This window comes from Phyllobates terribilis, unplaced genomic scaffold (assembly GCF_046119375.1).
Source record: "Phyllobates terribilis strain yellow unplaced genomic scaffold, ASM4611937v1 Scaffold_4__5_contigs__length_816908805, whole genome shotgun sequence".
NCBI lineage: Eukaryota > Metazoa > Chordata > Amphibia > Anura > Dendrobatidae > Phyllobates > Phyllobates terribilis.
Window position 1 is genome coordinate 505308141 of NW_027362764.1, and position 72089 is coordinate 505380229.

Genomic DNA, 72089 nt, shown 5'->3' on the forward strand with positions numbered 1-72089 from the left:
TTCTTATTTCATACAATAAAATGCAAATTAATTATGTAAAAATCATACAATATGATTTTCTGGATTTTTTAAAGATTCTGTCTCTCACAGTTGAAGTGTACATACAATCAAAATTACAGACTTCTCCATTCTTTCTAGGCGGGGAAACTTGCAAAGTCGTCAGTGTTTCAAATACTTATTTTCCCCACTGTTTATGGGGGAGACTCAAGTGATGTTATAACTATATGTGCAACCCATGATAAAATTATAGTATTTTGGATGATTCAGGGGGCATTTTCAATTCATAAGGGGCATTGTTCTTTTTATTCAAGCTCTAGGGCTATTATTAAATGGAATCTGTCAGCCGTTTTTTTCTACCTCATCTGATAGCCTGCGGTAGCCACAGAAAAGCTGAATCCAACGATGTATCACTTAGATTACTGGGTGCATCCATTCTCACACAATCAGAGCTTTTATATTTATCAATGATGTAGAGCTGAAAAGCTAACCCCGCCCACACCAGGCTCTGTAAATACAATGTCCATAGATAGTGAGCTGCCCATCACAGGAGGGGGCGTGTTAGACCAAGGCTCACAGGACCAACTAATCACAGCAATGATAAGCTAATGGTGCTTAAACAATTCTAGCAAGCAAACAAAACCTCAGAGCTTGATAAATGAGGCATCTCTGAAATCTGTAGTTTAACCCCTACCTCATGCTGTCTTCAGATTACATAGCAAAAACCTGCTGACGGATTCCCTTTAATGGGGGTTTCTAAACTCATAACAAATACAGAAAAGTATGTATATTTGTCTGAATGCTCACTTGATGAAACCACCATAGATCAGAAGTGTAAATGACTTTCATATTTTTTTCCTAGAAGTGATTGAACTGTTTTAAATTTAAATTCTCTGACTTTGCTTAAATTTTCCAACAATTTGATTAACAAAAATCACAATACCGCAAAGCCTCTAGATGTCATGAACATATGTGTTTGACACTCAGAGGTATCCTGGGACTGCATTAAAGAAAATCTAAGAGCAGATTTTTGCTATGTAATCTGAATACAGAATCAGGTAGGGGCTGAGACACAGATTGTAGCGATTTGTCACTTATTAGGCTGTGTGCTGTTGTTTCCATACAATTAATGTTTTATCGCCAGTAGATTATCACTGCCAGACTAGCTCCCTCATGCCAAGTAGTCTGACCACACCCCCTCATCTGATAAGAAGCTCACTGTCAATAGACAATGTACACAGAAAGCTGTGATGTGGGCAGGCATTAGCTTTCTGAGCTCTGCTACATTCTACATCTAAAAACTCTTATTGTGTCAGAACTGCTTCACCCAGTAATCTAAGTAATACATTGCTGGAATAAGAGTCTTTTCCTACATTATGCTGTTCTTAGAAGAGGTAGCAAAAATATGCTGACAGATTCCCTTTAAAGGCATTTTTAACTCTTCAATGAAAACACAGCCTTATTAATTTTCAAGTGACCTCAATCTATCTGGATAGTGGAAAATGAATAGTAACCATTGGTAATCACCAACCTACTTAATAACACACTGCAGTATTAGACTTTCAAGGCTACTTTAATTGTAATAAGGGTCCAAAAATCTGTTATCCTGAAATTTGTATCTTCATCATTTCTGTGCATAAACTCTCTTTGCTGGCATCCTGATGAACCTAACAGACGGGGAAACGCGTTGAGGCGACTATACTTCTCAGAGATAAGTGTATCATATAACTTTGTAGTTTTTATACATTTTGGAATTATTTTTATGCTACGAATATTTATGTATTAGAATAGGCAGTCACCTATTTCCTGCTATAACTCACGCACAGCGCATAACAGGGAAAGATAGGGGCAGCCTTCATTGAGCGGGGGCGCCAAAATTCGCTATCATGGTGCCAACCTCCGCGTTAGGCAGGATCACCTTAGATTTTATCAGGGCAAGTTAAGTCCATTTTGTATAAAGTGTTGTTTATTTTCTTTCGGAGATATGCTGGTCTGGATGACCTATCATCCACTCATTACTCTCCATCACATGGGTATTGGTGCTTTTTAGTGAATTGAATAAAAATATTGATTTTTTTATCAAAAAAGTAAACAATTACTAAGGCTTTTTATCAAGCCTTCTAAAACTATCCCTTTTTAAGAGAATAGTAACAAGCTAGCTGTTTTCGAAAAGAAGAAGCAATTGCTTCTTGTCAATAAGCCTTTTAAAAAATTAGCCTTATTTTGTGAGCTGTTTGATGTTTATGTACAGTACAGACCAAAAGTTTGGACACATCTTCTCATTTAAAGATTTTTCTGTATTTTCATGACTTTGAAAATTGTACATTCACACTGAAGGCATCAAAACTATGAATTAACACATGTGGAATTATATACTTAACAAAAAAGTGTGAAACAACTGAAAATATGTCTTATATTCTAGGTTCTTCAAAGTAGCCACCTTTTGCTTTGATGACTGCTTTGCACACTCTTGGCATTCTCTTGATGAGCTTCAAGAGGTAGTCACCGGAAATGGTCTTCCAACAATCTTGAAGAAGTTCCCAGAGATGCTTAGCACTTGTTGGACCTTTTGCCTTCACTCTGCGGTCCAGCTCACCCCAAACCATCTCGATTGGGTTCAGGTCTGGTGACTGTGGAGGCCAGGTCATCTGGCGCAGCACCCCATCACTCTTTTTCTTGTCAAGTAGCCCTTACACAGCCTGGAGGTGTGTTTGGGGTCATTGTCCTGTTGAAAAATAAATGATGGTCCAACTAAACGCAAACCGGATGGAATAGCATGCCACTGCAAGATGCTGTGGTAGCCATGCTGTTTCAGTATGCCTTCAATTTTGAATAAATCCCCAACAGTGTCACCAGCAAAGCACCACCACACCATCACACCTCCTCCTCCATGCTTCACGGTGGGAACCAGGTATGTAGAGTCCACCCGTTCACCTTTTCTGCGTCGCACAAAGACACGGTGGTTGGAACCAAAGATCTCAAATTTGGACTCATCAGACCAAAGCACAGATTTCCACTGGTCTAATGTCCATTCCTTGTGTTCTTTATCCCAAACAAGTCTCTTCTGCTTGTTGCCTGTCCTTAGCAGTGGTTTCCTAGCAGCTATTTTACCATGAAGGCCTGCTGCACAAAGTCTCCTCTTAACAGTTGTTGAAGAGATGTGTCTGCTGCTAGAACTCTGTGTGGCATTGACCTTGTCTCTAATCTGAGCTGCTGTTAACCTGCGATTTCTGAGGCTGGTGACTCGGATAAACTTATCCTCAGAAGCAGAGGTGACTCTTGGTCTTCTTTTCCTGGGGCGGTCCTCATGTGAGCCAGTTTCTTTGTAGCGCTTGATGGTTTTTGCAACTGCACTTGGGACACTTTCAAAGATTTCCCAATTTTTCACACTGACTGACTTTCATTTCTCAAAGTAATGACGACCACTCGCTTTTCTTTACTTAGCTGCTTTTTTCTTGCCATAATACCAATTCTAATAGTCTATTCAGTAGGACTATCAGCTGTGTATCCACCAGACTTCTGCACAATACAACTGATGGTTCCAACCCCATTTATAAGGCAAGAAATCCCACTTATTAAACCTGACAGGGCACACCTGTGAAGTGAAAACCATTTCCAGTGACTACCTCTTGAAGCTCATCAAGAGAATGCCAAGAGTGTGCAAAGCAGTCATCAAAGCAAAAGGTAGCTACTTTGAAGAACCTAGAATATAAGACATATTTTCAGTTGTTTCACACTATTTTGTTAAGCATATAATTCCACATGTGTTAATTCATAGTTTTGATGCCTTCAGTGTGAATGTACAATTTTCATAGTCATGAAAATACAGAAAAATCTTTAAATGAGAAGATGTGTCCAAACTTTTGGTCTGTGCTGTATGTGTCTCTAATTTGACAATTTAAACAGGTGTGACAAAACAGATGTCTTCTGTTAAATGTCCCAATTTACTCTAATAATTTGTATTTAAATGTTTGGTTAAAGCAACTTATTTATTCCTGTCCAAAACAGAATACGTAATAATGACAACAACAGATGTATAGTTGTGGGCTGTACAGTTGCCAAATTGGAATAGTTAAGCAGGTATGCAAACAGTAAATTGTGTGTATAATGTTTTCACATTTCTACATTTGGTTTTTAAAACAATATTATCCCTCTTGCCAAAAAATCTAACCCAGAAAGACACGTTGGTAAGTAATTTGTGGCAATAGCCAGCAATATTGTTGTGTCATGTACGTTTGTTAAAGAAGCACTCCCATCAAAGTTTTTATCCTATTAATATATTGCAGTCATCATATTATATAGTACTTTGTACTTACAATCACTCATTTTGCCTATCTACCCAGCTAATTCTTCTCTTTTCCATTAGGTCTATGACATCACATGATTAAAAACTTACTAGCTGAATCCTTCCCAGGTATTTGTAGAAACAGGAGGTCAATTTTCCCTGTATGTGTCATAAGTCACTGGAAAGGTCCCTGGCAGGGGGGAAGAGCAGAGCAACGGGTAAGAAGTTGAAGAGGGGAATGATTAATGCGAAGACAAGAGACGTCTTGTTTCTGCATATGGCAAGGAAAGTAGAAGAATTAGATGTGTAGAAAAGCAAAATGAGCAGTTGTAAGTACACAGTGCTATATAATATGATGACTGCAATATATTAAGAGGATAAAAACTTTGATGGGACCGTATCTTTAAATTCTACTACTTAAACAATTGTAAAACCTTAACCTTTTGGTGTTAATTTTTTTATTTATTTATCCAAGTTAACACACCCTTGACAAATCATGCAACATAGGACATAACCCCAAAATGCAATGTTACTAGGTAGGTATATGCAAGGAAAGTATTTTTGGCAACAGCCAGCAGTATGGATGTGGCATGTACAGTTGTTAAATTCAACTACAAGCCAATTATAAAGCCTAAACCTTTGCTTTTTGTATTCATTTTGTATTAATTTTTAAATGTATCCCTCTGTTACAAAAAATGCAATGTATGTAGTCTAAAATACTATGTTACTAGGTAAGTGTACACCTGGAAAGTAGTTTGCGGCAACAGCCAGCAGTATTGTTCTCACACGTACAGTTGTTAAATTCAACTGTTAAAATAGTGGTAAAATTGTAACCTATTTTATTTTATTCTTTGCTACATCTCCCCTTTAATAAAAATGCAATGTATTCCAAAATGCTATGTTGCAAAGTAGGCACACGGCTGCAGTACAGTCTTGGGGTTTACGGTTGATATATTGGGCTTTTAAAATAGAATTTCAAAAAATGTAAATCCGTCCTTTATATAAAACATTTTAAAAAAATGTATCTCCAGTACTTTCTAAAAACTGATGGCACATGAAAATCTTATTCGTTTTTCATGCCAAAAGCGAACCCATGTAAAAGGCCACTGTATTTCAGTGTCAGGATAATTGGAGGAAGGACGGAGTGCAGAGGTTTAGAAATATGCAAACGTTTATTTATTAAATAACATTAAAATTGTAGAAGTAAATAGTAAATAGTATATTATATGGAAAATAGACAGTAGTTCCACACAGCATCCAACATCACCACCACAGCATGAATCATTTATAAGGCAAGTGCCAGTGGAGCAGACTTTCCACCCAAAAATTACCCTAGAGAGGTCAATAGTAAAGTGGCAAGTGAAAAAATAGACTCCAATTGAATTTAAGATGTGGGGCATAAAGAGGAGGACGGGGCGAGAGTCTTACCCGTGTAAGGCTGCAGCTGCAGATGGCGGATAATGGAGAGGAGGGTGGAATGACCAAGAAAATTTAAGACAAACCATATAATAAAATCCCACCCAGAGGGGTGAAGGAGATTATACAGGAAACTATTCATAAAATGAAGGAGAAACTCAGGGCCTCATCTAGACCCCTAAGAGCCATGGTGTCAAGTCTGACAATCCATTGGGTTTCTTTTTGGGCCAGGAGGTGTTTAACATTACCCCCCCTGATCCGCATGTGAACGATGTCAATGTCATGTGTCTTGAGTGACCTTGGGTCACAATTATATACACCATAAGCTTTAAGCTCAGAATGGTTGGTCACTGTCCTCGCAGCGCCAATGTCCCTCAGATGCTCACGAACCCATACCCTAAGCTCTCTTGACGTAAGGCCTATATATATCAGAGTGCATACACATAATAGATGACATTAGAGGTAGTGCAAGAAATGTGGTGTCTGATATTATATTCTTTAAGGCCATCAGCAGACCGGAAAGTAGAGCATCAAAGGGCATTGGCAAAACAGTGACCGCACATAAAACAGCCCAGAGTGGGGCCCCTAGAGCCGAAACAATTCGGCTTGTTCGGGAGATAGTGACTTCTCACTAGAAGGTCACCCAAGTTCCTTGATCTCCTTGGTATCATGGAGGGAGAGTGCCCTAAGAAGGGTCTAACATTCGACTACACCAACAAAGTAGTTTACAACAAAAATGAAAATCTTTAACAACACTCACAGTTTGTGAGGTAGACTGTTAATTTCAAATTTCTGCTTTGCAAATATTTGTGAATCATATTAAAAATAAATATATAAAATTGTGGCTTTCCTGCCTGTAACCCACAAGCCTAGGTTTCAGAATTGTTTACTAGCAAAATTAAGACAAATGGTAATAAACTGCCCTCCTGGTTTGCAATTACAGTAAATGAAAATGTAAAAAAAATGCTATTAATATGGGCTTATGCTATTACTGCACTATATCTCAGATGAATGAATTCACTGTCGCACAAAGTTTGCAGGTACAGCCCTTCCCTTTCTCATCTGAATTTTTGGATTAGAATTTACAGATTGAAGGCCACTCTCATTTTCAATATGGTTCAACACTATTCCAGTAGTACAATATTATTCAAATTTTACTCTTTCTGTCCCTTGTGCTCTGACCTCCTACCCAAAACTGTAAATAATAATAATAATTGTATTTATATAGCGCCATATTCCACAGCACCTTACAGTACAACTGAATAGTAATATGTACATGCGCTGCTTTGCCAGTCCCCATCTTTTATACTGGATGTAATAGTCCTCCCTGACTGGTTGTGCTAGAGTGTATGATGTGATAGCAGCCGAGCATTATGTGAAAGCCCAAATGGCCACTCAGTGTGTGAAATGCAATGTGCTGGCCATTTTTTTCAGTTCACAAACTGTTTAAATTCACATGGAACTTTTAGGAACTTCGACTGAAAGTTGATTCTCCATGGATTGAGTGGATCATCTCTACTTTTTCCCCCCTCTCACTGACATTACCTCTATTTACTGATGCCAGATTGCTCTATGATTGCTTTTATTCTGTTTATTATCTCATTCAATCTACATTATCTGCTATCTAGCAAGTAAAAAATGACTAGAAGGGACAGGTATTCCATAGTGCGGAGATTAAGATCACGACCTTATACTTAAAAAAGGGAACATTATGTAAAACAAGTTTGGACTATCCATTTAATTTTCCCTGTTGTGCAGTTACAGGAGAATTTAACACCTACTGCTGGTTTTCCTTGCAGGTCCTTGAATGAGATTATTTTCTGTGAATGCTTCTCACAAAAATGGAAGATTCCAAAGGGGATAACTCTTTTAGGACTCATACCCATATGTGTTAAAAAAAAAGTTCCGTTTTCTGAACGGATGAGTGCCATACGAGTGTCATGCGAGTACTATGCAATTTTCACGCACCCGTCTCTTTAAAAGCCGGCAATTCATCAGCTCCGTATAGTTGCAACACAGTGGTACCCGACAATTTAGAATAGAAAGAATAGATCTACACACATAGAATAGATAGATAGAAAGATATCAGTCACATATATAATTAGTACAGTGACTGTGTTGATTACTGCACTTGTCATTTACTGTCAAATTAAAGAATTTATTAAAAAAAAATTGGCGTGGGGTCCCCCGTATTTTTATACTCTAGCAGAGGTTAAGCAGACAGCTGGGGCAGATGTTTGAAGCCTGGGAAGGGGGTTCCCAGGCTACTAATATAACCCCCCAGCTGAATGTGTAGCCTTTACGGCTAAAAAAATGGGGGACCCCCCAAAATGATGATGTGGGGTCCACCTATTTTAAAAGCTAGCAAAGGCTAGGCAGAGAGCTGGGGACTGATATTAATAGCCTAGGAAGGGGCCATGAATATTGGCCCTTTCAGAGGCTAGAAACAGCAGTCCTCAGCTGCCCCAGAAATGGCGCATCCGTAGGATGCGCCAATTCTGGCACTTAGCCTTGCTCTGCCCATTGCCCTGTGGTGGTGGCAAGTGGGATTATAGGGCTAGGGTTGATGTCAGCTAATAATGCCAGCTGACATCAAGCCCAGGTTAGTAAAGGAGAGGCGTCTATAAGACGCTCCCATTACTAACCCCATAGTGGAAGTGAAATGTTAAATAAAGACACCCACACCGTGAATAAAATATTTTATTTGAAATAAACAAAGACACCTTTAATCTTCTAAATTAAACTCTACTTACCATCACGCCCATTCCATCTGAATCCGTTGTCCCCTGTAATAAAAGTAAAATAATAAACCAACCTCACCCTTACATTTCCGATGTGAAGAACAGAATCCATGTGTTCCGCGATGGCTCCAGCTCTGCTATATCTATATGGCAGGCTGGATAGTAGCTGGACTCGACCATCCAGCTTTCCATCCTGCAGAGACACTGAGGAACGCACGCATGCTTGCGCTCCTCAGTGACTCGCAGTCCATCAGTAAGTTGAGCCAGGTTCATGTCATATGAACTCAGTTCAACTCATTGAAGTCACCGCGAGCGTGGGAAAGTTCTCACGCTTGCCGTGACAGCAAATGACGTCAGCGCATGCGCGGTGAGAATTTTCCCACACTCGGGCTGACGTCAATGAGTTGACATGAACCTGAAATTAAATATTTTATTCGCGATGTGGGTGTATTTATTTAACATTTCATTTCCACTATGGGGTCAGTAATGGGGGTGTCTTATAGACGCCTATCCATTACTAACCTGGGTTTGATATCAGCTGGCATTATTAGCTGACATCAACCCCAACCCTATAACCCCACTTGCCACCACCACAGGGCAATTAGCAGAGCAAGGCTAAGTGCCAGAATGGGCGCTTCCTATGGATGTGCTATTTCTGGGGCAGCTGAGGCTGCTGTTTTTAGCCTTGGAGGGGGCAAATACTCATGGCATAGCATGCTGCGCTTTTTCTCTCAGCCCGATTTCAGCTGAGAAAAAAATCACAGATGAGATGTCACTCATTGATTAAAATTGGTCCGAGTGCAATCCGATTTTTTATCGGCTTGCACTCGTCCGTTTTTCTCGCATATGAGTATTAGCCCTTAGGTAAGTATTGTTTAGGAATCCATGCTTGCACATCATCTTAACCAGGTAGCTATATTCTTATAAATCTGGAGGATTATAGCCAAACTAACATTTATGAAATATCTATCTATCTATCTATCTATCTATCGTTCAATGATCATAGAATTTTTCTACACTTCCAAAGTGTAAGTGGAATTATGTAAACAAAAAAAAAGAACTATTGATTCCGCTTACTTAAATTCTTTATACTTTTAGAGATTGCAAAGGTACTCTTGTAAATAATCTACAAAACACACATATTTCGTTATTTGTATAGCATACTTAAGCGTTAAAAGCTTGTGACTAAACAAACAGATGTCTCACTAGTCTATTGTGCTGTGGCACCTTGTGTGTTAAATCACAGGTTTCACCTTTTGTATGTGAGTCTATAAGAAAAAAAAAATAGAGAATCGATGGTATGCACTATCTGGTAAGAAAGAAATAGGATAATAACCAAATTCTATAGGTACGTTAAGCAAAATAAGGTCTTCTTCTAAGAGCCATACATTTTTTATTTTTCTGTCAATATAGCCAAATGAGGATTTTTTTTCTGGAGACGTTGTTCATTTATTTGTGTAAATTACTGAAAAACAGGAAAAAAAATAAATTGAGGTGAAATGGTAAAAAAAACCTCAATTCCACCATGACTTGGCAACTTGATTTATCAGGATTGTATTATTAGGGTGATACCAAACTCAATTTTTTTTTATTATTTTAGTGGCTTAAAAAATGTAGAACTTTGTAAAAAATAAGTTTCATTTCTGTCTCCATTTTCTGACACTTATTACATTTTTATTTTTTTTGTTGATGGAGCCGTTTGAAGGCTTTGTTTTTGGGTACCAACCTGTAGTTTTTATTAGCACTACTTTGTGGTACATAAAATGTCTTTATTGCTTTGTATGGCTTTAGTAGGGGAGATGCAATTAGAGATGAGTGAACTTGTTCAGAAAGCGTTCGCCATTCTCAAAGTCGGCACGAACATTGCATATTTGGATTCGTGTCCAGATTCCCGAGTATTTTCCTCAAAATCAGCAAAATTCGGCCAAAGTTCGGTAAATCATTGAGTTCCCACTAATACTTTTGTTAGAACTTTGGCTATGATAGTGGTGCTGCATGATGAGCAAGGGGAATGTGTTTGATGAGAGAAGGGGGTGGCGAGAGGTCAGAGGAGCGGCAGTCTGTTATTCTTTTTTCTTTTATTAACTTAATGTGTGGAGGTTCCGGCAGCCCATCAGGGTGCAGAAACCATCCACAATGTCCAGACACAAGGGCTTGTGTCTTTGGCTGCTGAAGTCACATGTCCCTCTCCATATAAAAAGTGGACATGTGGCTTTGGCACCATTTTGTCAGTTTAACATCAAAGTGGGGCTGCTGCTGCAAGTAGTCAGATAGCTAGCTAGGCGGTTTATTGTCAGCTAGTTCAGATAGATAGAATCCTGTGTCAACTCAACCTTCCAGCATATCAATCCTTTGTGCTAATTGTGTGGTCAAGACACCAGTCCACATTTCAGCATCTAAATCCTTTGTGCTAATTGTGTGGTCCAGACACAAGTCCATATTTCAGCATATACATCTTTTGTGCTAATTTGGGCATTGGTGCAGATTCTTTCCACCTCTTGAGTCTGTGAATATTTGGAGCAGATCTCTGATGCCCACGGAATAGAATGTTTGAACAGCTCTACAGACTCGCTCATCTGTGGTTCCCCACAATCAGTTGAACGGTTGGAGAGTTGTGACATGGGCGAAAACAGGGGTAATTGGGGTGCCACATCTGAGGACTCTACTATGTGTGATGTTGAGGTGGAGGAAGAGGAGGAGAGGCCACTTGATGCCGCGCTTGCCATCCACTGCAGTACATGCTCTTTCTGGCCCTCATCTACAAGGTGTGCTGTTGTGCGGCTGCCAAAGAAAGGGACTCAAGTAGCCCGTCCAGTAACAGAAGTTGTCAAAATGCTGCGAAATTATACTATTTGTACTCTGGGTCAATTGATGCTACTTTTCCTAGTGTCTTCCCCTAATTTGAGCCGTTTTGGCAACTTTTGGCTCCCCTGAAGGTTTTGTCTATGCGCTTGTCTTTGCCTCTCATTGAATTAAATGGGGTTCAGTTATGTTAGCCGAACTGTTCGGCGAACATCGGGATGTTCGCCGATTCGAACTGAACCGAACCTTGAAAGGTTCACTCATCTCTAGATGCAATGACCGCAAAATGGCAAATAAAGCATCCGATTATTTTCTTTAAGACATTAATCCCTTCATGACCTGGACATTTTCCATTTTTGCGTTTTTATTTTTTGCTCCCCTTCTTCCCAAAGCCATAACTTTTTTATTTTTAGTCAATATGGCCATGTGAGGGCTTAATTTTTGCGAGATGAGCTGTACTTTTGAACGACACCATTGGTTTTGCCAAATAGAGTATTGGAAAATGGAAAAAAAATTCCAAGTGCGGTGAAATTGTAGAAAAAGTGCAATTCCACAGTTGTTTTTTTTTTTTACCATGTTCACTAAATACTAGTGATGAGCGAGCACTAAAATGCTCGAGTACTCGTTGCAACGAGCAACAAGCCCAATGTTAGTCTATGGGAAACTCAAGCATTTTTCAGGCGGCTCCCTCCGGCGGTCTGCAGAGAGCCTAAAAATTGCCCAAATCGATGGGAACAGTGCTCAAATGACATGGGAATAGCATGGGGAAGACCCCTGGAAGCATTTCTGACTCCCAGATCACTGCTGTCAGCAACGTGGTCAGAGTATTACGCCACTTTTACGGACTCACAATAAAACATACAAAAACGAAACCAAAATGGATTTTCCTGGGAAATATGTTAAGGAACATCCTTTTCAGGGTAATGACTTGTATATAAGGCAAAATAAATAACCAAAAGCAAAAATACTCCTCCACAACTTGGGCTATGTTCACACGTAGCGTTTTTGATGCATTTTTGCACTTTTGCATTGCTTTCACCCAAGACAAATGCATTCACCAGGAAATGTCATTTTAACATTTGACAACCTTATCTGGCCATGTGGTGTGTGACACATCATCAGACACATGAAGCCGTGCTGAAAAGACATGGGAACATCATGGGGAAGACCTCTGGAAGCATCTCTGACTCCCAGGTCACTGCCTAAAAAGTGTGCCCATCATAAGTGATCCTTGGCGCATGCGAAGATGCCACCCTCCATGCACCTGTCGTTGCAGACTTGCAACAATCACCGTCCATGTCCTTGTCCCACTGCAGCGTTCAGCTGTCCCTACCCCATTCCTTGGAATGCAAGCGCAAGTATGCAGGCAGCCACCCACCCACAGGCTGCAATACTATACTGCCAAATTTTTGACAGCTGTTTGCAGTTGAAATGTGGCCTTTTAGGCTTGTGGAGGCGGAAGCTTTTCATAACCTAATGCCGGCGGTGGCTGGGTGTCCATACTTGGTCCCCAGCCACCACTATATTTCCCGGTATCGCCTCCGCCTTCCACAAGCACGGTTCCCACAACATTACCCGTGCTCTCCTCAGTGCACTTACTGGGAAGGACCGCCTAACCATAAACACATGGACAGGTGAATGTGGCCAGGGACGTTACGGAGCCGGTCCACAACTTTTTTTGCTGAGAGTTGTATTTAGCTTGGTGAAAGGACTGGCATAGAGGGAAACCGTATCTACCCTGTGTGTCATTTCTCCCAGGAAGTCCTGTAATTAAGCTTGTTGCAGAAGCAATGGCAGCCCGTCCAACATCAAGTCGCACTTGACGGTGGTGCTTTGATACACACACATCTTTCCTTGCGCATTTAATGTCTTGAATCCAGAGTTGGACAATGGCCTGATCTGTAATGCGTTTTGAGAAATAACATGCATAAGCATGGCTGATCAACATTAAAAAAGCAGCCATAGAGTGTCTGGGAACCTTCCCCCACACTTTTCTTAGCCAGGGCTGCTTTTCGGCAGCCTTGGACGGGCCCACCAGAGAACCGGGGACTCCTCCGGCGGGCCCTGGCTTCTCCTTCAGGAGAGTTCATAGTGCCGAGGTGAGGCCATGATGATGATAGCGGCCACCATCTGATTAGTTTTCTGTTACTTGGAATGCAAGTGCAAGTATGCAGCCAGCCACGCACCCACCCACAGGCCACAACATTAAACTGCCAGATTTCTGGGCAGCTCTTTGCACTTGAAATATGGCCTTTTAAGCTCGTGGAGGCGGAAGCTTTTCACAACCTCATGCCGGCGGTGGCCGGGTGTCCATACTCGGTCCCCAGCTGCCACTATATTTCCCGGTATCGCCTCCGCCTTCCACAAGCACTGGTCCCACAACATTACCCGTGCCCTCCCCAGTGCACTTACTGGGAAGGACCGCCTAACCACAAACACGTGGACAGATGAATGCGGCCAGGGACGTTACGGAGCCAGTCCACAACTTTTTTTGCTGAGAGTTCTATTTAGCTTGGTGAAAGGACTGGCATAGAGGGAAACCGTATCTACCCTGCGTGTTATTTATCCGAGGAAGTCCTCTAAAGCTGCTTGCACTTGAAATGTGGCCTGAACATTACTGGTGGTATTTTTCTGTGGGAATTTGCTTGCCTCCTACCAGCCTGGAATATTTCCAGCAAACTATGGTACGACGCCATGGTATTAGCACTGCCCCCAGTACCAGTAGCGAAGCCATCCCCAATTTCCTTCTCAGGAATTTTATTTGGTAGACTAAGTGGCTGCCCAAATACATTTTCTCACAAAGTAGCTGAAGATAGAGTGGCAGTAGGTGCAAGTTCCTCCAGCCTATTAGATATTAGAGGGTGAACAGCCGCACATTGGATCAGTGGTTAGTACTGAAGCCTTGCAGCGCTGGGATCTTGGATTCAAATCCCAGCAAGGACAACATCTACAAGGACTTTGTATGTTCTCCCAGTGTTTGCGTGTGTTTCCTCCTCAGTAAAAATAGAGTTTCCGGGAACCTTCCCACACACTTTTCTTAGCAATGACTGCTTCTCGGCAGGGTTGAACGGTTCCACCAGAGAATCCTCTGGTGTGCCTTGGCTTCTACCTCAGGAGAGTTCATGATAGTGCTAACTCTGCAGCAGCTATGGGGCTCTTGAGCGGCTGAGAAAGGTTATCCCTCAGAATAAAATCCTCCGGTGGGCACAATGTTTTTCAATTTGAAACAGCTTCTCAGTGAGAGTTGTATTTCACCACAGCCATATTCTTTAGCTCACTGAAAGGACTGGCATAGAGGGAAACCGTATCTTTCCCGGCAGTCATTTCTCCGTCACCAGGTTCCACCAGGTTCCACCCATTGTTTTTCAATTTGAAACAGCTTCTCAGTGGGAGTTGTATTTCACCACAGCCATATTCTTTAGCTCGGTGAAAGGACTGGCATAGAGGGAAACCGTATCTGCCCCGCTGTCATTTCTCCGTCACCAGGTTCCACCCATTGTCACACACGTGACACAGATCAGGCTGCTGTGTTACAGCTTTCAACAACTCTGCAGCGCTGGGCGGTTGCCCTTACTATTCTTAAACGGCCAGCAGTCGGCCCTCGCTATTGTTAGAGAGCCGTCAGCCGGCTATGCTTTATTGTTCCCATTATTAACAAGTGGGTGTCCTATACTGTTATTGCGTATCCAGTGACTGCAAAGGCTGCCAAAAATTTAGATGCAACCCAATACCCCTTTGAAGAGACATAGAGGAGGGTCTCAGTAAAAAAAATGTTCCCATTATAAAGGAGCGGGTGGTAATGCCCATGTTGTGACTGCAAGGGCTGCCAAAGTTTGGGAAAAACCCCACTAAGAATTTAAAGACACATAGAGCAGGGCCACAGTAACGACAAATTCCACTTAGAAAGGAGAGAGTCTGCTATACCGTTATAGGGTATGCAGTGAGTCCAACGGCTGACCAATTATAGGAAATACCCCACTAAAAATTTAAAGACACACAGAGCAGTGCCATAGTAACAAGTTTGACATGTTCCCAATAGAAAGGAAAGGGTCTGCTATACAGTTATAAGGATATGCAGTGAGTCCAACGGCTGACCAATTTTAGGAAAAACCCCACTAAGAATTTAAAGACACGTAGAGCAGGGTCACAGTAACAAGGTACGACATGTTCCCATTAGAAAGGAGAGGGTCTGCTATACAGTTATAGGGTATGCAGTCAGTCCAACGACTGACTAATTTTAGGAAAAACCCCACTAAGTATTTAAAGACACACGGAGCAGGGCCCCAGTAACAAGGTACGACATGTTCCCATTAGAAAGGAGAGAGTCTGCTATACAGTTATAGGGTATGCAGTGAGTCCAACGGCTGACCAATTTTAGGAAAAACCCCACTAAGAATTTAAAGACACATAGAGCAGGGCCACAGTAACAACAAACTCCCATTAGAAAGGAGAGAGTCTCCCATAGTGTTGGCCTATGCAGTGAATGCAAGGGCTGCCAAAAATTTGGAGGCACTTCAATGACCCTTGGAAGAGACGTGGAGGAGGGCCTCATAAAAAAATGTTCCCATTAGAAAGGAGCGGGCCTCCTATACTTGTAATGCCCATGCACTAAGTGTATGGGCTGACAAACATTTACCCCTGGGGGGTATACATGAACATACTGTATAAAAAATTTTTTTTACGGGCATCATAAACACCCTTTAAAAAAATTATGTGGGTGTTGCATCTCGGACCACGATCACCCTGGTGATATGGTGGTGGAGGATGAGGAGAAGGAGGAGGACAAGAGCAAATAGCCAAAATCAGGAAGCGTATACCCATGTGTGGGTGTGAAAAGGTGCATGGGAATACACCTCCCAAGAAAAAACACTGGATTTGAGTTTATGTAACGCTGCTATCATTCGGTGGCATTGAGAAGACTGGCCCAATCCAGCCCTTGATCATTTTCATAAGAGTCAGCCATTTTCAGGTGACAGGCGGATGTGCTTATCAGTTATAATTCCACCAGCGGCACTAAAAACCCGCTCTGATAAAAAGCTGGCGGCATGGCAGGCCTGGACCTCCAAGGCATAGAGAGCCAGTTAATTCTACTTATCCATCTTGGATACCCAATAATTATAAGGTACAGCGGATTCACAGAGGACGTTGGTATGGTCGGCAAGGTACTCCCTCAGCATCTTCCCAAACTTTGCACTCCTTGTGAGAGTACTCCGCGCCTCAGGGCCTGTGCGATGGTAGGGTCTGAGAAAACTCTCCCAGAACTTTGACAGTGTTCCCCTGCCTCTGCTGGATTGAAGTTGTGCCTCTCTCGCCTGTACTCCTTGGTTGTCCAACGAAGTGTGCCCTCTGCCGCCAGCATTTTCAGATGGGAATTTCTCTAATAGTTCCGCAACAAGGGCCTTCTGGTACAGCCCCAATTTTGTAGACCTGTCCGCCTCAGGAATAAGAGATAGAAAGTTCTCCTTGTAGCGTGGGTCTAGAAGTGTCACCAACCAGTAATGACTGTCACCCAAAATTTTGCGAATGCGAGGGTCATGGGAAGGGCAGCGTAACATAAACTCAGCCATTCGTGCCAGACTACTAACAGGTAAGACTTCCGTGTCCTCACCAAGAGGATGACTAACCATGCTCTCCTCCTCCTCCGCTCTGTCCTCTGGCCATCCACACTGAACAGATGGTATGACAGCTGTGCAGGTAGTACCATCTATAGTGCATGAAACTAGCTCCTGTCCTTCCTCCTCCTCCTCCTCTTCCTCATTGTCACCCAATCCACATTGGGATGAAATGAGGTTTGGCTGTGTAATCACCCTGTATGGTTCCTTGCTCCATCTCATCGTGCTCCGCCTGCAGTGCATCTTCTTTGATTGTGAGCAGAGATAGTTTCAGAAGACAGAGAAGCGGGATGGTGATGCTAATAATGGCATCATCGCCGCTCACCATCTTGATGGAGTCCTCAAAGTATTGGAGGATGGTACATATATCTGACATCCATGTCCACTCCTGAGGTCTTATGTGTGGACTCTGAACTGAATACCAACGGCCTTGTTGATTCTGGTACTCAACAACTGCCCTTTTCTGCTCACAAATCCTTCCCAACATCTGCAATGTAGAGTTCCAACACGTGGGGACATCAAATACTGTTCTGTGAGCTGGAAGCTGCAAACGCTGCTGAAACACTGCAAGGGCGGCGGAAGCTGTATGTGACATTCTAAAATGAGCACACAGGTGGCGTACTTTAACAAGCAGATCCGGCAGCTCCGGGTAGGATTGGAGAAACCGCTGAACTACGAGGTTAAACACATGGGCCAGGCATGGTACGTGTGTGAGCTCGCATTGCCTCAGAGCCGCCACCAGGTTCTGGCCATTGTCACACACAACCATGCCTGGCTGTAGGTTAAGCGGTGTGAGCCACAGCATTGTGCGGTTTTTCAGCTAAGCATATTAGCTTCAGCACAGCCTGTTGCCGCTTGGCCGAAGCAGTGCTGCAGTGCTTCCAGCTTGTGACTGATGTGGTCATTTCGGAGATGGAGGCTGAAGAGGAGGAGGAGGCTGAGGAGGATGAGGTGCAGGAGCTGTAGACTGTAGGGGCAACCCTGATTGACCTAGGGCCCGCAATCCTTGGCGTCGGGAGGACGTGTTCAGTCCCAAGGTCCGACTGGGTCCCGGCTTCCACTATGTTAACCAAGTGTGCCGTCAGCAAGATGTACCATCCCTGCCCACAAGCACTTGTCCACGTGCCCGTGATTAGGTGGACTTTACAGGTAACTGCGTTGTTGAGAATATGGCTAATGTTTTGGGACAAGTGCTTGTGTAATGCAGGGACGGCACACCAGGAGAAATAGTGGCGGCTGGGGACCGAGTACCAAGGGATGGCCACCGCCATCAGGTTTGCGGAATGCTTCCGTCTCCACGAGCCTAAAATGCAACATTTAGAGCGCAAGCAGTCATGAAATGTGAGAATTGAGTAGTGTGGCCTGTGGGGCATTGGCTGCATATTTGTGTTTGCGTTCCAAGGACTGGGGTATGGACAACTGAACGCTGCGCTGGGACAAGGACATGGAGGTGCTTCCTGATGCTGCTACTTGAGAGTGTGCAACGACAGGTGCAGGGTAGGAGATGTCTTCGCATGCACCATGGACAGGGGATTGGCTTGCATGCACAACAGTGGAGGAAGCAATGGTGCCACCCGCAGACACTGTTTCTGGACCCTTGGGTTCAGCCCAAAAAGTCGTTTGGTTTGCGGCCATGTGCCTGATCATCCTGGTGGTGGTCAGGCTGGTCGTTTTTCCACCCCTGCTGGTGCTGGCCTGGCAGGTGTTGCAAATGGCCTTTTTGGGGTTATCAGCAGAGTCTTTAAAAAACAACCAGACTCGGGAAGACCTAACAGTTGTACTGGCAACTTCCTTCGTGTTGGTGTTACGGGGAACGGTTGCCTGCCTTGTGTCTGCGGCCACCACACTGCTTCTTCTTGTCTGTTGGGGTGCTCTGCCTCTCTCCCCCTGTGTGCTGCTGTCCTTGCTCTGCATGTCCTCCTGCCAGGTTGGGTCAGTTACTATATCATCCACCACTTCATCTTCCACTTTCGCACCCTGGTCCTCCTCCTGACTTTCTGGCATTTGTGTCTCATCATCGTCCACCTCTTGTGACACTTTCCCACTGTCGCCTTCGTGTGACTGTGGCTGCTCAAATATTTGGGCATCGCTACACGCAATCTCCTCTTTCCCCGCTTCAAGTGGACCGGCGAGAGGCCCGAATCTATAAATGGAAAAGTGAACAGCTCTTCAGAGTGTCCAAGTGTGGGATCAGTTGTCTCTGGGTACTCGGCATGGTGGGAGGAAGGATGATCAAGATGAGGAATATGCGGTCCAGACTCACGGCTGCTGACACTTGACCGTGTGGAAGACAGGGTTGTGGTGCTGGTGGCTAAGTGACTGGAAGCATTATCCGCTATCCAACCAACAACCTTTTGACACTGCTCTGGGTTCAATAGTGGTGTGCTGCAGTCCCCTAGAAATTGGGACAGGAAGGTCAGGCGAGAAGATGTGGGTGTTTTTTGTGGCACAATTTCGGCTTGACCACGGCCTTGTCCGCGGCCTCTGCATGCACCATTATCATCACGTCCAGTTCCCCGTCCCTTGCCACGTGCCTTGCCCATTTTAAATGGAGGACAGTATCTTCCACGCTCACTACAAATGACTGAGTTTGAAGTGAACTTATATGTGATCCGTGTGATGGAGAAAACAGAGTTTTAAATACCTGGCCTGTAGGTAAGTAGTTTGAACAGCAAACTGCGGTGAATTGCTTCAATGACACACTAAAGGAAATTTTTAATGGAGGCCAGAAATGGCAGTATTTTCTGACAACGTATATGTGATCCGTTTGACGGAGAAAACATAGTTTTAAATACCTGCCCTGTAGGTAAGTAGTTTGAACAGCAAACTGCAGTGAATTTCTTCAATGACACACTAAAGGAAATTTTTAATGGAGGCCAGAAATGGCAGTATTTTCTGACAACGTATATGTGATCCGTTTGACGGAGAAAACAGAGTTTTGAATACCTGGCCTGTAGGTAAGTAGTTTGAACAGCAAACTACGGTGAATTGCTTCAATGACACACTAAAGGAAATTTTTAATGGAGGCCAGAAATGGCAGTATTTTCTGACAACGTATATGTGATCCGAGTGACGGAGAAAACAGGGTTTTAAATACCTGGCCTGTAGGTAAGTAGTTTGAACAGCAAACTGCGGTGAATTTCTTCAATGACACACTAAAGGAAATTTTTAATGGAGGCCAGAAATGGTAGTATTTTCGGACAACGTATATGTGATCCGTTTGACGGAGAAAACACAGTTTTAAATACCTTGCTTGTAGGTAAGTAGTTTGAACAGCAAACTGCGGTGAATTGCTTCAATGACACACTAAAGGAAATTTTTAATGGAGTCCAGAAATGGCAGTATTTTCTGACAATGTATATGTGATCCGTTTGACGGAGAAAACAAAGTTTTAAATAGCTGGATTTCTAGCGCTCTAATATGGAAAGGACCTGGCTGTAATCTGCAGTGCCAACAAGCAAATGACGCAGAAAAAGTGGTGTTCTCTGTATTGCTTTTTAAGCAAATAATGAGGATTAAGATCCAAGGAAAAGTAGTCCTGGCCCCTGAGACTTGGGCCTTTGTATAGAAATATCTAACAGCAGCAGAAGGCAGAATTGGAATGGAGCCTCTTGTGCTATATGCACTGCAGTCTGCTATATACACTGCCTGCCTATATACCCCGCCTGCCTGATATCTCTGCAGATGGATTAGTCCTCAGAAGGACTGTTTGTAAAGATAGATATGTGTAATGTACGGTTTTTCTCCCTACACTACCTAATACACAAGTAAATCTGTCCCTGACACAGCAGCACCTCTCCCTACACAAGCAAATGGCGCAGAAAAATGGTGTTCTCTGGATTGCTTTTTAAGCAAATAATGAGGATTAAGATCCAAAGAAAAGTATTCCTGGCCCCTGAGACTTGGGCCTTTGTATAGAAATGTTTAACAGCAGCAGAAGGCAGAATTGGAATGGAGCCTCTTGTAATATGTGCACTGCAGTCTGCTATATATACTGCCTGCCTATACACCCTGCTTGCCTGATATCTCTGCAGATGGATTAGTCCTCAGAAGGACTGTTTGTTAAGATGGATATGTGTAATGTACGGTTTTTCTCCCTACACTACCTAATACACAATCAAATCTGTCCCTGATGCAGCCGCAGCTCTCCCTACACTGTCTGATCCGGAGTGACTGTGACGAGCATGGCGGCGCCAGGTCTGATATAGACCTGATGACGCTGTGCGGCCAGCCAATCACGGTAATGCCCACAACCAACACGGCTAGGGCATTACAGTGCATGGCAGGCAATCCCTGCATGTTCATTGGCTCTCTAAAGAGCGCCAAACATGCAGGGAGGGGACCCGAGTTGCCGCCCGAGCACCGAGCAGTAGCGAGCATGCTCGCTCATCACTACTAAATACTAAAACTGACCTGCCATTATGATTCTTCAGGTCATTACGAGTTTGTAGATACCAAACATTTATAGTTTCTTTTTCATTTAAATAGTAAAAAAGAAATCCAAAGTTTGTAAAAAAAAAAAAAAATCTCGATTTCCGAGACCTGTAGCGTCTCCATTTTTCAGTATCTGGGGCCGGTTGAGAGCTTATTTTTGGCATGCTCAGCTGATGGTTTTATTGATACCATTTTGGGTTAGATATGATGTTTTGATCAACTGTTATTGCATTTTATTGCAATGTAGCAGCGACCAAAAAACTTAATTCCGATGTTTTGAATTTTTTTCTCTTTATGTCGTTTACCAATCCGAATAATTATTTTTATATATTTGTAGATTGGGCGATTCTGAACTCGGCAATACCAAATTTGTGTATATTTGATTTTTTTTTATATTATTTTGAATGGGGCGAAATGGCGGTGATTTAAACTTTTATATATATATATTTTTTTTATATTTTTAAAAACATTTTTTTTTTACTTTTTGCATGCTTCAATTGTCTGCATGGGAGACTAGAAGCTGCAATTGTTTGATCGCCTCTGCTGCACACAGGCGATGTTCAGATCACCTGTCTGTAGCAGAATTGCTCACTTGCTATGAGCACCGACCGCTGGGTGGCACTCATAGCAACCTGTCAATGACAACTGCAGGGGTCTCCTGCATCTCCTCCATCGGCGACCCCCGATCATGTGACGGGGTTCCTGTAAGCGCAAGTTAAATGCCGCTGTCAGAGATCGATAGCGGCATTTAACTAGTTAACAGCCGAGGGTGGATTGTGACTCCATCTGTGTCTGTTAGGGGTACATGAATGTTTGCTGAATGTTTGACCCTGTTAAAATAAAAACAATTATACTCACCTCCAGTGCCGGGACCGTTCCAGCAGTGTCAGCATTCGTTTTCCCAAGGCCCCAGAGGTTGTTATGTCATGCGAGTCCTGCGACTAGTGTTGAGCCACCCCCGTAGTGTTCGAGTTCGGTTCGGTTCGTCGAACACCCGTGTGTTCGCCGAACTGTTCGTCGAACTGTTCGTCGAACACCTTCGAACACCGTTAAAACCAATGGCAGGCAAACAAAAACACATAGAAACACATAGAAAACACCTTCAAAGGTGTCCAAAAGCTGACAAACTGCTCAGAAGACACAACTAACACATGGAAAAGTGACAAGTACATATAGTCATGCGAAAAGAAAAGAGGTGGAGGAGTAAAAGGAGGGGGAGACACAGATATAGGCATGTCATGCCCTTCTAAAATCCAAAAAGTGAGAAGCCGAGACGGCCAGTCCGCTCCTGCCCATGCCACCTCCGTGTCGCCGGGTTTGTGCCAGAGCCGCGGTGAACCCTGACGGCCAGCCCCCCCTCTCCCAATACTGGTGCCTGTCCGCTGGTGGTTCGAGAGAGCCCCCCTGTGGTGGAGGCAGCTCTAAGCTTTTTAATTTAAATTGTCCCTCTAATTTGAATGAATACACTTTAAATCCATTTACAAGGATCTATTGGAGGGCAAGTCTCATGCCAGCAGCCGCGTAATTCCAGCTCCAGTAGCGTCCACTAAAGCTGCTGCAGTTAAAAAGCTTTTATAAGGATCGAGCTCGGCTGTCCACCGCAAGGCATCCTAGTGCCAGTCCCAGCCCCTATGCCTTGGGGTGCCTCCTGATGCTCTTCACTAAGTATCCCGTGGTCCCGAAGCATTTCCTTTGAAAAAATTAAGTGTCCAAACTACAGGTGGTGTAGCTTGCTTAACAGCCGGGATAATCCGCTGACTAGCAGACACTGCTACTAGGCACAAAGTATTTCCTGGGCTAGATGCAGTTAAAAATTTGTAAGTAGATACTCTCGTTGGATGCTGAGAAAGCATTCCATAGAGTCTCCTGGCACGCCATATATGATTCTCTTAAAAAGCTTGGGGTAGGGGTCTAGGGGACCCTTTTATAGCCAAAATCACGGCCCTGTATCACAATACGTCACCTAGGCTGAAGATAAATGGAACTGTAGCACCGAGGGCTCGGTTGCTACAGACGTATTGCACCTCACCCAGAGGTGTGATATCTCACTCTCAGATAAGGATGGAGTGTGGATCAGGACCCGACACCTGCATGCATTACACCACATTGCCGTGGGGCAGGGCGACCAATATGCCCCTGAGATGGGCACGACAGTCCCTGTCCCTGGCTGGAGTGGGGGGAGGGAACACTGAGGAAGGGGAACCCTGCAGTGCAGGAGCAGGGAGGAAGCAGTTCCTGGGTGCATTGAGAAGGGAGTATAAAAGGTGGGCACCATCTTAGTTCAGTGCAGAGAAGTCTGAGCAGAAGTGGCAGGGAGCAGGGGCTCTGCATGAGCTCTTCTCCGGAGGCGGGCCTAGTAACAGAGGCCCAGGCCTGCAAGAGGGAGAAGGAAGGAAGAGGAGCGGAGAAGGCTCCAGGAACGAGGAATGAAGGGATCCCAGGGGTGCGGACGGGCGAGTCGCCACCGCACGCCCGAATCCACCTGCGTGGAGGGGTCAGGCCAAAGGGGGAGACCGGTCCCCGAACTAGTGGAGGCAGGAAACGACCCTCAGCTAGAAACCGGAGGCTCTGACATTTTATGTGGCGCAGCCCCTTGCTACACCCGCTAGGAAGGCACCACATAGGGTCAGGGAAACTGGCGCCAAGTTTACCAAGAGGAGGCCCGAGGCAGCCGGACAGAAGTGTTGGTAAGAAAGGCCAGACAAAGGACACACAAAGGGGGTCCTGTGAAGCGCTCCAAAGTTATCTGGGAGTTGTCTGAGCCCCTCACCTGGTGAGCACAGTACGACGTGGGCAGCCGTTACCTGCAGACGTGGTCTGGATAATAAGAACTGTGAGTAAAGGCCCTGAACTGCATCACTGACTCCGTGTCGTTACTGCTGCTGCCCTGCACCATCACCCCCATCCTCCGCATACACTGCCCTGAGGCTATACTCCTCCCGTGGGGAGTTATGCTACGCTCTGCTGCACCCACAACACCAGCCTTAGCGGTCTGCCCTGTAGCGGCGGTTCACTCTGACTGCAATCCACGGGTGGCGTAGTCGGACATTTAAACATCAAAACCACATAAATAGTTCCGCCACTGGTTTGACCGCCCTGAGCCACGGAACCGGATCGCCGCCACGAAGACTACAACCACCAGCATCCACCAAAAAGGGTCCGGCTCCGGGTGTCCCAAGGCCCAGGGGGTGCGTCAGAACATTTTCATCACCTTTCACAATCACCAATGGGACAAGGCAGGGATGTCCTCTGTCCCCTCTCTTATACATCCTAGTGACGGAGCACCTGCTCTCATCAATTCGCCATAACCCCAATATTAGGTGGATTGAGGTGGGAGGCACCGAGTACAAGTGCTCTCTATTTGCTGATGATGTCCTAGTATATATCACTCAATCACATATATCCATCCCTGCTGTTATGGCTGAAATAGATCACTTTGTTACATGGTAAGATTTTAAAATCAATGCAGCGAAGTCTGAGGCCCTCGATGTCTCCCTCCCTAAATCCATATAGGATTCCATCCAGTCCAACTTTCCCTTTGCCTGGCCCTCACAGGGTATCAAATACTTAGGAATTCCTATTCATAGAGACCTCTCCCATCTATGTTATCTTAATTTTGGGCCCTTTATTGAACAATTCCATACAGACCACGGTTGGCAAGTTAGAACTGTAAGATTCACTACGTGAACCACTGGTGTTTTGTGGAAAAGCACATGTACACCGCGTTCCAAATTATTATGCAAAAAGTGTTTAGGAGTGATAAGGGAAGAATTTGTTTGTTTGTCAGTTAAACTCATTGATGGTGATGTGTGTCAGGGCTCTTTATATCACTGTAAGCAATTGCAGACACCTGTGCTAATTAGTTTGGCAGGTGTGTCCAATGAAAGGCAAGACTACTTAAGAAGGCTCTCTCACATTATTAAGCAGCCTACATTTTCTGCCAAAATGGGAAAGAAAAAGGATGTGTCGGCTGCTGAGAAGCAACAAATTGTGGAGTGTTTAGGTCAAGGCATGACTACAATCAACATTGTGCGATGATCAGGATGAAGTGTCTTGGCAATCAAGAAGTATGTAGCTGATTCACAGTACACACGTGTATGTGCTGATAAGGGCAAATTGAGGACTCTTTCCTACAGGCAATTACGTCAGGTTGAAACAGCAGCGGCAAAAAAGCCTTGTCATAGCAGCAGACAAGTTTTTGAAGCTGCTTGTGCCTCCAACGTCCCCCGAACAACAAGATGCAGGGTCCTTCAGAGGTTTGCAGCTGTGCATATGCCATCCTGTCGACCTCCTCTATCCACTTCACACAAGCAGAAACGGCTCCAGTGGGCCAAACATTACATGAAGACTGATTTCAAAACTGTTTTGTTCACGGATGAGTGCCGTGCAGCGCTCGATGGTCCAGATGAATGGAGTGGAGGATGGCTGGTTGATGGACACCCCACGCAAACACGGCTACAGCGCCAACAAGGAGGAGGTGGAGTAATGTTTTGGGCTGGAATCATGGGGAGAGAGATTGTCGGCCCCTTTAGGATCCCTGAAGGCGCTAAAGATGAACTCCATAATGTATGTGGATTTTCTCAAACAGCACTTCCTGCCATGGTTCAAGAAGAAGAACCGTGTATTTCACAGCAAGATCATTTTTCTGCATGGTAATGCACCATCTCATGCTGCACATAAAACATCTGCATCTCTGGCTGATATGGGCATAAAAGGGGACAAACTTATGGTGTGACCCCCATGCTCCCCTGACCTCTACCCCATTCAGAACCTTTGGAGCATCATTAAAAGGAGTGTCTATGATGGCGGGAGGCAGTTCACATCTAAGCAACAGCTCTGGGAGGGTATTCTGTCCTCATGCAAAACAATTGAAGCAGAAACCATCCAAAACCTGACAAATTCAATGGACGAGAGAGTTCAGAAGCTCCTTTCGAACAAGGGGTCCTATGTGAAAATGTAACATCACCTAGAATAAAGTTTTGAGTTGAAAACTGTTTGATTTCAGTTTCTAACAACCTGCTAATGCTTATAATTTCAAAAATGACCATTTTTTTGGTCTTTATTAAAATGAAAAGGTTGATCGAAAAGTTTGGGGGATCTAAGAGTGTGGCAACCCAGTAGTCATGATTACTTCGAATTCTGACAATATGAGGGTCATGCTGCAGGTAGTGCAGCAAGAAGGCACTTATGTGTCTTGCGCATCTCGGAGCCCCAAAATTATTTTCCGGGCTAGATGCAGCTAAAAATTATTTTTAATTTTAAATCTGGTGAAGCTTATTATAGATGGCCTAATAGGATCAGTGCTGCACACTGCTACAAAGCCCAAATTATTTTCCAGTCAAGATACAGATAAACATGATTAGTAATTTGAAAGCTTAAAACGGTTGGTAGGGTGATTTTAACCAATCATCAAGCTTTTACTCTCCCCAGGATGACACAGGGGTAGAAAAGTCGTTTCGGATCCATGATTTGTTCATCTTTATGAACGTGAGTCTGTCTACATTATCAGTGGAGAGCCGCGTGCGCTTATCTGTCAGCACACCACCAGCAGCGCTGAACACACGTTCAGACAGAACGCTGGCTGCGGGGCATGACAAGATCTCCAAGGCGTAAGTGGCTAGCTCCGGCCATTTATCCAGATTGGAAGCCCAAAAAGAGCAAGGGTCCAGTGACACAGTCGTGGCTTCAATGTTTACTTGGAGATACTCCTGTACCATCGTCTCTAGGCGTTGACTATGTGTCAGACTTCTTGTCTCCTGTGGCCTTGCAAAGGATGGGCTAAAAAAGTGGTGAAATGATTCCGCAAAATTGATGTTACCAGCAGATACTGTGGTTCTGTTACGGTTTGAGTGCTGAACACTTGACGGTCCCACGGTTGGCAAGTTGGAACTGTGAGATTCACTACGTGCACCACTGGTATTTTGTGGAAAAGCACATGTAAGATTCTGCAACAGTCTCTGCTGATACTCCTGCATGCGTGCATCCCTTTCTATGGCAGGAATAATTTCTGCAAATTTACTTTTGTACCGGGGATCTAACAGTGTGGCAACCCAGTAGTCAGGATTATTTCTAATTCTCACAATTCGAGGGTCATGTTGCAGGTAGTGCAGCAAGAAGGCACTCATGTGTGTTGCGCATCCAGGAGCACCAAGTCCCTGTTGTGTTGGTGGCGAGGTAGCAATCATGCTTCCTTCCTCTGTCCTCTCCCCCCAACCTCGCACAACAGAAATGTGATCAAGGTCTCCCTCATCTGATGAGTCTTCCATCAGTTCGTCCTCCACTTCTTCCTGGGCTCCTGCACCTTCCTCACTAGTTTGGCTGCTACCATGCGCCCTGGTAAAATCATCTCCCCCACCCTCACATGCCTGCCGCCTTGGTGCTGCCGACCGTCTGGACCTTGCAGATGTTAGCCCTTCCGCATACAACTCCTCCTCCTCTACTTCCTCCACCTCCTCTTGTGCCACCACCTGACTCCGAATTCTGTTTAACATGTGCTCCAGCATGTAAATCACCGGAATAGTCATGCTGATAATGGCATCGTCAGCACTAAACATCTTCGTCGCCATTTCAAAACTGTGCAGAAGGGTGCATAGGTCCCTGATCTGAGACCACTCCTCCAGCGTGATTTGCCCCACCTCTGAATCTCGTTGGCCCAGGCTATACGTCAGAACGTATTGCACCAGGGCTTGTCGGTGCTGCCACAGTCGCTGCAACATGTGCAGAGTTGAATTCCACCGGGTAGGCACATCGCATTTTAGCCGGTGAAGTGGCAGGCCCAACGACTTCTGTAGAGATGTAAGTCGCTGAGCTGCGGGATGCGAACTGCGGAAGTGAGCACACAGCGAACGTGCCCTCTGCAGATGGCCATCTAGTCTGGGATAGTGGGCTAAAAATTGCTGGACAACCAGGTTCAACACGTGAGCCATACAAGGCACGTGTGTGACATTGCCCCGGTGAAGGGCCGCACCCAGGTTTGCAGCATTGTCGCACACGGCCTTCCCTGGTTTCAGGTCCAGTGGAGACAACCATTCATGAAATTGGTTCTCCAGAGCTGACCACAACTCCTCAGCTGTGTGACTCACATTTCCCAGACATTTCAATGTAAAAACCGCCTGATGACGTTGAGCCCTACTGCCAGCATAGTAAGGAGGTGTGCAGGATCCCTTCTGCGCAGTTAGAAAGCTTGTGGCATGACCAGACAGCCTTTGGGTGCAGGTGGAAGACCGAGAGGAGGTTGAGGAGGCAGAAGCAGTGGAGGAAAAATGACATAAAGAGGATTGACGCACAACTCGTGGGGACGGCAAGACTTGGACAGCAGCCCCTTGTCCTGCTGTCACCATAGTTACCCAGTGCCCAGTCAGCGACATGTAACGCCCCTGTCCATGCCTACTCGTCCAAGTGTCTGTGGTGAAATGCACCCTGTCACACACAGAGTTTCTCAAAGAAGCGGTGATGTTGTGTGCGACATGCTGGTGGAGCGCAGGCACACCTTTCTTTGAGAAGTAGTGCCGACTGGGCATCTGGTACTGGGGCACTGCGACGGACATAAGGTCTCGAAAATCCTCTGTGTCCACCAGGCGGAAAGGCAGCATTTCTGTAGCCAAGAGCTTGCAGATGGTGAAATTCAACCTCTTAGCTTTCTCATGGCTAGGAGGAAATGGTCTTTTACTTGTCCACATCTGAGGGACCGAGGGATGGCTATTGTGCTTAGACGGGGTTGATAAGGGTGTCCCCGGCAAACTGCCGGTCTGTGAGGAAGATGCAGGCGGACATGTTAGGTTGCCTTGATCCAAAGGTGGTGCTATCGATGTCGGACAGCGCTCAAGACCAGCTGGTGTTACCACCTCCAAAGAAAATGATGACCTGCCAATCACGCTGGCTGTTGCGGGTAAAGAGGTGGCAGGTCTGCGCCCCAAAACAGGTGTGACTGCTGTCCCCCCAGTCACAGAGGATGAAGAGGCCGCGGATGCACAAGATATGGCAGACGGTGGTTGGCCCGGCCGGCTAGACCGCATTGTAGCACACTGAGCTTCCCACTGCAACTTATGCTTCATGTCCATGTGCCGGTTCATGCATGAAGTACTCAAACTATGTATTTTTTGGCCTCTACTTAGCTTTTGCTGACAAATGTTACAGATAACACGAGTTGGGTCATCTTTATCGATCTGAAAAAATGCCCAGGCTATGCAAGGCTTAGCACCCATGCGACCTGAAGAGCCACCACGACTTGTGGTGAGAGGCAGAGTTGTGTTTGAGGATGCAGTTGTTGACGTGCTTCCAGTACTACGTCTCTGTCCAGGAAGGCGCAACCTGACCTCGTCGTCACTAGCATCTTCCTCCACCTCCTCTGCTGACCTCATCTCTTGGCTGACTGTGGGTTGACAGTAAGTGGGATCTCCGACCTCATCATCATCACCCTGTGCGTTATCACACCCGTCGTCCTCAGAGCCAACCTGTTCCTGCCCTGACAAAAAACTAAAGTTGTCGCTCCAATCAGGTATTTGAGTCTTATCATCGTCTTCCTCATTGTCTCCACCAACAGGAGTTACAGTTTGGGAATGAGGGTCTACATTATGGTCAGAACCTTCTGCGTCTGGTCCTGGATCCGACTCATAAAGATTCTGGGCATCAGTGCAGATCATTTCCTCGTCTGGATTCACAGAAGCGCTGGAGTCGACCTCTGATTCCCAGGCTATAGTATGAGTAAACAGCTCTGCAGACTCAACCATCTGTTCTACCTCATACTCAGACGGGCAGCTGGAGATTTGGGAGCTGTGAGGAAGCAAGTGCGATTTGGGTGACACCTTTGAGGACTGGAGTATTTGTGATGTTGAAGTTGATGTGGAGGAGAGCCCACTTAAAGGAGCACTTGATATCCGTTGAAGCACCTGCTGTTTTTGTGCCTCATCTGGAATTTGTAGCGATTGGCGTGGCCGTAAGAAAGGGATCTTATCACATTGTCCGCTAAAAGAAGTAGACATTTTAGTTTGGCTGGAAGATGGTCTTTCTTCTGCACCTACCCCACGGACACAACCTTTTTTCCCCTTCCCAACACGCCTATTCCCCTTTCCACCAGCAGCAGGCCTTTTTCCACTCATTTTGGTGGTTAACTAATTCACAACTCTGGAGTTGTTTGCACAAAAAAACAATGGATGGTAACCGAGCAGAGCTGAGTGGCCAAACTGTGGTATTAGGCCAAAACTATTGGCTGGGTTAGATGCAGAAAAAAATTATTTTTATTTTGCAACCTGATGGAGGTCAGTATAGATGGACTAATAGACCAAGTCCCACACACCGCTAGAAGCCCAAATATTTTTTCAGAGCTAGATGCAGAAAATTTTTTTATTCAATTTGCAACCTGATGGAGGTCAGTATAGATGGACTAATAGACCAAGTCCCACACACTGCTAGAAGCCCAAATATTTTTTCAGAGCTAGATGCAGAAAAAAATTATTTTTAATTTGCAACCTGATGGAGGTCAGTATAGATGGACTAATAGACCAAGTCCCACACACCGCTAGAAGCCCAAATATTTTTTCAGAGCTAGATGCAGAAAAAAATTATTTTTAATTTGCAACCTGATGGAGGTCAGTATAGATGGACTAATAGACCAAGTCCCACACACCGCTAGAAGCCCAAATATTTTTCCAGAGCTAGATGCAGAAAATTTTTTTATTCAATTTGCAACCTGATGGAGGTCAGTATAGATGGACTAATAGACCAAGTCCCACACACTGCTAGAAGCCCAAATATTTTTTCAGAGCTAGATGCAGAAAAAAATTATTTTTAATTTGCAACCTGATGGAGGTCAGTATAGATGGACTAATAGACCAAGTCCCACACACCGCTAGAAGCCCAAACATTTTTTCAGAGCTAGATGCAGAAAAAAATTATTTTTAATTTGCAACCTGATGGAGGTCAGTATAGATGGACTAATAGACCAAGTCCCACACACCGCTAGAAGCCCAAATATTTTTTCAGAGCTAGATGCAGAAAAAAATTATATTCAATTTGCAACCTGCTGGAGGTCAGTATAGAAGGACTAATAGAACAAGTCCCACACACTGCTAGAAGCCCAAATATTTTTTCAGAGCTAAATGAAGAAAAAAATTATTTTTAATTTGCAACCTGATGGAGGTCAGTATAGATGGACTAATAGACCAAGTCCCACACACTGCTAGAAGCCCAAATATTTTTTCAGAGCTAGATGCAGAAAAAAATTATTTTTAATTTGCAACCTGATGGAGGTCAGTATAGATGGACTAATAGACCAAGTCCCACACACTGCTAGAAGCCCAAATATTTTTTCAGAGCTAGATGCAGAAAAAAATTATTTTTAATTTGCAACCTGATGGAGGTCAGTATAGATGGACTAATAGACCAAGTCCCACACACCGCTAGAAGCCCAAATATTTTTTCAGAGCTAGATGCAGAAAAAAATTATATTCAATTTGCAACCTGCTGGACGTCAGTATAGAAGGACTAATAGAACAAGTCCCACACACTGCTAGAAGCCCAAATATTTTTTCAGAGCTAAATGAAGAAAAAAAATATTTTTAATTTGCAACCTGATGGAGGTCAGTATAGATGGACTAATAGACCAAGTCCCACACACTGCTAGAAGCCCAAATATTTTTTCTGAGCTAGATGCAGAAAAAAATTATTTTTAATTTGCAACCTGATGGAGGTCAGTATAGATGGACTAATAGACCAAGTCCCACACACCGCTAGAAGCCCAAATATTTTTTCAGAGCTAGATGCAGAAAATTTTTTTATTCAATTTGCAACCTGATGGAGGTCAGTATAGATGGACTAATAGACCAAGTCCCACACATTGCTAGAAGCCCAAATATTTTTTCAGAGCTAGATGCAGAAAAAAATTATTTTTAATTTGCAACCTGATGGAGGTCAGTATAGATGGACTAATAGACCAAGTCCCACACACTGCTAGAAGCCCAAATATTTTTTCAGAGCTAGATGCAGAAAAAAATTATTTTTAATTTGCAACCTGATGGAGGTCAGTATAGATGGACTAATAGACCAAGTCCCACACACTGCTAGAAGCCCAAATATTTTTTCAGAGCTAGATGCAGAAAAAAATTATATTCAGTTTGCAACCTGATGGAGGTCAGTATAGATGGACTAATAGAATGATGCTATGCCCAAAAGATTTTACTTCACTAGGTGCAGTAAAAAAATTGGTATTCTATACACAGGTGGTATATCTTGCAACACAGATAGGCTACTCCACTGACTAACACACTCTGCAATAGGCCAAAAAGGATTAGCTTTGCTAGATTCAGCCAAATGCTGTGAAAAAAACTTGCACAGCACTGGCACAGACCTGCCTGGCAAAAACTGATAGGAACTGATGTAACCTAGTCCTGAAAAGGACTCCAATTACAATTAGTCTTTACTCCCACAATCTATCTATTTAAGAGCACAGACCTGCCTGATAAAAGTCGTAGGAAATGCTGTAACCTAGTCCTTAAAAGGACTGCAATCACAACTATTCCCTACTCCCAAGCTATCTGTATATTTGTGCGAAAATTGGCTTGAAATTAACAAGGTATAGCGCACACAGCAACAGCGGTGCCGTCTAACACGCAGCTGCAGCAGTGAGAAAATGGTGGCGACGGGGAAAATGGCTTGGTCTTATAGGGCAAGGACATGTGACATACACTGCCAATCACACATGCCCTTGCTTGTGTGAAAAAAAGCACTTCGCTCCGTGTGTGCGCTGCTGATAGGCTGACAGATTGCACCTCCCCACTGCAAATGCGGGAAAGAGAAAAAAAAATGGAGATCTTCATTGTTCCTGCAGAGATCCATCCCCTGCCCCTCCCCCCGCCCCGCTGTACACTCAAACTGCGTATTAACATTAATTTTCATCATTACTGAGAAAAAATCCAGTTATGATTTTTTTGCACGAACAGTTATCGAACATAACCTCGAACAGCCGAATTTTTCTCAAATTGTTCGTGTTCGCCGACCGGCTCGAACACCGCCCAAAACAGCTCGAATTTGAGATTGGCGAACAGTTCGAGTAGAACAACGCTCATCTCTACCTGCGACCAATCAACGCTGGCTTCACTGACCCCGCCTTCAGATGAATAAATTATCAAGAGGAAGTCAGTACTGCAGCTGCTCTCTCATGCTCAGTTGATTACTTAAACATCTGAAGACGGGGAAAGTGAAGACAGTGCTGGCTGGTCGCAGAGCAGGCGTAACATAACCTCACGTTAGCTCCAGGAATGCAAGTGCCGACACCGCTGCTATGGCGCAAGCACGGGAGGTGGGGCAAATATTCAGACTGAGAAGGGATTGTCCTAGTAGTGGACAACTCCTTTAAGAGTGCATTGTCCCTTACATCTAGCTTTTTACTCTGAGCTTTAACACCTCTAATTGAGCATTGTTAAGGAACTTAGCTACATGCCTGTCTTAATTTATTAGTTAATAAATTTAAAAATGTTTACATTTTTAAATATTTTTTAAAATATATATTTTTTAAATTTTCACTTTAAGCTTAATGTGAATAGTCCCTAATAACAATATTTGATGCTAAAAGGAAATGATGGGTTAATCAGCAGAGAACAAGCAGAGCGTTAACCAACAGGTCTGACTTTTTTGCTTAAATCACAGGAGTTTGCAAGCGTGAATGCAGCATAGTGATTAGTCTTGAAATATATGTTCAAAATACTTACTGAAAATCATGGCTTAACCAATAAGTCTTGAGGAGGAGAAGGTGCTAATTGTAGAAATCACAGGAGTCTGAGGAGATGACAGTAACAAAAGACACTGGATGGTGGTGAACTCCAAACAGCAACCAAACTCAATATAGTCTCACATCTCTGACACAGAGGGGTGTCCAATTGGGTATTAAAATGAAAGATAAGCTGATATCATTGAGGAATGGGTCACTTGTAAGACCCTATGTGGGTCACAATAGAACATGGTAGCCCTAAGGGAAGAGAGCTGCATTTGGCCGTGAAGACGAGGTAGGTGCATATCAGAAGTCAAACACCACTTAAAATAAGCAATAAAGTGGTAACAGTGGGGTCCTTCAGTAGGCTTTAATTGAGTAATTTAGCATTGTTAAGGAATTTTGCAACATGTCTGTCTTAATTTAATATTTAATTTATTTATTTCAATCATTTGTGTAGCACCATTATTTCTACAACGCTTTACAGACATTATCATCACTATCCCCATTGGGACTCACAATCTAAATTTCCTATCATTATGTCATTGGAGAGTGGGAGGAAACCAGAGTACCCACACAAACATGGGGAGAACATTAAAATAAAAATAATGGACTCAGCACAAATACTTTAAAAATGGCGCACAACTTTTATAAATGTAAATTAATATAAAATGTACATTAAACACAATATAAAAGTTATAAAATGTAAATTCATCTAATGTGACCAGGCAAAATATTTCATTATTGCTTTGTGAGCTATATTCTAGCTTTTCTGCTGCCTGAGGCGAAAATTTAAATGCCATCCCTTCCCACAATGCAATATAAACTTGCAGTGAATAAATACAATTTTGCTATTACGTTTTAAGTTTTGCTTTTTGGTGTTCATTCATTATTTTTTAAGTACCCCATTAGGGAGCTTAAAGCTAGGATCATTTGATCACTTACACTATATACTGCAATATTATAATATTGCAGTATATAGGATAAATCACTCTCTCCTGTAAATGAATACAACACCAGAACCATCACCTGAGCAGGAATAGAACACCAAAACCATCATCAGTACATAAACACATAACCAGGAGAACCTTCAGTACATGAATTAATACATCACTAGAACCGCCATCAGTGCATGAATACAACACCATAACCATCATCAGTGCATGAGTACAGCACCAGAACTACTCCCAATAAATGAATATATCACTAGAACCACCATCGTATATAAATTCATCACTAAAATGATCGTCAGTACATGAATACATCACCAAAACCACCATCGGTACATGAATAAATCATTAAAACCACCATCATTAGATGAATATACAATGGGGGAAATAAGTATTTGATACACTGCCGATTTTGCAAGATTTCCAACCTTCAAAGAATGGAGAGGCCTGTAATTTTTATCGTAGGTACATTTCAACTGTGAGAGACAGAATCTAAAAAGAAAACCTAGAAAATCACATTGTATAATTTTTAAATAATTAAATAGCATTTTATTGTATGAAATAAGTATTTGATCACCTACCAACCAGCAAAATTTTTTTCTTTAACAAGCCCTCTTACGCTGCACTCATTATCTGTATTAATTGCACCTGTTTGAACTTTTTACCTGTATCAAAGACACCTGTCAACACACTCAATCACACTCCAACCTCTCCACCATGGCCAAGAACAAAGAGCTGGCTAAGGACACCAGGGACATAATTGGAGACTTGCACAAAGCTTGGATGGGCTACAGGACAATAGGCAAGCAGATTGGTGAAAAGGCAACAACTGTTGGCACAATTATTAGAAAATGGAAGAACCACAAGATGACTGTCAATCTTCCTTTGTCTGGGTCTCCATGCAAGATGTTGCCTTGTGGGGTAAGGATGATTCTGAGAAAGGTCAGGAATCAGGCCAGAACTACACGAGAGGACCTTGTCAATGACCTTAAGAAAGCTGGGACCACAGTCTCAAAGATTACTGTTAGTAACACACTACGCCATCATGGATTAAAATGCTGCAGGGCAAACAAGGTCTTCCTGCTCATGCCAGAACATGTCCAGGCCTGTTCTGAATGATCCAGAGGAGGCATGGGAGAAGCTCATGTGGTCAGATGAAACCAAAATAGAGCTTTTTGGTATCAACTCCACTCGCTGGTTTGGAGGAAGAAGAATGATAAGTACAACACCAAGAACACTGTCCCAACCATGAAACATGGTGGGGGAAACATTATACCTTTGGGTGCTTTTCTGCAAAGGGGACAGGACGACTGCACCATATTGAATGGAGGGTGGATGAAGTCATGTATAGTGAGATTTTGGCCAACAACCTCGTAAGAACATTGAAGATGGGTCATGGCTGGGTCTTCCAGCATGACAATGACCCAAAACAAACAGCCAGGGCAACTAAGCAGTGGCTCCGTAAGAAGCATTTCAAGGTCCTGGAGTGGACTAGTCAGTCTCCAGACCTCAACCCAATAGAAAATCTTTGGCGGGAGCTGAAACTCAATGTTGCCCAGCGAAAGCCCCGAAACCTGAAAGATCTGGAGAAGAAATGTATGGAGTAATGGTCCAAAATCGCTGCTGCTGTGTGTGCAAAGATGGTCAAGAACTACAGGAAACATCTGACCTCTGTAAATGCAAACAAACGTTTCCGTACCAAATATTAAGTTCTGTTTTTCGATTGTATCAAATACTTATTTCAGACAATAAAATGCAAATTAATTATGTAAAAATCGTACAATGTGATTTTCTGGATTTTTTTTAAGATTCTGTCTCTCACAGTGGAAGTGTACCTATGATAAAGATTACAGAGCTCTATTTCTCCATTTTTTGTAAGTAGGAAAACTTGCAAAATCAAATACTTATTTTCCCCATTGTATCACCAGTGCCACCATTAGTACATGAATACAGCACCAGAGCCAAAATCACTACATCAATACTTCACCATGATCAGTATATGGACACCACACCAGAGCCACCATCCCTACAAGAATACAGCACCAGAACCATCATCAGCACAAGAATATAGCACTGGAACTATTATCAGTAAATGAATACATCACTAGAACCCCTATCAGTACATGAATATGTCAAACTACTAGAACATTAATTTTATTCCCCTGAACCATGATCAATGCATAGATAAAGCACGAGAACCACTATTACTACAGTAATACAGCACCAGTATCATGATGAGTACATTAACACATCACCAAAACCACATCACTACAGGAATACAGCATGAGAACAATCATCAGAACAAGAATTCCGCACCACAATCATCTTCAGTACATCAGAACAGCAACAGAATCACCATCAGTACAGGAGTACAATACCGGAACCACCATAAGTACAAGAATACATCACCAAAATTTTCTCCCTGAAGAAATTTCTCTCTAAAGATAATTAATATGACAAGCATTTGCTTCTGAATGAGAAGACAGGAAAAGTCTGAATACTACAGATGAGCAGATCAGGCAAAACTTGAATTTGTCCTTGTTTCACAGGGAAAATTGATTTGCAGAGAAGTTATTCTTCAAAAATTTAATTTCCATTAATATGGTCTGGGGTCTCTCTAGACTTTAGAGCAGGGGTCTCAAAAATTTGAATATGAAAGGCTACGTTTTTTTGCAGGAAAAGATGATATTTTCAGTGATCATCATTTTTTTAATTTTGGCATGTTTTTTTATTCTTTTTAATGCTGTTAATCATATGGGTTAAGATACACATCTTCTCTTTTACCTCTTTTACTTAAGTTTTTACATGAAGCAGCATTTTTAGTGTCCAAATATTTTTCTGTCTCCAGCCTTGTCCCATCTTATAGTAATGTGCCCATCCTTGTTCCATCTTATAGTAATATCCCCCATCCTGGTCCCATCTTATAGTAATCTGCCCGTCTTGGTCCCATATTATAGTAATGTCCCCATCCTGGTCCCATCTTATAGTATTTTCCCCATCCTGGTCCCATCTTATAGTAATGTGTCCATCCCTATCTTATTGTAATGTCCCCATCATGGTCCTCATCTTGTAGTAATGTCCTACATCCTTGTCCTCATCTTGAAGTAATGTCCCCATCCTGGTCCTCATCTTGTAGTAATGTCTCCATCCTGGTGACCTTCTTGTAGTAATATCCTCATCCTGGTCTCATCTTCTGGTAATGTCTCCTTCCTGGTCCCATCATATAGTAATGTCCCCATCCTCGTCCCATCTTATAATATTGTTCCCATCCTGGTCCCACCATATAGAAATGTCCCCCATCCTGGTCCCATCTTATAGTAATGTGCACATCCCTATCTTATTGTAATGTCTCCATCCTGGTCCTCATCTTGTAGTAATGTCCTCATCCTGGTCCCATCTTTTAGTAATGTCTCCTTCCTGGTCTCATCTTATAGTAATGTGCCCATCCTGGACCCATCTTATAGTAATGTGCCCATTGCCATCTTATAACAATGCTACCATCCTGGTCCCATCTTATAGTAATGTCCTCAAACCTGGTTCCATCTTGTAACAATGTTCCCATTTTGCACTCTTTATGTACATACAGTGGGTACAGAAAGTATTCAGACCCCTTTAAATTTTTCACTCTTTGTTTCATTGCAGCCATTTGGTAAATTCTAAAACGTTCTTTTTTTTTCTCATTAAAGTACACCATGCACACCATCTTGACTGAAAAAAACAAGAAATGTAGAAATCTTTGCAAATTTATTAAAAAAGAAAAACTGAAATATCACATGGTCATAAGTATTCAGACCCTTTGCTCAGTATTGAGTATAAGCACCCTTTTGAGCTAGTACAGCCATGCCCATGAGTCTTCTTGGGAATGATGCAACAAGCTTTTTACACCTGGATTTGGGGATCCTCTGCCATTCTTCCTTGCAGTCAGTGAATGTGAATAGCGGTATCAGAGAGCCAATAACAGGGCAAAAATTAAATTAAAATGACAGATTTATTAACACACACAACACGTTTCGGTGGACAAGGCCACCTTCATCAGGTGTAACAAGCAGCAAACAAATGATCCCTATATACATTTGACCAGGTACACAATTGCTTCAGAGGGGTGGAGCTAAATACAGAGTGATACCTCTATATTAACCCCCCTAGTTAATTTATGCCCAATAGAGTAAACAGGATTTTTATAAATTAGTACCTAATGAAACAAATAGGGTTCTCATAGATAGGATTCGCAGTATAAAAACTTTCACCCCTGGTTGGGGTGCGGTAGAGCTGCCTCCAATTACCTGTTTATCCACCTGTGGGATGAAGATAATTAAGTAGTCACTACCTTGGTTTTCAAGCTGCGCCACCCTAACCCCTCCGGAACGCTGCCGGGAGTGGTGGTGAAGCTGGGCGTCCATTTCGGCGGTAAGCGCAACTAACCTGATCACGTGACTCACCATCGCGAGATCAGGATCTGTGAACGCCGCTGAAAGCAGATGACAGCCACGAACGGAGCGCAGCCTGTGGAGCTTTACACTGGGGTGGTGCAGAGGTGCACAACTCCATAAGGTTAGTAGTCATTCCCACACCCCCCTACATATTTTATTACAGAGTCACCCATTGCGCCCTGTTCTCTTTTTTTACATATTGATTCTTTCTTGCAGATCCTCTCCAGTTCCGTCAGGTTGGATGGTGAATGTTGGTGGACAGCCATTTTCAGGTCTCTCCAGAGATGCTCAACTGGGTTTAGGTCAGGGCTCTGGCTGGGTCAGTCAAGGATGGTAACAGAGTTATTCTGAAGCCACTCCTTTGTTATTTTAGCTGTGTGCTTAGGGTCATTGTCTTGTTGGAATGTGAACCTTCGGCTAAGTCTGAGGTCCAGAGCACTCTGGAAGAGGTTTTCATCCAGGATATCACTGTACTTGGCCGCATTCATGTTTCCTTCAATTGCAACCAGTCGTCCTGTCCCTGCAGCTGAAAAACACCCCTATAGCATGATGCTGCCACCACCATGTTTCACTGTTGGAATTGTATTGGGCAGGTGATGAGCTGTGCCTGGTTTTCTCCACACATACCGCTTAGAATTATCACCAAAAAGTTCTATCTTCATCAGACCAGAGAATCTTATTTCTCATAGTCTGGGAATCCTTCATGTGTTTTTGAGCAAACTCTATGCAGGCTTTCATCTGTCTTGCACTGAGGAGAAGTTTCCATCGGGCCACTCTGCCATAAAGGCCCGACTGGTGGAGGGCAGCAGTGATAATTCACTTTGAGGATCTTTCTCCCATCTCCCTACTGCATCTCTGGAGCTCAGCCACAGTGATCTTGGGATTCTTCTTTACCTCTCTCACCAAGGCTCTTCTCCCACGATTGCTCAGTTTGGCTGGCCAGGTCTAGCAAGACTTCTTGTGGTCCCAAACTTCTTCTATTTAAGGATTACGGAGGCCAATGTGCTCTTAGGCACCTTGAGTAATGCAGAAATACTTTTGTAACCTTGGCCAGATCTGTGCCTTGCCACAATTCTGTCTCTGTGCTCCTTGGGCAGTTCCTTTGAGCTCATGATTCTCATTTGGTCTGACATGAACTGTGAGCTGTGAGGTCTTATATAGACAGGTGTGTGCCTTTCCAAATAAACTGAACCATCTCAAGGATTATCACAAGGAAATGGATAGCATGTGACTTAAATATGAGTGTCTGAGCAAAGGGTCTGAATACTTATGACCATGTGATATTCCAGTTTTTCTTTTTTAATAAATTTGCAAAAATTTCTACATTTCTGTTTTTTTCAGTCAAGATGGGGTGCAGAGTGTACTTTAATGAGAAAAAAATGAACGTTTTAGAATTTACCAAATGGCTGCAATGAAACAAAGAGTGAAAAATTTAAAGGGGTCTGAATATTTTCCGTACCCACTGTACACTCCCTTGGCAAACAACATCCTCTTCCTCCTCCACAGCCGGGGCGTTTAGCAATGGCGTTATGTGCGACTGATGTCAGCTCCTGGCCACTGATTGGTCAGCGGCTGGTATTGGTATTGCAGTGCAGAGAGCCGGTCTCTGTGCCGCCATACATTTCAATTGAATCCCTGGACATGATAGTGTCAAGGGCCTGAGGGCCGCACAATGGATCCTCAGGGGCCACATGTGGTCTGCTGCCTATGTGTTTGAGACCGCTTTCCTAGAGCATAATAAAAAGAATATGTGAAAAATAAAGAAAAAATTTTAAACTCACCCACTGCTTACCTCTGCTGACCATTTGAACTCAATGGCACCCGTCCGGTCATCACCTCACCTTCTGATCCCTCATTGCTCGCTTGGAATGTTTGGTCCTTTGCACTGTGCTGGACTTTCCAATGTAATGGCACTCAGGAGGGTTCTGTGCCAGTGATGGAAGTCGACAGTACAATGACATCACAAGGTGACCTGCTACATGCCTATGCTGAACCCACCTGGGTGCCATGACACCAGGAAGTCTGGCACAGTGTGAGAGATCTGAAGATTCCATAGCAAGTGGCCGGCAATAGATTCAGGTGATCAAAAGATGTGTGGCATTGAGTAGTCAAGGAGTCGAAGATGTGAGTGGTGAGGTGAGTAAAAGGATTAAAAAAAAATGTTTTTAACCTTTTGATGGCATATTATGCTTCAAAAAATATGCTTCAAAAAAATTGCTGCCAACGGAAGCAAATTGCAAAAAAATCTGCATTTTGGCGAATGTGTATTTTTGAAAAATCCGAGCAGAATTAATTTCCACTCAAACTGATTCGCTCACCTCTACTGAAAACCAAACATTTGAGCTTAAAACATGATTTCTTTATATAACTTTAAATGATAATTCAGTACATAGAGGGTCTAGGAACATTTTGTTAATTACACTGTGTTCCAAATTATTATGCAAATAATATTTTCTCAGATTTTCCCAAATTACCTATATGAATTGCAGTCATTGTAATTTTCCAGTAAATTAACTATTAGAGTACAATTGAAAGGTTTTTGTACAAACTGCCTATGATAACAGTATATTTTTAAAAAAATAAAAAACTCCAACTGCACTCAAAACGCATGTTCCAAATTATTATGCACAGCAGAGTTTTCAACCTTTTCATTTTAATAAAGAACAAAAAAAATGGTCATTTTTGAAATTATAAGCATTAGCAGGTTATTATGTACTGAAATCAAACAGTTTTCAACTCAAAACTTTATTCTAGGTGGTATTACATTTGCACATAGGACCGCTTGTTCGAAAGGAGCTTCTGAACTCTCTCGTCCATTGAATTTGTCAGGTTTTGGATGGTTTCTGCTTCAATTGTTTTGCATGAGGACAGAATACCCTCCCAGAGCTGTTGCTTAGATGTGAACTGCCTCCTGCCATCATAGACACTCCTTTTGATGATGCTCCAGAGGTTCTCATTGGGGTTGAGGTCAGGGGAGCATGGGTGCCACACCATAAGTTTGTCCTCTTTTATGCCCATAGCAGCCAGAGATGCAGATGTGTTATGTGCAGCATGAGAAGGGTCATTATCATGCATGAAAATGATCTTGCTGCGGAATGCACGGTTCTTCTTCTTGAACCATGGAAGGAAGTGCTGTTTGAGAAACTCAACATACATTATGGAGTTCATCTTTACCCCTTCAGGAATCCAAAAAGGGCCGACAATCTCTCTCCCCATGATTCCAGCCCAAAACATTACTCCACCTCCTACTTGTTAGCGCTGTAGCCGTGTTTGCATGGGGTGTCCATCAACCAGCCATCCTCCACTCCATCCATCTGGACCATCGAGATCATTTCATGCATGATAATGCCCCATCTAATGCTGCACATAACACATCTGCATCTCTGGCTGCTATGGGCATAAAAGGGGACAAACTTATGGTGTGGCACCCATGCTCCCCTGACCTGAACCCCATTGAGAACCTCTGGAGCATCATCAAAAGGAGTGTCTATGATGGGGGGAGGCAGTTTACATCTAAGCAACAGCTCTGGGAGGGTATTCTGTCCTCATGCAAAACAATTAAAGCAGAAACCATCCAAAACCTGACAAATTCAATGGACGAGAGAGTTCAGAAGCTCCTTTCGAACAAGAGGTCCTATGTGCAAATGTAACATCACCTAGAATAAAGTTTTGAGTTGAAAACTGTTTGATTTCAGTTTGTAATAACCTGCTAATGCTTATAATTTCAAAAATGACCATTTATTTGTTCTTTATTAAAATGAAAAGGTTGAAAACTCTGCTGTGCATAATAATTTGGAACATGCATTTTGAGTGCAGTTTGAGTTTTTTATTTTTTTAAAAATATACTGTTATCATAGGCAGTTTGTACAAAAACCTTTCAATTGTACTCTAATAGTTATTTGACTGGAAAATTACAATGACTGCAATTCATATAGGTAATTTGGGAAAATCTGAGAAAATGTTATTTGCATAATAATTTGGAACATAGTGTATATAAGAGAATATGCATCGATCTTTAAAAGATCCATATAGCCAAGTTTTGGACATTTGTATAGTATCATAGGTAGCTCAAAGGGTTCAGAAATAGTTTATCCTTTAATGTCCTTATGAGAGCCCTCTTTAAAACAATGTACATATTGCCATTTTACCTACTCTAAACTGAATTCAATCTCACTATGCATCATGGATCTGTAGAGCTTATGTTTTGAGCAAATTATTTTTAAAGGCTTTAGGTCTCTTATAGCATAAAAAATTTGGAAACAAAGGAGCATGTAATATTGTATTGAAGCAGACATTTATCTCAATTTTTAGCACAAGTACAACAACAGATGGAACAATTTTATTAAAATGAGTGCATGTTGAAAATGTACTCCAGGCTACTTGACTTTAAGGCTATGTGCCCACGATGCAGAAATGCTCAGGATTTTTTCCTGAGTGTTTGTGCATCTCCCTGGCAGAAGAAATGCATTCGGATTGTACATGCGTTTTTCCTGCAGGGACATGCGGATGTGAAGCGTTCTTCACATGCATTTCCGCATGCGGGTTGACAAGCGCTTTCCAAGAGATTTTAACATCACTTGGAAAGTGCTTGACAACTTGGTCACACTATATAAATCCATGCAAATGGCATGGATTTATATACTGTGACCTTAAAGAATGTTAAAAAATAAGAAAATAAATCTATACTTACCTTCCGATGGCCCCCGCAGTCTTGCTTCGCTCTGTCCTGGCTTGCCGGCAGCTCGCGGTACACTACACTGAAGGACCTGCCTTCACATGACTAAATGACGTCAGCGCAGTCAGTCCTTCAGTCCACCGTGATCTGCCGGCAAGTGAAGACAAGCTCACCGGGGGCCATCAGAAGGTAAGTATAATATTTATTTTTTATTTTATTCTTTTTTTTAAAGGTTCTATGGTACCTGGGTCCGGAGGAGAGTCTCCTCTCCTCCACACCCGGGTACCATCTGCACATTGAAATGCATGGATTTCGCATGTACAGATGCAGTGATGCAGATTACATGCGTTCCAATGCAAGTCAATGGCGGCGAAAACGCAGCGCTTCCGCAAAATAATTGGTAGTGCTGCATTTTTTTCCGCAATGATAACCCGCAGTGGAAATTTCCACTGCATGTGCACAGCACATGCGGATTATCATTGGGGAACATGGCAGGCCATCTACCATGCGTTTTTTAAGCGTTTCTGCAGCGTTTTTGCCGCTGCGAAAATGCTTAAAAAACGCATCGTGGGCACACAGTCTTAGACATTTCCCCCTAAATGGTACAGCATTTAAGAACTTTTTTTTAAGCATTAAATAAGTCTGTAGAATCAGCTCAGCAAACATATTTATGTGACTATAATAAAAGAGTTATATTATTTTGGTTCATCCTACAATGTGTTAATTGAAAATGAGCTGTAAAATTATAAAATTCCAGTTGTAAATTATTTCTTTTGCAACAAAAAAAGAGTAGGGCAAAAGGATGATTTTAGAAATGTTAGTATGCTAAACTCTTCGTGTTTTATCTGCCAAAGTTCATTTGTTGCTTGTAAAATTAGTTCATTTATTCTACACAATGAAATTTATTGAACCGTGAAAGAAAATTTTAACAAGAGGCTGAGCAGGGAGCCAAGAACAAACTTCAAGGCAACTGATAGAATTATAAAGTTAAGTGATCCCTATTTTATTTAGTGATAGATTAAGAAAAACATTTACTGTAAAGAATTACAATTACAGTCCCTCTGCACTTTTTAAAACACACGTAAGGAGTTTTAAATGACGAAAATCTGAGTACTGAGTCTTCTACTGATCAGGGTTGCCAAGTTTACTTTTTATTTTTTTCTGACAGCTTCTCAAAAAATCATGGGCAACCAGCTTTTTTTTACAAACTCATTAGATGGCCATAAAAAATCATTAAGATTATAAGTGATACATTTCTACAGACAAAATATCCAGTATGAAGACATTAGTCACATTCACTGTGAACTTTAAAAAGGTGTTAAATACAGTTGTAAATATCTGTAAAAGTCTCTCCAGCTTGAAAAAAAATCATGTACATAACATTTTTTTGTTATGGAAGGGAAAAAACTGTCCTATTTTTATGGACAGTCCAAGAATTTCTGGATGGTTGGCAACCCTGCTATTAATCACTAAAACTTAGAAGCAAAAGTGTTCATCCAAACTCTGCTCTTCTTTGAAGATGAGAGAATCTCTCAAATGAGTTACTCTGTTCTTATATTTTGGAAAAGAGTGGAGGCTCAGCATGCAACCTCCCATCAATCCAAATTTTAACATGTCTCTATGACATTTTAAAAGTTTTGTGAAAGTCCTGTTACACTTTGGTAAAGCGTTGTTATCAGCATGACAACCCTTTTATGTGTCAATGGGGTAGTCTATATTTTTAAAACAAGTTGAGCTTTTACAGTATGATAATAAATAATTATTACAGGTTCTCCATCTTTGTGATCCGCTGTCTGCTTATTAATGCAGCATTCCTTAGACTCACAGCTCTCCTGTTCGACAAATGACAATTGATGGAGGGCATGTGACCAGACTAGTCCATCAAACTCCTCCAAATAAAAACGCTTTATATAATAAATCTGTTTTTCAAATAAACGTGTCAATTGGACAAATCTGGTCGCACTCCCTTCACTTTTTATTATCATTTATCAGTATTTTATAACCTATCTGTTAATCATTAACTGGAATGATAGAAGGAGAGACAAGCATTCTGAAAGGCAATTGAAATTCTGGAAAAAAAAACAGGTGTTTTGTTATATATAGTATAAATGCATCTCTTACCAATGCTAACAATTTGCTAAAGTATGTTGCTGATCAACACATATTTTTATCAATTTATCTTGTATAAAAAGACATTTTTTTCTGTTTCCCTTTCATCTGTTTCTAGTTATACTGAGTGTAGATTAACTTTGAAAGCAACAATTAAGTCCTGATTAGAGATGAGCCGATCCTTTGAAATTTGAATTCGCCAACTTCACCAAATTTTCCCCAGAAATTTGATTTGTGTTGATTCATTTGCACAACTCTCAATACTGAAATCTTGTAATTGCTCGTAAAATACAAGTGGGGGTAGAGGAGAGAGACAGCAAAAAGCGATTGACCATAAAAGCTTACACTCTACAGACAACATCAACAGGTGGATATGCAGAAGAAAGGTGTATAGATATCCGCGTTCCTCCGTATGAAAAGAAGATCCGGTGATCAAAGGGTTAATGGAAATAATTTTTTATTAACAAACTACATTCATACGCGTTTCACGGACGTCCTGTCTGCTTCCTCAGTGAGCAGCTGATGCACAGATGTTCCTAGTATCCCTTATATACACTGTGTTCCAAATTATTATGCAAATAATATTTTCTCAGATTTTCCCAAATTACCTATATGAATTGCAGTCATTGTAATTTTACAGTCAAATAACTATTAGAGTACAATTGAAAGGTTTTTGCACAAACTGCCTATGATAACAGTATATTTTTAAAAAAATAAAAAACTCAAACTGCACTCAAAATGCATGTTCCAAATTATTATGCACAGCAGAGTTTTTTAACCTTTTCATTTTAATAAAGAACAAAAAAATGGTAATTTTTGAAATTATAAGCATTAGCAGGTTATTACAAACTGAAATCAAACAGTTTTCAACTCAAAACTTTATTCTAGGTGATGTTACATTTGCACATAGGACCGCTTGTTCGAAAGGAGCTTCTGAACTCTCTCGTCCATTGAATTTGTCAGGTTTTGGATGGTTTCTGCTTTAATTGTTTTGCATGAGGACAGAATACCCTCCCAGAGCTGTTGCTTAGATGTGACTGCCTCCCGCCATCATAGACACTCCTTTTGATGATGCTCCAGAGGTTCTCAATGGGGTTGAGGTCAGAGGAGCATGGGGGTCACACCATAAGTTTTCAGGACGGTGCATACATGGTCCCTATGCGCAGCCAGGTCCCTGGAGAAGATGAGGATATCATTGATATAAGCAATCACAAAAACCCAAAAGATCATGGACAATATCATTTAAAAGCATCTGAAACACAGCTGGAGCATTACAGAACCCAAAGGGCATGACACAATACTCACAATGACCCTTGGGGGTATTAAAGGCCATTTTCCACTCATCCCCTCCTTGATATGAACCAGATTATAAGTTCCCCGGAGATCCAGCTTAGTAAACCAACTTGCCCCCACCAGTTGGTTAAAGAGGTCAGGGATGAGTGGGAGAGGGTACTGATTACGTAGTTATGCGATTGAGCTCACGATAGTTAATACACGGTCTCAAATCGCCTTCCTTTTTGGCCACAAAAAAGAGCCTTGCTATAACCGGGCATTTAGAAAGGCGGATAAACCCATTTTTCAAAATTTCCAGAATATATTTCCTCATGGCTTTCCTCTCGGGATCTGACATGTTAAAAATTCTACCCTTTGGAAACTTTGTCCCCTCAAGGAGCTGGATGGAACAGTCATAATTTCTATGTGGAGGTAATTTCTGGGAGGCCTCTTTGGAGAACACCTGGGGGTACTCTGCCACATACCACGGGACCTTAGAGGTGGAACCTACTACCATAGGAGACTTGATAATACAAAGGGATTGGCCGTTGGAGGACCACTTAACAATATCCCCCCTTTGCCAGTTAATAATATGGTTATGAGGGCGAAGCCAAGGGAGACCTAACACCACACCGGTAAGAAGATCCTGGAAAATAATAAAGCATGCCTCTTCCTTATGCAGACAACCTGCGGTGATGGATACTGGTTTGGCGGTGCGATACCCAATACTCTAGGCAAGGGCAGAATTATTAAGACAAGTTAATGTTATAGAAGCATCCAAGGAGATAAGAGGAACATCTAAATCCTTGGCCACGGCAGCATTCAAAAAACTCATCTCTTCCCCGCAATCAACAAAAGCATAACCCTCCACATTCTAACCGCTAAATGTGATAACTAGTGATGAGCGAGCATGCTCGCTACTGCTCAGTGCTCGCTCGAGTATCTCACTGTTCGAGATGCTCGGAGCTCGCTGAGTATTTCCAGGGTTGCTAAAGAGCGCCAATCAACATGCAGGGATAGTCTGCCACACAATGTAATGCCGCAGCCATGTTGGTTATGGCATTACACTGATTGGCTGGCCCCACAGAGTCATCAGGTCTATATCAGACCTGGCACTGCCATGCTCGTCACAGTCACTCCCGAATCAGACAGTGTAGGGAGAGCTGTTGCTGAGCTAGGGAGAGATTTGTTTGTTTCCAGTTAGTGTAGGTATACCAGACTATATTAGAGACACATATCCATCTCAACTAACAGTCTTTTTGAGGATTAATCCAGCTGCAGAGATATCAGTGCTAGGCAGGCAGGCAGGGCATATAGCAGACTGCAGTGCACATAGCAAGAGGGTCCATTCCAGTTCTGTCTGCTGGTGCTTTAATAGATATTTCTAGAAATATCAGGGGCCAGGAATATTTTTTTTTTATCTTAATCCTGATTATTTGCTTAAAAAGCAATCCAGAGAACACAGTTTTTCTGAGCCATTTGCTTGTTGGCACTGCAGAATACAGCCAGGTCCTTTCCATATTAGAGCGCTAAAAATCCAGCTATTTAAAACTGTGCTTTGTCCGTCACACGGATCACATATAATTGAGCTGAAAATATTGCCATTTCTGGCCTACATTGAAATTTTTTTGCATTGTGTCAGCAAACTTTTTGACAGCAGGTAGGCGCTGTTAAAAATAGTTACCTACAGGCCAGCTATTTAAAACTGTGGTTTGTCCATCACACAGATCACATATAATTGTGCTGAAAATATTGCCATTTCTGGCCTCCATTAAAATTTTGTTTCAGTGAGAAGAGCAGGCATGCTTGCGCTCCTCAGTGTGTCGCTGTGACGGCATCCAGATGAGCCGAGTTCATGTCCAATGAACTCAGCTCAGCTCATGCACGTCACTGACAGCGTGGGAGAATTCTCCTGCGCATGCGGTGCCAGAAAATGACGTCACCGCTTGAGCAGGAGAATTTTCCCTCGCTGGGACGGCATTGAGATGGCAGGCTGGATGGTAGCAGAACGCTGCCATCCAGCATGCCATCCTTCAGAGACACTGCAGAGCGCAGGCTTGCTTTCTGGGGCGGCTGACAGCTGGTGTTACTAACCTGGGAGGGGGCCAATATTCATGGCACCCTTCCTGGGCTATTAATATCAGCCCCCAGCTGTCTGCCTAGCCTTTGCTAGCTATTAAAATAGGGGTACCCCACGTCATTTTTTTTGGGTCCCCCATTTTAATAGCTAGTAAAGGCTAGGTATTCAGCTGGGGGCTGATATTAGTAGCCTGGGAAGCTCCGTGGGTATTACACCCTTCCCAGGCTTCAAATATCTGCCCCAGCCGTCTGCTTAACCTCCGCTAGAGACTAAAATTACGGGGAACCCCACGCCAATTTTTTTTTTAATAAATCCTTTATTTTAACACTAAATGACAAGTACAGTAACCAACACTGTCACTGTACTTATTATATATGTGACTGACATGTTTCTATCTATCTAATCTATGTGTGATGCTCTATTCTTTCTGTTCTAAATTGTCGGGTACCGATGATGAATTGCCGGACGGCTTTTTTAAAGAGACGGGTGCATGAAACACTATTATTTTTATTAATAAATCCTTTATTTTAACACTAAATGACAAGTACAGTAACCAACACTGTCGCTATGCTTATGTGACTGACATGTTTCTATCTATCTAATCTATGTGTGATGCTCTATTCTTTCTGTTCTAAATTGTCGGGTACCGGTGTATGCCGCTGATGAATTGCCGGCTTTTCATGTTTCACTGTGAGCACTGTTCCCATCGATTTGAGCAATCACTGTAATGCCACAAACACCATGGCTGTGACATTACAGTGAGTGGCAGACAATCCCTGCATGATTGGTGCTCTAAATAGCGCCAAACACGCGGGACGGGGACCCGTGCTCCTGCCCGAGCATCGCGCAAGTACTCGCTCGCTCATCACTAATTAACAGTATTACTGTGAAAAAATGCAGTTACACTTTTGGTGCACGAACAGTTATCGAACATAACCTCGAACAGCCGAATTTTTTGCAAATCGTTCGAGTTCATCGAACGACTCGAACACCGCCCAAAACAGCTCGAATTTGAGATTGGCGAAAAGTTCGAGTCGAACGCCGCTCATCTCTACCGATAACCCCAAAAAAAAACATTTGCACCATCTGCCAGGCCAGCATAAGCAGGGGTAGCAAAACTACCAGCCTGACCACCACCAGCATGATCAGGCACATGGCAGCAAAGCACCCGACTTTGTGGGCCGAACCCAAGGGTCCAGGAACAGTGTCTGCAGGTGACACCACTACTTCTTCCGCTATTGTGCATGCAATCCAATCCCCTATCCATAGTGCATGCAAAGATGCCTCCTGCCCTGCACCTGTCGTTGCACACTCTCAACTAGCACCATCAGCATGCACGTCCTTGTCCCAGCGCCCAGCGCAGCGTTCAGTTGTCCATACCCCAGTCCTTGGAGCGCAAGCGCAAATACGCAGCCAACGCCCCACAGGCCACACTACAAAAATCACACATTTCATGACTGCTTGCGCTCAAAATGTTGCCTTTCTGTCTTCTGAAATGCTCTGTGCTCACAATCAAAGAGGATGCATTGCAAGCGGAGCACGATGAGATGGAACAAGGAACCATATTGGGTGATTACACACAGCCCAGCCTCATCTCATCCCAACATGGATTGGGTGACAATGAAGAAGAGGAGGAGGAAGAACAGGAGCTACTTTCATGCGCTATAGTTGATGCTACCTGCACAACTGTCATACCGTCTGTTCAGCGTGGATGGCCTGAGGACAGAGAGGAGGTGGAGGAGGAGTAGAGCATGGTCAGTCTTTCTCTTGGTGAGGACACGGAAGTCTTGCCTGCTAACAGTCTGGCACGCATGGCTTAGTTTATGTTATGCTGCCTTTCCCATGACCCTCGCGTTCTCAAAATTTTGGGTGACAGTCAATACTGGTTGGTGACACTTCTAAACCCACGCTACAAGGAGAACTTTATATCTCTTATTCCTGAGGCGGACATTTCTACAAAAATGGGGCAGTACCAGAAGGCCCTTGTTGCGGAACTATTAAAAAAATTCCCATCTGAAAATGCTGGCGGCAGAGGTCATAGTTCGTTGGACAACCAAGGAGTACAGCTGAGAGAGACACAACTCCAATCCAGCAGAGGCAGGGGAACACTGTCAAAGTCCTGGGAGAGTTTTCTCACCCCCTCCCATCGTACAGGTCCTGAGGCGCAGGGTACTCTCACAAGGAGTGCAAAGTTTGGTAAGATGCTGAGGGAGTACCTTGCTGACCGTACCAACGTCCTCTGTGATTCCTCTGTGCCTTATAATTATTGGGTATGCAAGCAGGACACGTGGAATGAACTGGCTCTCTATGCCTTGAAGGTCCTGGCCTGCCTTGCCACTAGCGTTTTATTAGAGCAGGTTTTTAGTGCCACTGGTGGAATTATAAGTGCATCCGCCTGTTTGCTGAAAATGCTGACAGGCTGACTCTTATAAAAATGAACAAGGGCTGGATTGGTCCAGACTTCTCAACACCACCGAATGATAGCAGTGTAACAAACTCAAATCCAGTGTCTTTTTTTGGGAGGTGTATTCCCATGCACCTTTTCACACCCACACATGGGTATACGCTTCCTGATTTTGGCTATTTGCTCTTGTCCTCCTTCTCCTTCTCCTCATCCTCATCCTCCACCACCATATCACCAGGTTGACCGTGGTCCATGATGCAACACCCACATAATTTTTTAAAGTGTGTTTATGATGCCTGTAAAATTTTTTTTTTTTACAGTATGTTCAAGTATACCCCCCAGGGGTAAATATTTGTCAGCCCATACACTTAGTGCATGGGCATTACAAGTATAGGACACCCGCTCCTTTCTAATGGGAAAAAAAAATTATGAGGCCCTCCTCCACATCTTTTCCAAGGTGCATTGGAGTGCCTCCCAATTTTCGGCAGCCCTTGCATTCATTGCATAGGCCAACACTATGGGAGATCCACTTCCTAATAATAGGAACATTTTTTCATGAGGCCCTCTTCGTCTCTTCCAAGGGGCATTAGAGTGCCTCTCAATTTTTTTTTCAGCCCTTGCATTCACTGCATAGGCCAACACTATGGGAGACCCACTTCCTAATAATGGGAACATTTTTTTATGAGGCCCTCTATGTCTCTTCCAAGGGGCATTGAAGTGCCTCCCAATTTTTTTTTCAGCCCTTGCATTCACTGCATAGGGCAACACTATGGGAGACCCACTTCCTAATAATGGGAACATTTTTTCATGAGGCCCTCTACGTCTCTTCCAAGGGGCATTAGAGTGCCACTCAATTTTTTTTTCAGCTCCTGCATTCACTGCATAGGGCAACACTATGGGAGACCCACTTCCTAATAATGGGAACATTTTTTCATGAGCCCATCTGCGTCTCTTCCAAGGGGCATTGGAGTGCCTCCAAATTTTTGGCAGGCCTTGCTTTCACTGCATAGGCCAACACTATGGGAGAACCACTTCCTAATAATGGGAACATTGTTTTCAGGAGGCCATCTGACTTCCACGTCTCTTCCAAGGGGCATTGGAGTGCCTCCAAATTTTTGGCAACCCTTGCATTCACTGCATATGCAAACAGTATGGGACACCCACTTCCTAATAATGGGAACACTGTTTTCAGGAGGCACTCCTCCAAGTCTCTTCAAAGGGGTATTGGGGTGCATCCAAATTTTGGACAGCCCTGCCACTCACTGCATACGCAATAACAGTATAGGGGACCCACTCTTTAGTAATGGGAACAGCAAAACTGAGCCGGCTGATGGCTCTCTAAGAATAATGAGGGCCGACTGCTGGCCCTTTAAGAATAGTAAAGGCCGCCTGATGGCCCTATAAAAATAGGCTTTGTGACTTTCAGAGTCCCTCCTTCATAAATGAAGCACGATGTGTCTGATCATGTCTCACACACCACATGACCAGATAAGGTTGTAAAATGCTAAAATGACATCTCCCTGTGAATGCATTTGTCACGGTTGAAAGCAATGCAAAAGTGCAAAAATGCATCAAAAACGCTACGTGTGAGCATAGCCCAAGGTGTGGAGGAGTATTTTTGTTTTTGGTTATTTATTTTGCCTTATATACAAGTCATTACCCTGGAAAGGATGTTCCTTAACATATTTCCCAGGAAAATCCATTTTGGTTTTGTTTTTGTATGTTTTATTGTGAGTCCGTAAAAGTGGCGTAATACCTCTGACAATGTTGTTGACAGCAGTGACCTGGAAGTAAGAATTGCTTCCAGGGGTCTTCCCCATGCCATTTCACTTGAGCACTGTTCCCATCAATTTGGGCAGTTTTTAGGCCCTCTGCAGACCGCCGGGAGGAGCTGCCTGAAAAATGCTCGAGTTTCCCATAGACTTACATTGGGCTCATTGCTCGTGTCGAGCACCTGAGCATTCCAATTTGCTCGACCCGAGCATTTTAGTGCTCGCCCATTACTAGTGACAACAATAGGTAGCAGTAATTTTTTTGCTAGATGTACCTGAGCACCTAACTGGGGATCCCCGAACCCAGCTAGGCTCGGTCTTTTCCCGCCGGCTCCAGAAGTGGACATTCACAAACCAGATGGCACAAGGAACCGCATTGAAGACACTGTCGCTGACACCATTTTTGCTGCCTTGACTCCCGAGAGATACCAACTCCACCAAGCTGCATGGGTTCTGCCTCAACACTGGCATAGGGTATGGATGAACTCCACCTGAGGCACAATTTCTCCTGACATCTCTCCCGCTTTCTCCGATCAAGTCACACAGCTAATGTCATGGCAGCCTCCAACGACCAGGGAGGAGAGGGGTGCACTAGCATATATTTAATATGGTCATTAAGCCCAGACAGGAAGGTACTATGAAGAGCGGTATCGTTCCACCCAGTCTTAATGGCCCACCCATGAAACTGGGAGCATTAGTCCTCCGCAGTGAGGTCCTGCTGACACAATGCCTTAAGATGGGATTCAGCTAAGGCCACCCAGTCCAGTTCATCATAAATCTGCTCCATGGCCTTAAAAAATTCATCCACTGACTAGAGTATTGATGAACGTGAGGGTAATGAAAATGCTCAAGACTGGGGACCCACCCGATTACCTTTGTTACCCGAGGAAACAGTGCAAAGGTGGAAATATAATTCGCATCCCTTCTTAAAATTAATAAATGGTTTCAGATCTCCCCCCCAAAAAAGTAAGGCAGGGTCACCTTAGGTTCTATGGGAATGATCCCTGCTGCAGGACTGGGGCTAGAACATTCCTGTGGGGGGGAAACCTGGCTCACAGTGCCCACCAAATCCTGGAACATTCCCAGAAAACTGCATCTGGTCAGTAAGCTGTTTGACCGGATCCATTTTTTCTTTTTTATATACACAAATATATATAGATATATATATCTATATATATGGCTGTTATTCTGCTAGGCACTACGCAGAAAGACCCAGCAAGACTGGCACCAAACCAGCAAAAGCACAGCCACAGACACACTTGGCACAAGCTGCCCAGCTAAGCGAGCCCTTGAGGGCTGAGAATACTCTTCACCCAGCTCCCAGTAAATGGAAAGGGGACTTTGACAGAGCCCTTTCCAGGCCCACTGTTGCCGGACTGCTGGCGTCACCTGGTGCCTAGTCAAGGACCAGGTGAGTACCTTTGCAAGAACCCCAGGAAGAGTAACCAGAAGAGAAAATGAAAAAAAATCCTGAAAAGACAGCAACACTACTGCTAGCACCACTCACCACCAAAGCACATAAGAACTACAATAACCAGCAAAGGACTGAGCAGGGAACAGAGTTAAATAGCCCGCCTAATGATCAGGTGTTGAATACCTCCCAATCCTCCCCATACAACCACTCCCTGCTAGCTTGCACAACAGAATGGACACAATCCCACCACTGCCTAGTGCCAGACACAGCAGAGTCCTGCGTTGCCTGGAAACTATCCAATGCTCTCTGGGCAGAGAAATCAGTGTGAGACACGGCGTCCCACATCATCACACATCCTACAACACCAGAACACGATGCTTCATAAGCTTGGGACAGTTTCCCAACATGCGTAGTAGCGCTGCCTTCAGGGTCAGGGAGGAGCACAGAACCACAATTCTTAACAAGAATGAAGCATAGAAATGACAGATTTTTATGTGTTAAAGATGTGCAAAGATATAGATAGATAGATGGATATGGGGTAAATAGATGCTAGATAGATAGATAGATAGATAGATAGATAGATAGATAGATAGATAGATAAATAGATATCCATATTACTAACACCAGGGCTTGATGTCAACTGTGCTTTTAGACAAACCACAGCTGACATCAACTCCAAATACCATTTCCCTGATTGCCAACGCAGCAGGGCTATTGGGAAGAGCGAAGGTGAAGTGCCAAAATTGGCGCATCTAATATGATGCGCCACTTTTGGGGAAGTTGAGGGTCGCTATTTTTAGGCTGGGAAGGGCCCAATTACCAGGGACTTTCCCAGACTGATAATATAAGCTCTCAGCTGTCTGCTTTACCTTTGCTGGTTATAAAAAATGGGGGGGACCCCATGTCGTTTTTTTTTTTATTTATTTATTTGCTTAATACATGTACTGAAAGCTATACATGCAATGCAATAATCATATATCTCTGAGTAGCTATCTATCTATCTAATATCTATCTATCCCATATCTATCTGTCTATCTGTCTGTATATATCATTGCAGATCTTTAACATTCTGGTATGTGTCACATGGACAGCACACGTACACATGGAAGGCATATGAATGAAGCATACATACACACGGATGGCACACGGACATCCAACACGGATAACATCGGTACTAATTTTTCCAGCACCGGAAACATCAGGACGTGTGAAGTGGACCTAAACGAGAGAGAGAATTATCCAGTGACTCTGGAGATGGATAAAGACTCTTCTATACATACTGTGCTCCACAGGGAACTGCTGATCTGTTATAGCCCAGGTACTGACCACCAATGTACAAGGTACGATAATCTATGAGATTCCATAGCAGCAGGGCATTATGAGCAGGCCTGTTTGACAATGCAGAACAACGTTAGCCCATTCTCTTATTCTTCAGCATTATAGGAAATGGTATTGAGCAAGTGATTTTTTTTTGCAAACTGCTAATGGAATCTCAAAATGTTAAAATCTGCACGAAACCATGAATTTCAGGAAATTTGTCTCAAACTCGATACTCCCTGGATCGCACATCTTTTGTCCTAATCTCTTGAAGTCTCTATAGGTGATGTTTGTTATTTTTTTCTCATTGCTTGCAGCATCATTGCTTTTTAACTCAGTCAGCCGCTGTGCACAAGGAGTCTAAGATCCACCTCCTGATTCAACAGAAATCAGTGCATAGAGTGATGATTTTCATTAAAGCAAAGTCAAAATAATCATAACGTTCAGATTTCTAAACCATAAGTGAGAAAAAGAAGATTATAATGTAACTGTCTTGCATAAACTAAAGGGAGAAGCATTAGAAGAGGGAGACTGGAGAGTTCATTCTAAAACAAACAACAAAAAATATAAAATTGTCTATTATAATCCTCACAAATAAATATATTTATTAAGAAAAAACGAACCACAAATCACCAAAATGAAGCAAGGCCTTATCAACTTTAAAAGTGACAATTTTTTTTATATGTTTTTATTATTGAAAAGATACATTTATAAGTGATTTCAGCTTAATAAATGGCTTTGCTAATATTTTTAATTATATGTGAGAAAACCATTGGATATAAAACACAATTCTTGAGTATTAGGCTTACAACTATTTCAAATAGAAACCTAAACATCTGTGTGATAAACTATTAATGTTGAAGAACATAATGGCAATCAGATGGTTTCCATCATCTGGGAAATACCTTTATTGCCAAGAAAGTACAAGATTTTCCAGTATGAGAGTTTTCTGTGGATGTCATTGCAGATCCAGCTACATTCTCGTGGTCAATGAGCACATTAAAAATGATTACTTAAACCTTCACAAGAGAAAAAATTAAGGACATAGAAATCCTGGATGATCAAACCCACCCTTCACCTAATATACTCAGCATAAATTAATGTTTTATACACATTCTTTTGAGTTTTGAAAAATACAACACACAATTACCACAAATGCTCTGTGCTCTGAATATGTAGGCATTCTTATATTACTAACTCCTTTCCAAGTTTTGGTTTGATTTTCAGTTTTGTTATTTAATTGTTAACTGTTGCCTCCTTGCAAACAACTTTAGTTCATAGGTTCAGTGATTTGTTAAAAAACAAACTGAGCTTTACTTACCCTCCCTGGGATTAGTGCTTTGTCTCCACCACAGCTACACTGTTTGTGATTGGCTGCATTGGTGACATATAGTGATGAGCGAGCATGCTCGTTGCTCGAGATTTACAAGCTGTAGCGTCGGCGTCCCTGCCTCCTGCTAGGCAGAGACGCCGTTCCTCTCACCTCCCTGCTCCGTACTCGGCGTCCTCTTCCCGCGCTGCTGGCAGCACTCGCTGCTTCCCGGGCACTGTGCTTAGGGCACGCGCGCACGCGCTCCCTCTCTCTTAAAGGGGCCACACGCGCCGTCCTAAGGAGTCCCCGGCCAATTGCCGGTGGAGCTCCCATATATAAGGCACCTCCTCCAAAATGGAGGTGCCCGAGCAAAGTTGTTGCAAAGCCTTTCACCTCTGCTTCAGCCCTCAGGTTCTGTTGCCAGTCTGCTTTCCAGCTCTGTCTACCTGCTTGCATTCCTGCGGTCCGACAGTCTGTCTACCTGCATCCGCCAGTCTGTCTATGGACCAGTCCGCCGGTGGATCAGGAAGCACCTGCCTGATACCTGCCTGATACCTGCCTGATACCTGCCTGAGACCACCTGCCAGCCAGCCGAGAGACTCTTATCCGCTCACCTGGGAGCGCTCACCTGCTACCCGCCAGCTAGCCTACCTGGAGGCTCTGCCGTCACTTGCCGTGACCACCTGCCAGCCAGCCGAGAGACTCTTACCCGCTCACCTGGGAGCGCTCACCTGTTACCCGCCGGCTAGCCTACCTGGAGGCTCTGCCGTCACTTGCCGTGACCACTTGCCTGTCTAGAGACTCTTTCCTTGCTGTCACTTGCCGTGACCACCTGCCTGTCTAGAGACTCTTACCCTGCTGTAACTTGCCGTGACCACCCGCCTGTCAAGAGACTGTTCCCGTCACTTGCAGTGACCTCCTGCCCTTCTACCCAGAGACTGTTCCTGTCACTTGCCGTGACTACCTGCCCGCCTTCCCTGGGAGCCACCCGCTTCCTTACAAGGACTGCCCCTTTGTATAGTAGCTCAGAGGTTCCACCTCCCAGACCCATTACAGTTTGCTCGGGCCATGGAACCCGGTAGCACCCAAGCTCCCTTGCTCTCGGACCTATGTCATGAACTTTCCCATCAGAGGTCCCAACAGGACTCTATCTTGGGCCACCTGCATAGTGTTCACTCCCGCCTGGACACACTGACTGCCTCGTTGGGAGCTGCTTCCACTCGCACAACTACTACCCCGGCAGCGCCGCTGCCCATCAATACCATGGCATCCCTTCCCGGTCCCCGCCTTTCCGCCCCGCCTCGTTTTGGTGGAGATCCCGGTCAGGCACGGGGCTTCATTAACCAGTGCACCCTGCACTTCGAACTTTTGGCACACCAGTTTTCCACCAACCGAGCCAAAGTGGCCTTCATCATGTTCCATCTCACTGGGGAGGCGCTGGCTTGGCTAAATCCTCTATGGGAGAGAGGAGACCCCCTGGTGTCCAACCTGCCATCCTTTCTCACGGCCTTCTGGAAAGTCTTCGACGAACCAGGACGAAAGACCTCATCCGCCTCATCTCTGCTACGCCTCCGTCAAGCGAGTCTCACCGTGGGCCAATATGCCATACGGTTCCGTACCCTTGCTTCTGAGCTTGCCTGGGATAACGACGCCCTGGTGTCCGTCTTCTGGGAAGATCTATCCGGCCAGATTAAGGATGAACTTGCCGGTCGGGACATTCCTACCACTCTTGAAGATTTAATAACACTTCCCACCCGGATTGACATCCGGTTCCAGGAGCGTACCAAAGAGGTCACCCGTGAGAGGAGGTTTCCGCGCCTTGCTCCTACCTTCCAGAATCCCGTCACTTCCTCTGTTACTCCCCAGGCGCACTCACCCGAGCCCATGCAGGTCGACCAGACCAAGGTGGTCAAAACCCGTCAAGAGTCACGCCGTGCCGAGGGGAGCTGCTTCTACTGTGGCAGTAAGGAGCACCGGATCCGTTCCTGCCCGGATAGATCGGGAAACGCCTGTGTCTAGGATCGCTCAGAGAGGTCGTCCTAGACAAGAATAAATCCTCTCCATCTCTGATGCTGTCGGTCTCTATCATCTGCGGGGAGAACCGTTACTTTGAACTAGCTCAACTTGATTCTGGAGCTGCCGGAAATCTTATCTCTCAGTCCCTGGTAGAGAAATACCGCATTCCTACCAAACCTCTGGCCGCACCCTTATCTGTCGCCTCCGTGGACGGGGGCCTCTTACCGCATCCCATCCAACTTATCACCGAACCCATAACTCTGCAGGTGGGAATGCTGCACTCTGAGAGCATCTTCTTTCATGTTCTACCTGGACTCTCTCATGCCCTTTTGCTTGGCCTACCTTGGCTCCAGAGACATGCACCCGTGCTTGATTGGCAGACCGGAGAAGTCCTTCGCTGGGGACAGGACTGCCATAAGACTAGTTTAGTTCTCGTTCGTCCTGCCCATCCTTCTCCTCCCCCAGCCAATCTACCCGGCCTGCCGGTGCCCTATTGGTCTTATGCTGATGTCTTTAATAAAAAGGAAGCAGAGTCATTACCTCCTCATAGACCATACGATTGCCCTATCGACTTGGTACCTGGCGCTACTCCGCCCCGAGGGCGTATCTACCCTTTGTCCGCTGCTGAGACCCGGTCCATGTCTGAATATATCGAGGAGAACCTGGCCCGGGGATTTATCCGGAAATCTACCTCCCCGGCGGGAGCAGGCTTCTTCTTCGTTAAAAAGAAGGACGGCTCACTTCGTCCCTGCATAGACTATAGAGGCCTTAACCAGATCACGGTGAAGAATAAATACCCCCTTCCGCTCATTCCTGAATTATTTGACTGTCTGAGGGGTGCTAGAATCTTCACCAAGCTGAATCTCCGTGGGGCCTATAACCTGGTTCGTATCCGTCAGGGGGATGAATGGAAGACGGCAATCAACACCCGGGATGGCCACTATGAATACCTCGTAATGCCCTTCGGTCTCTGTAATGCTCCCGCCATCTTTCAAGAGTTGGTCAATGATATCTTCCGTGACCTTCTCTACTCCTGCGTGGTGGTATACCTGGACGACATCTTTGTCTTCTCTCCGGATCTCCCCACACACCGGAAGGACGTTCGTCAGGTCCTGCTCAGGATCAGGCAAAACCACCTCTACGCAAAATTTGAGAAGTGCCTCTTTGAGCAGACCTCACTTCCATTTCTGGGCTACATCATCTCTCAGACCGGTCTACGAATGGATCCTGAGAAACTTTCTGCCATCCAGAAGTGGCCCCGACAGGAGGGGTTGAAGGCTATCTAGCGGTTTCTGGGCTTCGCCAGCTACTACCGCCTCTTCATTCAGCACTTCTCTTCCCGGACTGCCCCTATCTCTGCGCTCACCCGTAAGGGCGCTAATCCCAAAGAATGGCCGCCCGAGGCAGAGGAGGCCTTCCTGTCTTTGAAACAAGCTTTCTCCTCCGCTCCTGTGCTGCACCGTCCGGACAGAATCAAACAATTCTTCTTAGAAGTAAACGCTTCCTCCTCCGGAGCCGGAGAGTGCTCACCCAAAAGTCATCCGGAAGAATGGTAACCTGCGCCTTCTTCTCCAAACTCTTCTCCTCATCTGAGCGCAATTATTCTATAGGACACCGAGAATTGTTAGCCATTAAGTTGGCACTGGAGGAGTGGCGCTACCTGCTCGAGGGAGCTCTTCACCCAGTAATAATCTACACGGATCACAAAAACTTGGCTTATCTCCAGAGTGCCCAAAGACTTAACCCGCGCCAAGCCCGGTGGTCCTTGTTCTTTGCCCGCTTTGATTTCATTCTTCATTTTCGCCCGGCAGACAAAAATATCAAAGCTGATGCCTTGTCCCAATCCTTTTTGTTCTCCGATCTAGAGGAGGAACCAAAACACATCATTGACCCCGCCAAGGTAATGCTGGTGGCTCCTGTGGATCTAAATCATCTTCCACCCGGTAAGACGTTCGTAACAGTACCTGATCATGAGAAAGTCCTACACTGGGGACATTCGTCTAAACTAGCTGGCCATGCTGGCCAGAAAAAGACCCTTCTGCTTATTACCCGGCATTACTGGTGGCCTACCCTGCACAAGGACGTAATAGACTTTGTCTCAGCCTGTGCGTCCTGCGCCCGCAACAAGGTTCCTAGACATCTGCCAGCCGGCCGCCTTCTGCCTCTTCCCATACCTGCTGCCCCGTGGCAGCATATAGCCATGGACTTTATAACGGATCTCCCTGTTTCTGCTGGTTGTACGGTCATTTGGGTGGTTGCTGACCGCTTCTCTAAGATGGCTCACTTCATTCCCCTGCCGGGCCTTTCGTCTGCATCTGAATTGGCTAAAGACTTTATCCATCAAATTTTCCGTCTTCATGGTGTCCCTCTCCACATCGTATCCGACCGAGGAGTTCAGTTCACCTCTCGCTTCTGGAGAGCCATGTGTAAACTGCTGGGGGTCTCCTTGGACTTCTCCTCTGCTTATCACTCACAGTCCAATGGTCAAGAAGAGCGGATCAACCAAATTTTAACCAGTTACCTCCGGCACTTTGTTAATGCCCACCATTCCGACTGGGTGGATCTTTTACCGTGGGCCGAATTTTCCTATAATAATCACGAGAGCGAGTCTTCCTCCAAATCCCCGTTTTTTATTGTCTACGGTCAATATCCTCGGATCCCATATCCTGTTTCCCGTCTCCACCTTGGTGGATATTCCGGCCGCGGAATCTCTTGCTAGCGAATTCTCCTCCATTTGGGAGAGTACCAGATCCGTACTTCTTCAGTCCTCCAAGCGGATGAAGAAACAGGCTGACAAAAGACGTCTGGATCCGCCCCAATTCCATCCTGGAGATAAAGTCTGGCTCTTGTCCAAGTATGTCCGGCTCAAGATTCCTTCCTACAAGTTAGGGCCTCGGTTCATCGGCCCACTGGAAGTTATCAAACAAATCAACCCGGTGGCCTATAAATTGAAACTCCTGGCCAACTTGCGGATCCCTAACTCCTTACAAGTATCTCTCCTCAAACCTGTGGTACTTAACTCTTTTTCCAAGTCTACAGGTACGCCTCCTGCTCCGGTTTCCGCTGAAGACGAGTTTGAGGTAGAGAGCATTCTGGCCACCAAAAGGGTAAGAGGAAAGACCTTTTTTCTAGTGGATTGGAAGGGGTTTGGTCCTGAGGAGAGAATGTGGGAGCCCCGGGAGAACATCCATGCCCCGCTCATCCTTGATAAATTTCTCTCCGGCCAAAAAAAAGGGGGGGCCTAAAGGGGGGGGTACTGTAGCGTCGGCATCCCTACCTCCTGCTAGGCAGAGACGCCGTTCCTCTCACCTCCCTGCTCCGTCCTCGGCGTCCTCTTCCCGCGCTGCTGGCAGCGCTCGCCGCTTCCCGGGCACTGTGCTAAGGAGTCCCCGGCCAATTGCCAGTGGAGCTCCCAATATATAAGGCACCTCCTCCAAAATGGAGGTGCCTGAGCAAAGTTGTTGCAAAGCCTTTCACCTCTGCTTCAGCCCTCAGGTTCCGTTGCCAGTCTGCTTTCCAGCTCTGTCTACCTGCTTGCATTCCTGCGGTCCGACAGTCTGTCTACCAGCATCCGCTAGTCTGTCTATGGACCAGTCCGCCGGCGGATCAGGAAGCACCTGCCTGAGACCACCTGCCAGCCAGCCGAGAGACTCTTACCCACTCACCTGGGAGCGCTCACCTGCTACCCGCCAGCTAGCCTACCTGGAGGCTCTGCCGTCACTTGCCGTGACCACCTGCCAGCCAGCCGAGAGATTCTTACCCGCTCACCTAGGAGCGCTCACCTGCTACCCGCCTGCTAGCCTAACTGGAGGCTCTGCCATCACTTGCCGTGACCACCTGCCTGTCTAGAGACTCTTACCTTGCTGTCACTTGCCGTGACCACCTGCCTGTCTAGAGTCTCTTACCCTGCTGTCACTTGCCGTGACCACCCGCCTGTCAAGAGACTGTTCCCGTCACTTGCCGTGACCTCCTGCCCTTCTACCCAGAGACTGTTCTTGTCACTTGCCATGACTACCTGCCCGCCTTCCCTGGGAGCCACCCGCTTCCTTACAAGGACTGCCCCATTGTATAGTAGCTCAGAGGTCCCACCTCCCAGACCCGCTACACGAGCATGCTCGGCGAGCACCTATTATCTTCAGTGTCCTCGGGGGGTGGGGGTGGGGGCTTAAGTTTTCGTCTCTCTGTGAACTTGACAGATTTAATACATGTGAGGAATGCCTGTTTTTCCAGCATTCCTCACATGTATTAAAGCTGTCAAACAGTCGCAAATCATGTTCACGGAGCGAAAAAAACGTAACCCCCGAGCATGCTGAAGATAATAGGTGCTCGCCCGAGCATGCTAAATCTCGAGCAACGGGCATGCTCAATCATCACTAGTGACATCACATTGACAGCACTATAGCCAATCACTGAGGTTAGTGGCTTCTGTCATCTTTGTCAGCAGAGCCGATAATCTCAGTGATTTGATATGGCTATTTAACACGTCATCACTGTTTCAGCTGTTCAGCAAAGACCTTAGAAGTAGTGTTGAGCCACCCCCGTAGTGTTCAAGTTCGGTTCGGTTCGTCGAACACCCTTGTGTTCGGTGAACTGTTCGTCGAACTGTTCGTAGAACACCTTCGAACACCGTTAAAACCAATGGCAGGCAAACAAAAACACATAGAAACACATAGAAAACACCTTCAAAGGTGTCCAAAAGCTGACAAACTGCTCAGAAGACATAACTAACACATGGAAAAGTGACAAGTACATATAGTCATGCGAAAATAAAAGAGGTGGAGGAGTAAAAGGAGGGGGAGACACAGATATAGGCATGTCATGCCCTTCTAAAATCCAAAAAGTGAGAAGCCAACACGGCCAGTCCGTTCCAGCCCGTGCCACCTCCGTGTTGCCAGGTTTGTTCCAGAGCCGTGGTGGACCCTGACGGCCAGCCCCCCTCTCCCAGTACTGGTGCCTGTCCGCTGGTGGGTCGAGCGAGCCCCCTGTGGTGGAGGCAGGTCTAAGCTTTTTAATTTAAATTGTCTCTCTAATTTGAATGAATACAATTTAAATCCTTTTACAAGGATCTATTGGAGGGCAAGTCTCATGCCAGCAGCCGCGTAATTCCAGCTCCAGTAGCGTCCACTAAAGCTGCTGCAGTTAAAAAGCTTTTATAAGGATCGAGCTCGGCGGTCCACCGCAAGGCGTCTTACCGCCAGTCCCAGCCCCTATGCCTTGGGGTGCCTCCTGATGCTCTTCACTGAGTATCCCGGGGTCCCGAAGCATTTCCTTTGAAAAAATTAAGTGTCCAAACTACAGGTGGTGTAGCTTGCTTAACAGCTGGGATAATCCGCTGACTAGCAGACACTGCTACTAGGCACAAAGTATTTCCTGGGCTAGATGCAGTTAAAAATTTGTAATTAGATATTCTCGTTGGATGCTGAGAAAGCATTCCATAGAGTCTCCTGGCACGCCATATATTATTCTCTTAAAAAGCTTGGGGTAGGGGTCTAGGGGACCCTTTTATTGCCCAAATCACGGCCCTGTATCGCAATACGCCACCTAGGCTGAAGATAAATGGAACTGTAGCACCCCGAGGGCTTGGTTGCTACAGAGGTATTGCACCTCACCCAGAGGTGTGATATCTCACTCTCAGGTAAGGATGGAGTGTGGATCAGGACTCCGACACCTGCATGCATTACACCACATTGCCGTGGGGCAGGGCGACCAATATGCCTCTGAGATGGTCACGACAGTCCCTGTCCCTGGCTGGAGTGGGGGGAGGGAACACTGAGGAAGGGGAACCCTGTAGTGCAGGAGCAGGGAGGAAGCAGTTCCTGGGTGCATTGAGAAGGAAGTATAAAAGGTGGGCACCATCTTAGTTCAGTGCAGAAAAGTCTGAGCAGAAGTGACAGGGAGCAGGGGCTCTGCATGTGCTCTGCTCCGGAGGCGGGCCTAGTAACAGAGGCCCAGGCCTGGAAGAGGGAGAAGGAAGGAAGAGGAGCGGAGAAGGCTCCAGGAACGAGGAACGAAGGGATCCCAGGGGTGCGGACGGGCGAGTCGCCACCGCACGCCCGAATCCACCTGCGTGGAGGGGTCAGGCCAAAGGGGGAGACCGGTCCCCGAAACTAGTGGAGGCGGGAAACGACCCTCAGCTAGAAACCGGAGGCTGTGACATTTTATGTGGCGCAGCCCCTCGCTACACCCGCTAGGAAGGCACCACATAGGGTCAGGGAAACTGGCGCCAAGTTTACCAAGAGGAGGCCCGAGGCAGCCGGACAGAAGCATTGGTAAGAAAGGCCAGACAAGGGATACACAAAGGGGGTCCTGTGAAGCGCTCCAAAGTTATCTGGGAGTTGTCTGAGCCCCTCACCTGGTAAGCACAGTACGACGTGGGCAGCCGTTACCTGCAGAAGTGGTCTGGATAATGAGAACTGTGAGTAAAGGCCCTGGACTGCATCACTGACTCTGTGTCGTTACTGCTGCTGCCCTGCACCATCACCCCCATCCACCGCATACACTGCCCTGAGGCTATACTCCTTGTTAAATAATTAATAGTGGATATTCATTTTATTCTCAAATTTTGAGTTTTATACACTGCACAAGGATTGCATCAGCCATCGTGTCTAGTTGACATGCGCTATTTGTGTGTATATTTTTAGTTCACTACCAAATGTGGAACAGGTGTGCCATACGACTGGCTATAAAAGCCTATGGTACAGAAAGGGGGGCGCTCTTGCTCTTCCCACCCCACAAGACACAAGAATCTTCATGCTGAGAAGCAGCTGATGTAGGCCTGGACACGTGCAGGACAAAGACATGATTTACTAGCCAGGATCCAAGGAAAGATGGGAGAATCTCAACAATTAAGATAATTATGGACAAATGGACAATTACTTTATAACTAATTATTGTATGTACCTGCTGCAATCTGATTCTTTTTAATGGACAATCCAAGAATAAATAGCTACATTTTTTTATAAGAAAATCTTGATATTGATACTTTGTGAAGTCCTCAGTAGAGAAAAATAATACAGGAAGAGTATTATTTTACACTCCTCCCGTGGGGAGTTATGCTACGCTCTGCTGCACCCACAACACCAGCCTCTGCGGTCTGCCCTGCAGCGGCGGTTCACTCTGACCGCAATCCACGGGTGGGGTAGTCGGACATTTAAACGTCAAAACCACATAAATAGTTCCGCCACTGGTTTGACCGCCCTGAGCCACGGAACCGGGTCGCCGCCACCGAGACTACAACCACCAGCATCCACCAAAAAGGGTCCGGCTTCGGGTGTCCCAAGGCCCAGGGGGCGCGTCAGAACATTTTCATCACCTTTCATAATCACCAATGGGACAAGGCAGGGATGTCCTCTGTCCCCTCTCTTATACATCCTAGTGACGGAGCACCTGCTCTCATCAATTCACCATAACCCCAATATTAGGTGGATTGAGGTGGGAGGCACCGAGTACAAGTGCTCTCTATTTGCTGATGATGTCCTAGTATATATCAATCAATCACATATATCCATCCCTGCTGTTATGGCTGAAATAGATCACTTTGGTCAAATTTTAAAATCAATGCAGCGAAGTCTGAGGCCCTCGATGTCTCCCTCCCAAAATCCATACAGGATTCCATCCAGTCCAACTTTCCCTTTGCCTGGCCCTCACAGGGTATCAAATACTTAGGAATTCCTATTCATAGAGACCTCTCCCGTCTATGTTATCTTAATTTTGGGCCCTTTATTGAACAGCTCCATACAGACCATGTTTGGCAAGTTAGAACTGTAAGATTCACTACGTGAACCACTGGTATTTTGTGGAAAAGCACATGTACACTGTGTTCCAAATTATTATGCAAAAAGTGTTTAGGAGTGATAAGGGAAGAATTTGTTTGTTTGTCAGTTAAACTCATTGATGGTGATGTGTGTCAGGGCTCTTTATATCACTGTAAGCAATTGCAGACACCTGTGCTAATTAGTTTGGCTGGTGTGTCCAATGAAAGGCAAGACTACTTAAGAAGGCTGTCCCACATTATTAAGCAGCCTACATTTTCTGCCAAAATGGGAAAGAAAAAGGATGTGTCGGCTGCTGAGAAGCAACAAATTGTGGAGTGTTTAGGTCAAGGCATGACTACAATCAACATTGTGCGATGATCAGGATGAAGTGTCTTGGCAATCAAGAAGTATGAAGCTGATTCACAGTACACATGTGTGCGTGCTGATAAGGGCAAATTGAGGACTCTTTCCTACAGGCAATTACATCAGGTTAAAAGAGAAGCGGCAAAAAAGCTTTGTCATAGCAGCAGACAAGTTTTTGAAGCTGCTGGTGCCTCCAACGTCCCCTGAACAACAAGATGCAGGGTCCTTCAGAGGTTTGCAGCTGTGCGTACGCCATCCTGTCGACCTCCTCTATCCACTTCACACAAGCAGAAACGGCTCCAGTGGGCCAAACATTACATGAAGACTGATTTCAAAACTGTTTTGTTCACGGATGAGTGCAGTGCAACGCTCAATGGTCCAGATGGATGGCGTGCAGGATGGCTGGTTGATGGACACCCCACGCAAACACGGCTACAGCGCCAACAAGGAGGAGGTGGAGTAATGTTTTTGACTGGAATCATGGGGAGAGAGATTGTCGGCCCCTTTAGGATCCCTGAAGGGGTAAAGATGAACTCCATAATGTATGTGGAGTTTCTCAAACAGCACTTCCTGCCATGGTTCAAGAAGAAGAACCGTGTATTCCACAGCAAGATCATTTTTATGCATGATAATGCACCGTCTCATGCTGCACATAACACATCTGCATCTATGGCTGATATGGGCATAAAAGGGGACAAACTTATGCTGTGACCCCCATGCTTCCCTGACCTCTACCCCATTGAGAACCTCCGGAGCATCATCAAAAGGAGTGTCTATGATGGTGGGAGGCAGTTCACATCTAAGCAACAGCTCTGGGAGGGTATTCTGTCCTCATGCAAAACAATTGAAGCAGAAACCATCCAAAACCTGACAAATTCAATGGACGAGAGAGTTCAGAAGCTCCTTTCGAACAAGGGGTCCTATGTGCAAATGTAACATCACCTAGAATAAAGTTTTGAGTTGAAAACTGTTTGATTTCAGTTTCTAATAACCTGCTAATGCTTATAATTTCAAAATTGACCATTTTTTTGGTCTTTATTAAAATGAAAAGGTTGATCGAAGAGTGTGGGGGATCTAAGAGTGTGGCAACCCAGTAGTCAGGATTACTTCAAATTCTGACAATCTGAGGGTCATGTTGCAGGTAGTGCAGCAAGAAGGCACTTATGTGTCTTGCGCATCTCGGAGCCCCAAAATTATTTTCCGGGCTAGATGCAGCTAAAAATTTTATTAATTTTAAATCTGGTGGAGCTTAGTATAGATGGCCTAATAGAATCAGTACTGCACACTGCTACAAAGCCCAAATTATTTTCCAGCCAAGATACAGATAAACATGATTAGTAATTTTAATTCTGGTGGAGCTTAGTATAGATGGCCTATTAGAATCAGTGCTGCACACTGCTACAAAGCCCAAATTATTTTCCAGCCAAGATACAGATAAACATGATTAGTAATTTGAAAGCTTAAAACGGTTGGTGAGGTGATTTTAACCAATCATCAAGCTTTTACTCTCCCCAGGATGACACAGGGGTAGAAAAGTCGTTTCGGATCCATGATTTGTTCATCTTTATGAACGTGAGTCTGTCTACATTATCAGTGGAGAGCCGCGTGCGCTTATCTGTCAGCACACCACCAGCAGCGCTGAACACACGTTCAGACAGAACGCTGGCTGCAGGGCATGACAAGATCTCCAAGGCGTAAGTGGCTAGCTCCGGCCATTTATCCAGATTGGAAGCCCAAAAAGAGCAAGGGTCCAGTGACACAGTCATGGCTTCAATGTTTACTGGGAGATACTCCTGTACCATCGTCTCTAGGCGTTGACTATGTGTCAGACTTCTTGTCTCCTGTGGCCTTGCAAAGGATGGGCTAAAAAAGTGGTGAAATGATTCCGCAAAATTGATGTTACCAGCAGATACTGTGTTTCTGTTACGGTTTGAGTGCTGAACACTCGACGGTCCCACTGTTGGCAAGTTGGAACTGTGAGATTCACTACGTGCACCACTGGTGTTTTGTGGAAAAGCACATGTGAGATTCTGCAACAGTCTCTGCTGATACCCCTGCATGCGTGCATCCCTTTCTATGGCAGGCATAATTTCTGCAAATTTACTTTTGTACTGGGGATCTAACAGTGTGGCAACCTAGTAGTCAGGATTATTTCTAATTCTCACAATTCGAGGGTCATGTTGCAGGTAGTGCAGCAAGAAGGCACTCATGTGTCTTGCGCATCCAGGAGCACCAAGTCCCTGTTGTGTTGGTGGCGAGGTAACAATCATGCTTCCTTCCTCTGTCCTCTCACCCCAACCTCGCACAACAGAAATGTGATCAAGGTCTCCCTCATCTGATGAGTCTTCCATCAGCTCGTCCTCCACTTCTTCCTGGGCTCCTGCACCTTCCTCACTAGTTTGGCTGCTACCATGCGCCCTGGTAAAACCATCTCCCCCACCCTCACATGCCTGCCGCCTTGGTGCTGCCGACCGTCTGGACCTTGCAGATGTTAGCCCTTCCGCGTACAACTCCTCCTCCTCTACTTCCTCCAACTCCTCTTGTGCCACCACCTGACTCCGAATTCTGTTTAACATGTGCTCCAGCATGTAAATCACCAGAATAGTCATGCTGATAATGGCATCGTCAGCACTAAACATCTTCATCGCCATTTCAAAACTGTGCAGAAGGGTGCATAGGTCCCTGATCTGAGACCACTCCTCCAGCGTGATTTGCCCCACCTCTGGATCTCGTTGGCCCAGGCTATACGTCAGAACGTATTGCACCAGGGCTTGTCAGTGCTGCAACATGTGCAGAGTGGAATTCCACCAGGTAGGCACATCGCATTTTAGCCGGTGAAGTGGCAGGCCCAACGACTTCTGTAGAGATGTAAGTCGCTGAGCTGCGGGATTCGAACGGCGGAAGTGAGCACACAGCGACCGTGCCCTCTGCAGAAGGCCATCTAGTCCGGGATAGTGGGCTAAAAATTGCTGGACAACCAGGTTCAACACGTGAGCAATACAAGGCACGTGTGTGACACTGCCCCGGCGAAGGGCCGCACCCAGGTTTGCAGCATTGTCGCACACGGCCTTCCCTGGTTTCAGGTCCAGTGGAGACAACCATTCATGAAATTGGTTCTCCAGAGCTGACCACAACTCCTCAGCTGTGTGACTCACATTTCCCAGACATTTCAAAGTAAAAACCGCCTGATGACGTGGAGCCCTACTGCCAGCATAGTAAGGAGGTGTGCAGGATCCCTTCTGCGCAGTTAGAATGCTTGTGGCATGACCAGACAGGCTTTGGGTGCAGGTGAAGGACCGAGAGTAGGTTGAGGAGGCAGGAGCAGTGGAGGAACTTTGAGATAAAGAGGATTGATGCACAACTCGTGGGGACGGCAAGACTTGGACAGCAGCCCCTTGTCCTGCTGTCACCATAGTTACCCAGTGCCCAGTCAGCGACATGTAACGCCCCTGTCCATGCCTACTCGTCCAAGTGTCTGTTGTGAAATGCACCATGTTTTTGTGCCTCATCTGGAATTTCTAGCGATTGGCGTGGCCGTAAGAAAGGGATCTTATCACATTGTCCGCTAAAAGAAGTAGACATTTTAGTTTGGCTGGAAGATAGTCTTTCTTCTGCAGATGTTACTATTGCTTTAACACCTACCCCACGGACACAACCTTTTTTCCCCTTCCCAACACGCCTATTCCCCTTTCCACCAGCAGCAGGCCTTTTTCCACTCATTTTGGTGGTTAACTAATTCACAACTCTGGAGTTATTTGCACAAAAAAACAATGGATGGGAACCGAGCAGAGCTGAGTGGCCAAACTGTGGTATTAGGCCAAAACTATTGGCTGGGTTAGATGCAGAAAAAAATTATATTCAATTTGCAACCTGATGGAGGTCAGTATAGATGGACTAATTGACCAAGTCCCACACACTGCTAGAAGCCCAAATATTTTTTCAGAGCTAGATGCAGAAAAAAATTATATTCAATTTGCAACCTGATGGAGGTCAGTATAGATGGACTAATAGAACAAGTCCCACACACTGCTAGAAGCCCAAATATTTTTTCAGAGCTAGATGCAGAAAAAAATTATATTGAATTTGCAACCTGATGGAGGTCAGTATAGATGGACAAATAGACCAAGTCCCACACACTGCTAGAAGCCCAAATATTTTTTCAGAGCTAGAGGCAGAAAAAAATTATTTTTCATTTGCAACCTGATGGAGGTCAGTATAGATAGACTAATAG